This window comes from Octopus sinensis, linkage group LG2 (assembly GCF_006345805.1).
Source record: "Octopus sinensis linkage group LG2, ASM634580v1, whole genome shotgun sequence".
Taxonomy (NCBI): Eukaryota; Metazoa; Mollusca; class Cephalopoda; order Octopoda; family Octopodidae; genus Octopus; species Octopus sinensis.
The window spans coordinates 97653354-97725442 of NC_042998.1; the positions used below are offsets into that span (position 1 = coordinate 97653354).

The following is a 72089-nucleotide window of genomic DNA, read 5'->3' on the forward strand; positions in this document are numbered from 1 at the left end:
GGGCCAAACTTCTTGGATCATATAAACAAATTTAGCCTTTGACAATTCTCCTTTAAACATCAGTTTTCCTGTAGACTTCATAACACCTTTGATCTGATATATATATGACCCCTTTCCAGACATTCAAATGCTAACCATGACATTGCTACCACTGTTTAATTATTGGAGACATGAGATAAGGTGATGAAAAGATGTTACATTTGATGAAGGAGATGACTGAAGGCAATACATGATGCTGCAGAAAACCCAACTTTCGACAAAAGTTTAATGCATGCACTCCTGCCTTGCCTATATTTTATTTAGTTTTTGTATGCATCTCCATCCATCTAAAGCTCCTATACCCTCATAGTTACTCCACCGTCTATTCTAAATGCTGTCCTACTCATGACATACTGAATATCACTTTTCCCCCCACACCTCAACCACCTATATCCTGCCTTCTTCCCCATCATGTTTTTGTTATTGCCTTCTGCACAGTGGCAGCTCGTGCATAGGCACTGCGGAACTGCAGCACCCCCTATTTCCACTTGATATTATCGATATCATTCAATATGAGTCCTTTTTTTTTTCTTTAATTCATTCCTTATACTTGTACATTATATAAAATCTTTAAGCTTAATGTCAGTAGCCATCCTCTAGTTTATGAAAAAAATACAAAAATCCTTGTATAGAACTGTGCGCTTCACAGTTCCAGCAACACAGCATTTGGCTGATGTGCGCATGCCCACATGTCTGAGATAGGAAGCTTCATGCTAGGGAGAGATACTCATAACCATCACATGAAGTAACTGTGAAAGGTAATGTTTCTTTTTGTCTGTGTGTTGTGCTTTAAAAAATATTTATATTTTTGAATGTGATAAACTGTAGAATAAGATTATTATCCTGCTTCCAGCATCAGTGTTCCTGCCAAGATTTGAAAAATAGGGCAGATTTTCCCCATTTATTTTGTGATTTGGGGGGGGGGGGTGAAAAATAAAGGGGAATTCATGGCAGTGAACAAATTAAATACACTACCTGGCAGTGGCTAAAACGTGAACCAATCAAGTTTATGTATAAACATTTTTATGTTTGTTTCCCTTTACACAATATTAAAACGGCTAAAAATTTTCTGAAGCAGCACCCTAACTAATTTTATCTACAAGCTACCACTGCTTCTGCAACCTTTACCTGTTCTCTTCAATTCTCATCACTATGCTCTTTTGGACATGTTACCTTATGATGTCTTTGACCCCTTGTTATCATCTTTCTCTCTCCTCTGCACCACTTCAGACACTCAAGCATAAAATGCAGTAGCACACATCTCTTTCTACTCCCTTCTTACCACCCTTGTAAGAGACTTTCACCAATTTCCTGATATTAAGCTTTCCCTTACCCTTCCATTATCCAGTTCTATATCCTTCCTTTATGTATCATTTAACCCATCCACGTATAATGTAGGGTAGCACTACATCCTATGCTCAACCTTCTGCAATGCCTTATCACACTCACTAGCACTCTAACATTACTTTCCACTTCCCTCTCCCAACAATAAACTTACTGATTTCAAATTTTGGCAAAAAAGCCAGCAATTTTTGGGAAGGGATAAGTTGATTGCATTGGCTCAGCATTCAACTGGTACTTATTTTATTGATCCCAAAGGAATGAAAGCCGAAGTCAACCTCAGCATGATTTGAACTCAGAATGTGAAGACGGACAAAATGCCACTAAGCATTTTGCCTGGCATGCTAACGATTCTTCCTGCTCACCTTAATAAGAAGCTTAGCTTAAGTTGTAGGGATTCAAACCCCAACTGCAAGATATTCAGTCAGAGATCATGAGTAAGCCACCACCATTTCACGTGACTGATCTATATTTGAATTTGAAATTTTGGCGCAAGGCCAGCAATTTCTGAGAAGGAGGTAAGTAAATGACATTGACCTCAGTGCTTAACTGGTATTTATTTTACTGACCCCGAAAGGATGAAAGGCAAAGACAACTTCAGCAGAATTTGAACTTAGAATGTGAAGACAGATGAAATGCCACTAAGCATTTTGCCTGGCATGCTAATGATTCTACCAGCATGCCACTGTAAGAACAATCTTGTGCCGGAACTAACAATCCAACTCATGCTGGAATGTCAGATTGACTCACCCATATACTTAGTCTACCTGCATATCTCCACTCTGGTTTCTCCTCATGCCAAGCAGATAAATCTTTCGCCTTTTACTTCACCCTGCCGTATCAACATTACTTTGTTTCCTTTTCTTTTATCCCAACTATGTTCCTTTTATTATTCTCCACATTACCATCCTTGCACTATAAATCTGTTCCTTACATTATAGGTTACTCTTTCACTTAGCAAGCTGCAAGGCAACTTCTGTAGAACTGGTGCCACAAAAAAATGCACCAAGCACTCTCTATTGTCAAACTGCTAAGTTACAGGGATGTGAACAAACTAACACTAGTTAAGTAGGAGTCAAACATATAAACATGACAAGCTTCCATACAGTTTCAACCCACCAAGTTCACTCACAAGGCATTGGCTGACCCAGGGCTATAACGGAAATATTTGGCAAAGGTTCCACACAATGGGACTAAATCCAAAACATGGTTGCAAAATAAGCATCTTTACCACAATATCTGTCCATAAAAATAACTAGCCTATCTGGTAGGGAATCGAATGCTAATGTCCCATGTGGCAGGTAAAATACTTGCCACTATTCTACTGAGAACTAGCTAATTAAAATTTCCATGTTGAACCTTACATTATTTAAGAGTAAAAAAGAAAAAAGGTGCCAGGCAATGGGACTGAACCCAAAACTGTGTAGTAGCAAGGCAAGCACCTTAACCACACAATCATACCTGCACCCAAAAAAATAATTAGCTTCTCTGGCAGGAAACTTAACCACTATTCTATTGAAGACTAGCTAATTAAATCATGTTGAATCTTACTTTATTGAGTAAAAATCATTTATTCAAGCATAGTTTGAATTGTGATTTAGTATACTCAGTCACAACGCATACATATGTTAGCAGTAGAAACCATGCAAGCTGATGTATATAATGTACTTGGATTTCAGTGTCAGAAGCCTAAGATCATTAGGTGTGAAGAAGCTTTTACTTGAGTCATAGTGTCTCATTAAGTAATACATGTCATTTCACACAGGCAACTCTCATGGTACAAACCTATGATCAAATGCACTAACTATGAATCTATGTTAGGAAACTTATTTACTTCCCTAGCTGCAATTCATAACCAATTATTTTTGCATGCCATGATCAATTATCAGATGTGGAGGTGTGGTTAAGAAGCACAATTCCACACCATGTAGTCTCGGGTTCAGTGCCACTGAGAGACCTGGGTGTCTTCAACTACAGTTTTGGGCTGAATATCTTGTTAGTGGATTTGATAGACAGAAACTGAAAGAAGTCCATTGTGTGCATATGTATGTTCAAACCCTTGTCTTGATCTCATGTGATGGTTATGAGTATCACTGCTATACAATTCCAGTCTTCCACAAAAAACATATCAGGCCATGGGAAATATCCATCATGCTAAAGGGTTGGCAACAGGAAGAGCCTCAGATGTAGAAAATCTGTTACAAAATATTTTGTCTGACCCAATGCAAGCATGGAAAAAGACATTAACTAATGATGAATTCCACAGAGCCATTAAAATGTATTCCAGTGTCAATGTCTGACTTTGCATTAGGGCTCTCAAAGAATTAAAACAAGATTAGCCCTTCTCATAACTTATCAGCAGTCTCAATACAAGGACTATGTTGTTCATTCTAACAATACGCTATATCATCACTTTCTCTACCATGACTTGCGTTTCAACTCCCCCACCATCACACCCTTATATATTTTTCCATTTGTTATTGTAAAAGTTGAGGTTAAGTGATAGGTGTTTACAGTTGAGTGGGAAATATATCAGAATAGTTTGATAGAAACAGTTCTCTCTATATAAACTAATATTACACATCAATCAGTAAAGTCGTCATATCATATTTTCCATGTGCTTGAATGGGTTAAAGGGTTGCATCAAGCTCCAATGCCAGCTTTGACGTGGTTTCTATGACCAGATACCCTTCCTGATGGCAACCACTTTACAGAATGTACTAGGTGCTTTTCTTATACCACTAGCACCAGTGAAGTTGCTCACTCCAAAATGTAATTTTCTTTTGAAATCTTACATTCCTTTACAATTTTGTGTCATATTTTAAAAAGTCTGACAGGAATATGGTCAAACAAATAAGAAAATAAAATCAACAAAACTTCAGGGGAGGGGATATTTTTTATTTATATTTTTGAGATAATGCCAATGTTTTTAAATGAGATAAAAGAAAAACTGTATAAAATATGTTGTAATTTATGTTTTTTATGTTTAAATTTCATCAATATTATGAAATGCAATTTCACATACAAATATTAATTGACTAATGTTTGTTTTGTTGCTTTTTTTTTGGTGTGTTGAAAGTGAGTGTTTTGAAAGTGTGTCTTGAGAACAATTCTAAACAGAAATGTCATAAAATGAAGATGAAGTTATACAATGAAATTATATTTAAAATTATGCTTTCCTTTTTAAAAATACATCTAAATAATTCCATTAGCACAATTATTTAATGGTATATTATTATTTTGTGCTTTTGAATGACTCTTACGAGCTTTTTTACTTAAGTCTGTCACTTCATTATGATCTTTGTTAGATTCTTCAGCATTAGAAGATAGTTGAAAGATATTTTCAACTGGAGAATAACAGCACCATTCTTCTGACAACGGATTAAAATATTCAAGGGAATCTAAAAATTTCTTGCCACTAAAACCACCAACAGCAAAAAGTTTGTTTCCAAGTGTAACTACACTAACATTGGCTCTGTCCATACCAAGTTGAGGGCCAAGACTCCAACTGTCATTTTCTTTGTCATAAACTTCTGTAGAGCGTAGAGAACGTGTACCATCACTGCCTCCAACAACCATGATTTTGCCTACATGAAGAAAATAAAAAATTGAAACACTTGTTTATAAGGACAGGAAAATGATTTTACAAAAACCTTTAGATTATTTTACTTCAATAAAATTGAAGCTGAAAGAGTTGTAAATGTTAATAACCAATCAATCCAATCTAAGATTTTGGCTTTCAAACTCAAATGTATTGATTTTCTTGCAACTTATTTTTAAAGTCAATATGTGTATGAATGCATATTCAGTCCCAAGAGTTCAATGAGATAAGACCTCCCCACTGATAAAAAAAATAGTACTCAGATGATCTGATAACTTATTCTCAACAGTTATAACGGATAAAAAACTTTTTCTTTTTTTTTTTTTACTGACTAAACGATTTCAGTTTGCAACAGATTTAACATTTCCTGCAGCATTTATTTAAAAACTTGATGCATTTTTAAGTAAATATGCCTAGATTTCCAGTCTATTCAGTTTGATTTACAAGGGAAATAACTGTCTTTCTTGAGAAAAAATGAAATTTGTTCAAATACAATCAAGATTGGTAAGTCAATATTTACTTAAAATATTAGATATATTGTGAAATCATTTAGCTCATTAAATGTCTTAATCATGTCCAAGTGAGAAAAGAAAACTAACACAAAACTAAAAAAAAGAACATTAAAGAACACTGAATCAATGAAACTAAAATTTAAATAACTTAAAGAAAGGACTAAACATTACCTTCAATAATGTCTGCACCAGCACCTCGGCGAGGAGTATTTAGACAGCTATATGTTTGCCAAACGTCAGTATTAGGATCATAAACATTGACAGAGTTCAAGCAATTCCAACTGCTGCTACCACCAATAGCAAAGATTTTACCATCATAAGTGCAAAGAGCAGCTTGAAAATGACCTATCAATTAAAAAGCAAAGAAAAATTTTCCTGAACAACATACAGTAATGAAAACAGCAAAAAAGAAAAAAGAATTCCATTGCAAGTCAATAAAAGACAATATTACAATATTTTACCTTAATTTATTTTAAAATACTTTTAATAAAAACTCAAATACAACAGAAACTAAGCGAAATTCACTAACAGACTCTGATGATGACTAAAAGTAGCAAAAACATAGAAAGGTAGATATCTACAAAGAAAACAGTCAATTACAAATTTTTTTAACATGATGACGGAAAGTTTCATAGGACTAGACACTGCAAGTTTAGATATATTTATGATTGAATAATGAGCAATAAATGTTATTGGCACAAATTTGCAGTGGAAAGATATAGTTGATAGAAACTACACTTATACACATTATTTCACCAACCTTGGAGAAGGCCCCCAGCAGATTATGAAGATTGAAACAAAATATAGAATAACAGATATTAGAAGCAAAAACAAGATTACTAATAAATATTACCATCACCCCTGCCAACTACTTCCAAAATTGCACTTAATTTGAGTGTCCTATTCTTATTTGCATGTCTTTATTTAAGTTTTTGTTATTTTATTCTATATTTATTAACAAGTAATTTTCATGATAATTCTTATTAGAACAGTATTAACAGTTACGGTAAACTTTTAACTTCCTGTAGAACACAGTACCCAACATGTCAGCCAGTCCTGAAACACCCAATAATCCCTAAGAGATACTGCTTTCTTTGATTTGAGTTTCCTACAGTCGAATGCCCTTCCTGACACTAACTCTTGCCTGTTTTAAAGCAGGGTACCATTTTCCTCACCCCAACCACCCAAAGCTTACTGCCAGGACGTGTTTTCATGGCTAATTAAATAGATATCATCTATACAATAGTACCACTGTTTAGTGTTAACATTTATGCAGCTATAAGCTTCCTTTCTTTTTGTTTCATCACACAACACTTATTTTTTGACAAGAACAAAATTTTGAACTACTTTACTCTCAATTGGTTTCATTACTTATCAGTTTTAAATTTTATTTGGTGGTATCAGCTAACATCAATAAATGATGGTATTTATTACTTTAATGTGAAGTTTGCTTTTACAAAACAACATTCATCAACATTGAATGTCCGTTTTCTGTACTGGCATGTTTTGAACAATGACAGAAGTTGGCAAGCCTTTCTACAGCTGGATGCCCTTCCTAATGCCAACCACTTTACGGAGTGTACCGGGCACTTTTTATGTGGCACTACAATTGCAAAAAAGGCAGTATGTTGATATTATATTAAAATGAAGTGCTAACCTAATAATGTACATTCCTGAGAGTCAATGCTCACCAATCAAGAGGCCAAAAATAAGATAAATGGAGCATTGCAAGATAATGAATTCTAGATTGACAATCATTATATAGTGAAATCAAGAATTTATTTTACACAATTACAAACCTTCATTCAGTAAAGCAATGCTGTGCCATTTGTTAGTAACTGGATCATAAGCTTCACAATCTGCAATACAGCGTTGACCAGTGCAGCCACCAATGCAATAGATCTTGTTATTTAGTGCAACAACACCTAATAAAATAAAAAAAATATACACTTGGCTTAATGGCAAACTTCAAGTTTAGAAAAATATTCAAGATTTTGTTTATCAAATTCAAGAAAAATTACTTACCAGGACATGAGCGTTCTGTCTGCATATCAGCAACAAAAGACCATTTGTTAGTTTCTGTGTCATAGCATTCTACAGACCGCAGTTCATGGTGACCATCAGAGCCACCACATGCATACAGCTTGTTGTTAAGAACAGCCACAGCAACACGTCCACGTGCAACTTTCATTGGTGGCAAACTTGTCCAAACATTATCCTGAATATTAAACATCTCAGCACTTCTCAAACATTCACCTCTCTCGTAACCACCTAGAAAAATGAAATGAAAACATCTTCATAGAAATGCTTACAATCAAGAATTATTTTAGTTGTTACTATCATTCAGTAAAGCATTTATCAGTAATATAGAATGATAAAACTGGAGTATACTCTTTTTTTTTTTTTTTATACGTGTTTCAGTCATTTGACTGTGGCCATGCTGGAGCACCGCCTTTAGTCAAGCAAATCGACCCCGGCACTTATTCTTTGTAAGCCCAGTACTTATTCTATCGGTCTCTTTTGCTGAACCGCTAAGTGACGGGGACGTAAACACACCAGCATCGCTTGTCAAGCAATGCTAGGCGGACAGACACACAAACACACACACACATATATATATATATATATATATATATATACATACATACATACATATATACGACAGGCTTCTATCAGTTTTCGTCTACCAAATCCACTCACAAGGCATTGGTCGGCCCAGGGCTATAGCAGAAGACACTTGCCCAAGATGCCACGCAGTGGGACTGAACCCAGAAACATGTGGTTGGTTAGCAAGCTACTTACCACACAGCCACTCCTGCGCCTATGTTTTTTTTTTTCAAAACTTGTGTATTTTGTTTGAAGGTGTTTAATCATTAGATCTAGTCCAAAATTTGCTGTTTAAAACATCCAACCGCATGTATCAAATGGATCTCCACATTTATATTCGTAACATATGTTTATCTGAACTGTAATGTTCATATTTTTTAATGTCTTTTCCTTATCTTTCCTTACACTACTAGGATCAGTGTACTAAAATTGCAGCTACTTATCCACTCTTAAACAACATCTCCCCGAGAAATTTTGCTGTAAGATAATCCTGGTACAGCTGCTAGTTTACAGGTATTTCCACTACAGTAGGTAATTTTTTATTTCAGCTTTTTATGTCCTATTAGATATGCCATGGTGTGAAGTCTCTCTACAATCTAAAAGGAGAATCTAGATTGCATATTATAAGTGAGTAATATATTATTTTATGTAAAGAAATAATACCTGCATCAAAAGTAATTTCAGTAGTTTCTGGTAAAAAATAATGTTTATTCATTTGTATGAATGTAACAACTGAACACGTCAATATGGTTGCTAGAATTATCAGCCTAGCACTCTAAAAATCCTCAGGAATTAAGAGACATTAAAACTTTAATGTTTTTTAATAATTTTTTCGCTTTCAAAACCTAATTCCTGTAAATTATAAAGAGCGCGCAATGTTCACTAGTATAAAAGTTACCTCCCCTGATATACCAACAAATCATTTTACAACTATCCATCATTATTATCGTTTAACGTCCGCTTTCCATGCTGAAATGGGTTGGAGGGGGAGCTATCCAGACTTCAATTGTCTGTGGTGGCAAGTTCTATAACACACTTAAAACAGAAAACAATGAAAAACGTGAAAGAATGGTTACTTACCAACAGCAACAAGATTTTTATTGAGTATTGCAAGTCCAAAACTGCATCGTGCTGTACTCATTTGTGCAAGGAGAGTAAGGGAGACGTTTCGTTCAATAGATCCAGGTCTACTAACATCAGTGGAAGGAACATTGGTAGGCGACTCTGGGTCAGATACTGTACTACTTGGACTATGAGGTGGACATGGTCTTAAATGGAGGGTGACAATGGACAAAGAACCATTCATTATAGTTATTCCAACTGAGGTACGCTCTGCAAATAAAAGATAAATGAAAAAAATTAAGCTAAGCAACTTCAAAAATGTAGTGTATGTTGTAGAAAACAATGAAGACTGGATGGATATTATTACACAATGTAACTGCTTTATACAGCATGATGTTATAAACTGTTAGTACATGAAGAAACAATTATATTAAAATGATTGAATAGTACAGTAGTGGCACAGTTTGAAACTACAAGAATTGTCATAGGGCTTCATTTCATGCCAATAAGTTGTAATTACAGCTTTAAAGATATTTAACTCTTGCAAAAGACTGAGTCACAGGAATTTGATGAAAAATGACTATATAATAATTTGCATCATTAATTCATCTAGAAAGTCATGAGCATTACTCATATTGACCAATGAGAAGTTTTACAACTGCTGTTCTAACTCAACTCTGGCTGTCACATCTTTTATTCCAACAGGGTGAGCTACAATACAAAGGTGCCAATAGCTGTAAGAGCACAAGACCTCTTATTACATAAGTGAAATTTGGTGGTTCTCAAAAATTCAAAAGTAATAGGTGAAATTTATTCAAAACAGATTTTTTTAGGGTTTCATTTACCTTGCAAGTAAATTGCCTACTTGAACTTCCTGTCTATCTGTTAGGCATTATTTCAGTATGCAACCATTTCTCCCCTTGCTTTAAAATTAAAGCACTGACTTGATTTTTGTTGTTTCATTAACATATTCCTTGACCCAACATTCCTTATGAATTCCTCTGAAACCAAGTGTCCCAATTGGCAATTCAGCCTTTCTTTAACTACTCACTAACTACTATTCTTCTGCACATTCCAATGATGCACTTGATCTTTTTCTTTTTTTTTTCAATATATTGAACTATTTGTACTTCTTTAAATATTGACTTTCAGACAATAGTAAATCAATTCTTACATTTTTGACCCCTTCATGCAGGACCTTTTTTTCTATCATGATCTACCTGTAAAGATGTTTTGCATCGATTACTATACTATACTACATAGGAAGATCAGCTATCTTTGTTTTTCAGTTTGAAATTATGCAATTAATCATGACATTTCTTCTATGTTCTACAAAGATGTTAGGAAGACAGTTTCAATAAAGAAATGGAATTGGATCACTGCATAATAATCAACCATAAAATGGGGGGGGGGGGTTTTTTTTAAATAACAGCAAACTATATTAATTTCCTTGATTTTGTATTAATGAAATAAAATAGACTTTTGTAACAGATGCACTCCAGCATCTGGCATACAGGCATAGTGTCTCCACAGTGTTTTCTACTGCTACAATAACAGCCTGTTTTGTACAGCTGACTTGTGTTGTACCTTCTCTACTTACCTACTCACCTCTTTACCCACACACCTTATACAACCACTTCCTCCCAGAACATCAGCACTACTACTACTACTACCAAGAAACAGCAATAAAAAAAATACTAACCTGCTGATTGGTATGATGCTAGTAAAGACCATTCATGTTCACTCTGAATCCATTCACAATCACCAGAAGCAAGTTTTCTCAACTGATTTGGAGAAAAATTACTTGCATCCATTTTATTTTTGCAATTAGCTAACTGAAAAAGTACAAACAAAAAGTCACTAATAGAATGAGTGTTGAAAATAAATATTTCTTATCTGTTTAAATAAAAATAAGTTGCTGATAAACAATATGAACAATTACTATACACATCTACAGCAAAATTGTCAATTCTTTTACTGGTGATGGTCTCATTGAATTATAAGCCATGCTTGAAATTAAGAAATTCATCCTCAAATTTTCCACAACAATATAGAATATTAATTTGCATGCATTGACTGTGCTTAAAGATTGAATAATTCTTATAGCATTTTATCAACAGTGAAATAAGAATCTAGAATATAGAAAAAAAAAACTATCATTTCATTGCTGTTAACTGCTACTATCAAAATCATGCCAAGTCCATTAAACACTGTTACCCTGTTCCTTATGACAGCTTTTTATAGCAAAACAGAATATTGGGTGGTTGCTATCCTCATCCTTGAAGACTCCTGTTGGACAAGACACCACTGTCACAAAATTAAATATCAACCTCAAATGTAGACACTGCAATTTTGTAAGCTACCGTACAGTCCTCCTTTATAATTGTTATTTAGTTTCAGGTCAGACTTGACTGAGCAGACATGATCAGCCTGTCTTTTGAATAACAAAGACTTAGTAGCTTTCAAAAAATACCGCAATGTGCCCTTCATTGGTATACCTATTTTACAGTTTTGATATTGGGTGTAACTAATTGCAAATGCACCAAGCAGTAAAACTTTCAATAGATGCAAAGTTTCTGAATTATTTACACCAGGATAAAATTTAAAAAGAAATATATAACTGTTGTGGTTTACCTGCTTCTTCTTCGACAACAGTTTGTAGTCTTTTATCATATCATCTTCCTCTAAACTAGAGTCATCCAAAAATCCACAGTCTTGTAATGTTTGATTGTTGTTTAGATAAAGCATGTGTGTCTAAAGTTAATTAAAAATACAGAGAGAAAAATTCTTGAGAAGAATTTAAATAAAAGAAGTGAACTAAATTAGATTTTAACACCATGTATTACTCAAATCCACCTAATAATGCATATTCCTCCCCATTCTGACACATACAGCCTGAAACCAACCAATTTTGATTATATTTGTTTTCAAACAAGTAATGAACTCTCATCTGAGAAGGAAAAAGAAAAAAAAAAAAAAGATCCCTACCTCTACCATTTATTTACATTCTTTAATGTTTGCTATTAAAATCAACACACATACAGCAGACTTCTTGCAACTGTTTACAGGCAGGGCTTTTTTATTTTATTTTTATTTTGAAACTTTCATGCATACTCTGATATGTTTCTGAAGGTTGTAACTCAACTAGTGTATTTCATAATAAATAAGTTGCAAAAGTCAGGGTGAAAACATTTCTTTTATTGTGATGTTTCTCCTATGTCTATTACAATTATTACTAGCAACTGTCTTTTTTTTTTAGTGTATCTGTCTTTAATTTTTAATCACACATAGACAACATTATTTTTTTAGCACAATGACAATTTACAGAAAAACAGAAAAAAGAGAACTAAGTCTTTTCTACAATAATCTGATCACAATAATTATAAGTATTTGAATAACAATTCCATTTTCAAGTATTTTCTGCATTATCATTACAAAACTGAGGTAAATTTATATAAAGACGCTAAGAGTTAAAATTATTTAAAAAAATTTTAGCTACTAAATGAATGCTACAGAGAAATTAGAAAAAATTAAAAATTTCAACAAACCTGTTCAGTGAGATAATTGAAAGAGCCTCTAGCTTGAGCAAGCATATTTTTAGCCCAATTGAATACCAGATGAAATATATGAGCATCAATTTTGTTACCAAGAATAGTTTCATCAGCACCTAATTGGAAATAAAAAAAATTTTTTAATTAATTAATATATCTAAGTTTTTCTTAAAAGAATTTTTCAAATTAAATTTTAAATATAAATTAATTTCAGTAATATTATCTGTCTTTCTCCTAGTTGGAACAAATTTACAAATTATGAAATATTAATGTCTTTTTAGAACTGAAAACGGATTCAAAATCTCATTAAACTAGAATGACAGATTTTAATTGCTCTTCACTGTCAGGACATTATGTCAGGAATGCCAATATTTTACGAAAAACATTATTTTGATGGGTTAAAAACCTGAGAAAAATAGTTATGATATACTATGCATTAATGTTATCTTCATGTAGAGATATAATGTTGGAGATATTTAGTTTTTCACCCAATTTGGTTTGTTATAGGTTAGTCAAAAAAAAAGTAATTACATAACCTTTCTGCAAGTCTGCAATGATTAATGAAGGAGAGGGAGATAAACAAAGAAACTATAACACTTGGATTACTGCAGTAGGAAGCAGTTGTTTGCAACATGGTGGATTAAAGGCAGCCAAAAGGCCAGCAGGTGCTGTTTGAGTAACAGATACATCTGAAAAGCTTAACCAGAGTCTTTCATAAAAGTCATTTTCTCAAGGTACCAGGTGATTGCCAAGTGAACAATTTAACCAAATATGTGTGTGTATGATGGACTCTCCTATTGTTAGACAACGTAGGAGCGTTTGACAATTTCTTACTGAACAACCACAGGTAATTTGTTTCAGTGATCAAATGTTTGTGTATTTCTATGCCAGAAATAATCCAAATTTCTAATGGCAACACTTTAAGCTAAAGTGAAACACTCAAATCACTAAGAGCTGATATAGAGTATTTAAAAGTACATCAAAAGCCATAAAATTGCACTATGGCAAATCTACCCATCACCTAACATGAAAATACACACGTAAATCACTGGATGATGAAGCATACATTTTTAAATGTAATACTTTTTTTTACTGATTTCAGTTAATGGATTATGGCCATGTTAAGGCACAGCCTTAAAAGTTTTTGTGTTTATAAATATTCTATTTTATCAATCTTGAAAGAAGCCAAAATGACGTAGTCCTGGTGTTAAGGGAAATAACTCAGTCTTTAAACACACTGTCACAAGCACAAAATAAAAATTCTAAAAGTACTATCAAAAGTACTATTTGCATCACCGGTCTGGAACTCCTATCTTGCCCAGGATATCAATCGTCTGGAAGCCATTCAGCGATGTGCAACCAAAAGAATACCTTCCATCAGGCATTTGCAATATTCTGAATGCCTTACTTCACTGTGCATGGACACATTGAAACTCCAACGTCTGGCAGCTGACTTGGCAGACACCAATAAAATTATCAACCATCTTACAAACAATAACTCTGAGCACCTTTTCAAACTACCACCCGTCTAACACCCGTGGACATATTTACAAAGTCAGAAAACAGCACAGCTCCCATGACTTTAGGAAACATTTTTTCACGCTGAGAGTTGCTGAAGCATGGAACAAACTGCCGGCATCGGTTGTTAGTTGTCGGAGCACTGCATCCTTCAAAACTTCCATGCTTTCTGAGATTCGCCAACACGAAACCTGATTTTCTCCCCTCCATACACACACAAACATGTATCTGACTCATACATTGTTCACTTTCCAGACATTTGTACATTATTGCATACACTTTATACGCACTTTCTGACAAGTTGTGGTGCACCTGAGCACTGTATACAATAATTTCATTATTATTATTATAATTATTTTTTCAAGCTCTCTCAGTAAATGGTCCAATAAATATGCTACTTTATTAAAGATTTATATTGTTTTCTTGAAATTTTTAGAAACAGTAATACATTTTATCAGATTGTAAAGAATACAAAATACAGCAGATCTTTACTGCTCATATTGGTCTAATTTTTTTTTTTCTTCTTTTCATCAAAAACTACTTACCCACTATTTCTATGAGGATGCGAGGTAAAACAGACAGCTTATTACTGTTTATTACATCAGCAACATGTTTCTGTATATAAGCATCTATTTGTGTCTTTAACTGATCATTATCACCTGCACACCATCTGATTTCTGCAACAAAAAAACAATAAAAATGTGATACGGAAAAGAGATTTGGCATAAATAACATCTACATCAACCTGTATGTATATATAAATATGCATGTGATCAAGTATATGTACACGTGTATATGAACCATGTACATATAAATTTACACACATGTTTATAAGCACATACACACACACACACATACATACATACATGCTTAACATACACATCTACACTCCCTAACACATGCTCACAAACCAACAACATATGACTGTCTTTTCAGCTTATCTCAGAATAACTACTTTTAATAGAAAGTATTAAATGGGAAGTAGAACTGTTAGTAAGTGATGTGTGTTGTGTACAGAAAAATGACACTACAAAAGGTGCATAAGCTAGATTTATTACAAGAAAGTAAAATTATGGTAATTTTCTCTAGATAGTAATAATTCTAATACTGGAGGAAGCAGTTAAAAACTTAGAAACAAAGTGGACACTAATATAATGAAGTGAACCAAAAATCCTAATATAACACCTAGTGAGAACCAACCATTATCTTAAATTCTGGACAAGAAAAGCAAGGAAGACAAGTCAAAATTTAAATTTATTAAAAATAGAATGCAGTGGGGAATGAGCTTGCCCTTTGGTGGTAAAGTGACAACTTGTGACATAATCCTCCTCACAGTCTAAACAGTAAGGTAAATCTTAAGTATATAGGACTTTTGTGAACACTGAATGACCTAACTTAAAAGAATGAGTGGAAAAAATACCTAGGGGTGTTCACTGTACAATGAAAATGAAATTAGACAAGGCCCTAACTGATAACTAGGCCATTAAACAATCAAATTTATTGGTGTGATCAGACAATATGACTATAAAATGAAGAACAAGGCTCCTGAATTTTTATCAAGCAAATGGATTATCAATAGCTTCAGATTTATTAAACCAGTAAGCCACATCAAAGTGGAATTAAAACTAACTAATCTTAAATCTGTTTTTCAAACTAAGTTTATAACAAAATTTAACCAGCAAGAACATTTTATAAAGATTAATGCTAAGTTTAGACTATCAATCACGAAAACAGCAACAGAAGTTTGGAAGCTAAAAGATGCATCGATTAAGAGTGGGTGACGACAGAAACGTCCACACTAACTGCTACTTAACTATAGTTGAGGGCTGGTCAAATAGTAATATAGTGGAATATAAATGCTAAAAGATAAGCAATAGAGAATGAAAAAGAAAACAAAAAAAAACCAGAAAAACTATACCACCACAAATTGTCACAAGCTTTTTTTTTCTTTTTTCCATGTTCCACAGTGAGAGGATGAGTGGTGGAGTGTTATTTTTTTTTTTATTCTGTGAAATAGTATTATCAACAAAGGGACAGTGAGGAAGCATGTCCAAACTAATTTTAGCACATCTTTCAACGAAAAGAAAGATATGAAAGAGTCAGTCTTAGATTACTGAAAATGTACAAAGGGCTATAATGAAGTTAGTGTAGGAAAAGTTGAATACAAGATAATACAAGTTAAATGTCAGGATGTGGAACCACATGCTATATAGTCCTGGTGAGATAACCGCAAGAAAATTTTTTTTAAATCTTGGCAAAGAACAAACATTTGTATTGAGGCGACAAACATATCTCTGCTTGCCTCAGTTTGTGTGACTGACAATTCTACATCAAGATCATTTAAAAGGAAAGAAAGACATCTAGTTGTAAAAACAATTCCTTCAGCAAGATTAAAAATCTATATATTTGCAGAAAATCCTACTCATGCTAAAGAGACAAATGTAAACAATAATGGAATAGAACAGTATTTGAAATAACTTCCTAATATAATCAATTGCATTTCCATTTTGTGGAAGTTTTTTCCTTTTCTCATTAATCTTTTAGACAATTCTTGATCATAGAACCAGTCACAAATTGTTTCCCAATACAATTTGAAACCTCTTACTTAGAACACCTGTATTTTTAAGGCTACTGATGTAGCTGCACCATCACAACAACAAATACAGAAGACATGGAACTCAAGAGATATCATGCGACAAGTTTCATCAAATCGAGTCAAACCAGTGTTCACATTCATGTTTGATACTCACTTATTCTCATGATAGACTTCACTAAAATGCATTTATGGTGAATATGTGAAGCCAATCAGACAAGCTACTGCAAATCTTTCTGAAAGTGTCCTTCACATCATCTTACAAGTAGTCTCATTTCATGAAACTATCATAATTGGGCATGGTTTCCAGATGTACATAACATCAGATTGTCATCAATTTTTTCACTCACAGTCCTCCCAACTATGAGAATATCCATGCATTTGCCTCAAATGAACCAATTCTATAGAGATACATCTTCATGGTCATAGTTATAAGTCCTAGACTAACTGACTTTATAACTTATATTTATTCAGATATCAATAGTTATGATTAAAGACTCCACACATTTCCATTTAATTTCATTTGACTTTCATTATACTGCTCCAAGAGCTATAAAACTTCTTGACAAGCCTAGCCTTCATACACTCCTAGCATATAATCTCAAGACTGTTTACTTTCATACACTCCTACAACTAAAGGACAATTTTCCTTAAAACTACTTATCTCAATGGAACTGACTAATTGGCAATGCTATTATTAAACTTATGGATGTATCTTATATATTGCTCAGAGAGACAGAGTTAAAACATGATGTTGCAAATGAGCAAAAGAGACACTAAAATTTTCAAGTGTTCACACCTAAAATGCAATTTTGTGTGCATGTATCAGAGAGCAAGAAGGAAGGAGAGAGAGAGAGAGGTTATTAAATAGCAATGTCAGAATATTTTGGATATATATATATAAACCAACCTATGAATGTATGCACCCAACATGTACATCATATATAAGCAGATACAACAAAACTATTACGTACGTACGTACACACACACACATACATATATATATATAAACCTTTAAATATAGACATACAAGCACATAAAATACCTATAACTGATACATACACATGAATGTACTCATACATGCACACATTACATATTCCCACACATACATGCCTACATTTAACACCAACAGATATAAACATGTGCACACACACACACACACACAAATATATAGAAAGTGGGTCATTCAAAAGTAATAATTGTAAAACTAGATAGTAATTGTTACTTGAAATACTATGAAAACAAAAACTGCTAATTATTACATTATTTTTGCTTCCATTGATTTAAAAGAAACTAAAATGAAAGGCCTAGATACATATGATGCACATTCACTATCATAACTAACAATTGATACAGTGATGCCTTAATCTCAGAATAGAAATAAGAAAAAGAACCATCAATGTTGGCAACATAGAAATTGATACTAGCCACAACTACAGTATTGTAGTGAAAGAACTATTTGGTAGGTGTTTGACTAAATAAATGTGATTAAAAAGAAAATAGAAATTTTTAACTTAGCTTAAACAATTCACAGTATGTGATAGATAAGTAAAACTACATTAATGATATACAGATATTTGCCAATTATTAGGTGTGTGTGTGAGTGTGTGTAGATATATAGATGTAGATATTTTTAGCACAGTACTGACTATAAATAAATTCAACAGCAGTAGTTATAAAAATTTGTTTTGGACAAGTATTTTTAACCTTATCCTAAAGTCTTATGATGCAATGAAGGAGTGAAAAAAACAAAGTCTTTTACAGCAATTAATAAATTAAATACTGACAAATACAGAATTAACAGGAATGATATGGAAAATTGTTTCAAAAAGTAATTTAGCAACGAAAAGTAACACAGAATAGTAACAGCAAGAAAGGTATATTAATAATATTATGTATACAAGAATCTTGAATAAAGCGTTAAAAACTTATTCCATAGTGTTGTCACCAAGACAAATATATTTACATATAGTGTGACAGGAATATTATTCTCATGCACTTTTCAATAAGAAATCATTTAAGAAAGTCAAGATACATTTGAAAGAAAACTATTGAATAAATCATTATTTCTAAGCAATAAAATCTAGTGTCTGTCCAAAAGAGGAAATTAGGAAAATTCCAGTCTATTATATATTAAGTACAAGGAATTTTAGAATATTAACATAGCAAATTTGTGAAATAGGTAAGTATTTTTTTCCAGCTATAATATTAAGAATAAGCTATTTTCAAAATAAAAATATAACTTACAAGCTGAATCTATTTAAAAATCAATAATTTATTTCCTTTACAACATAAAGGATCAATTACCAAAGTTATCACTATACATCTAAGTTTCTAGCCTTCCTGAAGACATTTTTAATTGAAGTATTATAAATTATCAGAATTTCACAATACAATTTACTAGCTAATCACACAAACCAATATTTAATCTTAACTTTAATACAAAATAATCAAAACAGTATATTATAAATATATAGATCATATAGATTTCAGAATACTGATCAATTATAGTTAAAAAAAAAATTTACTGAGGGAAAGAAAAAAGTAAATGAGAGGGTGAGAGTGAAAAAGGAAAGTGGATGAGAGAGAGAGGGAAAGAGAAGAGGAAAAGAAAGAGAAAAAGAGAGTGATAGAGAAAGAGGGAGGGAGAAAAGTTCCTCAACTGCAGAGAATGCTGCAGTTAAGACAGTAACTACTGACAAACCAAGAGAATGTGTCCCAAGAATGATAAATACCAAGACAATTTGAAGGGGAGAGGTTAGCCACCAGGAAATCAGAGCAGGCCTTGGCTGCTGAAGCAATCCGGAATTGCATGGCTGCCTTGTACACTGTCTTTACCTCCGCACCTGGAAGCTGCAGTCTGCAGGAGGCATAAAGAGAGGTTGTTACCGTACATTACAGTAGTTAACTTACCTGCCTGTAGTACAGTAAAGACAGAGGAAAACAATTTATATTTACGATAACTGTATTACAGTCTGCAGTGATGGTCATCACTTGAGTTTGAATTGTTAATTTTATTCAACATGTGGAAAGAGAGGAGAAATTTCTAAGGGAAATAGTGGGAACTAAATATTTAACCCTTTAGCATTCAGAATGCACCAAATGTAATGCTTATTTATTTACATTTTTTTGAATTAATCATGCATTATCTTGTAACTTTGTGACTTCCATGATGTATATTTTTAGAATGACACTGTAGGGTAGGCATGAGAGGCCAGATCTGGCTGGTATGAACATATAACAGGTAGAATACTTGGCCAGATATGGCTGGTTTAAGTGCTAAAGGGTTAAAATGCATAAATGTTTATAAATATTTACAATCCACAAGGAATAAATGGTAAAGCTGCATAAACTATTTAGTGGAGTTCCATTATAAGTTTTTATAAATAAATATTTACATTTTAATTAAATTTGTATACAAATTCATGTATTAATAAACATTGGAGCATTATAATATCTGGTTTAGTGAATGACCTTCAGAGCAGACTGTAAAAGCAATTTTAAGGAAAAAAAAAAAAAAATTGACGGTTGGAATATATATTTTCTTTCTTCCTTTCTGATCAATTACCAACCCAATTAAATAAATCACAAACTGATATATATGCATATTCAATATAAATAATTTGTGAAATCAGTTTTTCTTCTTCAAAATATTAAAATTTCTGCTACAGAATAGTGTTTCACATTTACTGCAGCATATGTATAAAAAAAAAATCTTTTTTAGGTCGAATTTTAAATTATTGGTTAAGAATTTAGAAAAATATTAAACAATTCTAAGGGATTTTCTAAATATAAGTCTATCATCTATAACTACTGATTATTAAATCAAATTTCATTCATATATATATTTATATAAAATTAAGAATTGTTTTGTTTTTCTCTCTCCACACAATAATATTTAATGTCATGAAATAGTGATTGGTAATTGCCATATGAAGTAGAAACATTCATAAATGTGACATTTTAGTGCTATAATTAAAATTAAACAAACAAAAAAAGAAGAAAAAAAATCAGTATAGTAGCATGTTCATTCCAATTGAATAAAATCAATTTCAGTGTTTAATACTAGGAAATAGCATGTTCATGTGCCAGCAAAAGAGGTTAATAAAAATAAAAATGCAAATAAAAAAGAGAATGATAAACTAATTCTTTAAAGTTACAGAAATAGTCAGGATTTAGAAAATCAAAGATTTAAGTATAATTACTATATTAAGATAAATGCAAGTTAGTTGTCTTTATCTTTTTTTTTTTTTTTTTTCAGACATAGAACTTAATTGTTTAAACTTATGGCCAACTAAAATGGATATAACTATAGAAAAATAAAATTACATAGGAAAGTGTGAAGATATTTCCTATGTAATTTTTACTTATAAAAAAAAAAGATAAAGACAATGAATTGGGAATATATAATTGTATACTATTTTACATTAAAAATTCAACTTTATTACATAAATAAGCTCGAAAAGTAAGCATTTTCAAGAGCAGGTCCAATCATTATTTGCAACACAGATCTGTCACAAATTACCAAATGACGAACAGTTTAGATTCCTCTCAATTTGTCTGGACAAGTCAAATGAAAATGTAATTGTTTTTCAACAGGATTCAAAACCCAAACCGTAAACCTGTATATTTACTAACAACTTTTTAGGCTCCTGCACTACCATCATACCACTATTCTGTCTAAGCAAATTTGCTTAGCTCGAACCATTTGCTTGTCTTTCTAGCCATGCCTATTTTAGGACAACTCCAAAATTTCACAGCTTATTTGAGAGGTAGCTTGGTAGCTACAGCTTCAGAGACTATGTGACTAGTACAGGAGCACTACTGCTAGTTCAATTTCATTCAAAATTCTTTCAGCTCTAGGTTCATATACAACTTGGTATATCTGAACGCAGGGATAATCACAGAGACAAATATTACCTCTATGCATAAAAGACTGGAGTTTCAGAATAATACAATTTCATAAACTGAAACATTTTAAATAATATTCTTACCACAAAACTTTAAATCTGCTCAATATGGTGAGAAGAAAATGCATGTTTAAAATTACATTATTACTCAAAAAAATAAAGAACTTTATATTAATGAAAATTAAATCATATCTATTTCAATAAAATGAAAATCAAAAATGACTAAGATTAGCAAACAGTTGTAGAAAAAATATTCTTGAACCTGAAAATAAATTTAAAAAAAGGCTTTACAAGAAATGTGTGTACATATTGCAGATATAGTAAAATAGATCAAGTGGACAATCAAAAATGAAAAAATATTCTTAAAAAGTAATAAAGAAATAGACAATTTAAGAAAATGCTCATAAATCTAAATTGTAATACTAAATAAAAACATACTTCAGCATATTGGATTTTTGTTTCACTAGTGAATATATCATAAGTGAAGCTCACCCACTTTTGGAGTTCCACTTTGACATGAGAGTATCTGTTACAGAGCAAATATAAAAATTAACATCTGATAGAGATACATTATTAACATGTTAGTTTAAATTATAAATTGTATAGATATCACAGCAAGTAACAAAAATATGTATTTTTTTAATGTGTAAAATTATGGAAAGAAATATAAGCCTTAAAATATTTTTTTTTTGTTTGAAAACTATCAAATGAATGTTTTCATGTGTATGCTGTAATAATATGCAGATACAAAAATCAAACAATCTAGATATTGTTTTTGTACATTTCTCAAAAACTTAATTCTTTAACTAGTTATTTAGTTAACTGATGATTTAATAATTAATTAACTATCAAATTTTGGAGATATTTAAACGAAGATATCAGCATATCTTTTTTACCTTATTTTCATTCTTCAAGCTTTAAATGAAAGTAAAAAGAATATAAAAACAGTTTCTTGTATAAAAGAAAAAAAAAGAAAGAAAAGAAAATATATGAAATTGTTAACTTACCGTCCAGTGTAGGCATAGTTAAGTAAGTGCTGGAAACTTTCATAATCAACATCAGTTAATTCATACATATTATCTGAATCTTTTGTGGTAAACAGATTGAAAAAATAAGTGCTGACAGCAGCCATAACAGCTTTATGAGCTGAGATTTCATGCTTTCCAACCACCAGCTTTACATCACAGAACTGTCCATTTTTCTGTAACAAATTTAAAGATGACAGCAAATCTTTATGGTGATTGTTATCAACAAAAACCATCTCCTTTTCCATGCCTTCATTATCTACATCCATGATGTCAAGGGAGCCTGAAAAAAAAAATGTAAAAAGATAAAAAAAATGAAATTATACAACACAGAATCAATTCAGATTTTGTGACTAAATTTTTTTTTTTAACAAAAACAGGATTACCTGAAGACTACCTCTCAAGACTAAAGAAACTACTTCACAATAAAAAAAAAATATCGGACTCATGGACATTACGTGTGAGTAAATGAATGTTAGCTTAATATATAAGTTACACAAAGGGGAAAAATACAATATCCTTATGAACATCTGAAAAACTAAAAAGAGAACTTACCATCATAATTATTTTGTGCACCTTCAGAATTACTGGAGTTTAAAAAATCATTCAATACCTTCATTGTAAGGTTTTAGAGACAGTAAAAGCAATGCTAGATTGTAGAAGAAGCGTCTAGACAGAGACCTTTCTAAAGCTCATATACCTCAGCAGCCTGTTAGATACTATTAATATATAAGCAACCAATGCTGGGGAAGATTGGAATGCAGCTGCTGATTCAGCTGCTGAAGGTATGCCTGATAAGCTGACAAGAAACAGGTTATTTTCAAAATCTTTTGCATAATCCTTATTAAGTCTTACTGACGTGTCACAAACTTAGCAGACGATTATTTCTTGAACTTTAATTCTCGAGTACATACTGGAATGTTACTTCTGAATAGTAATATTCCTAGTTGAACATGGTGGCCAACAACAATAATTTGTTGTAAATTTATTATAATGAACAGGGGGAATGTAGTGACTTCAGTGACCTCTGCTTCATCTCATATCACTTCCCCTCAAGCACTCCCAACTTGCTCATTTCTTTTCTGTTTCTGTCACACATCATTCACAATAATCATTACCAAAGTCCTTTTTCAGAATATTTTCCCCTTTAACTGTTGTCTTCCAACATCTGGAGACATGAACTTTCTGCCTAAGAGGGTGAGCAAAGACCATGGGCACAATCCCTTCCTCCTAAACAACACAAGAGTAGACTATATATGTACATATATGCAGTTTCCGTGCCCTGATTATCAATCACCAGCTATGGTACTACTCATCTGTGTGCACATACACATTCAAAACTACCTGTTTTTCCCTATCACTACTCCAAAACCCTTTTTTTTTGCATGCATCTCAACTTCATATTATAAAATTCAGAGATTTTAGCTGGTAATTCCTATGACTATTTATTTTCTGCCAACTACTTACTATAGCAAAAACAAGCTATACTTCATCCCACAATCAGTTCCACTTTATATGATTGAACTCTTCTCACAGAGAAAAGCCTTTATCATAGTTTATTAGGGGAAGTGGGGCATCTAAAACAGATGAAAAGAAAACAAATTCACAGATCTGAATAGAGAAGTACTGTTATGGGGGCTGTTTGTTAAGCATTCTAACATGCTTGCTAATAGCATAGAAAATAGCTCAATTATTGTCAGATTTTTAAATATATTACAATTTGTAATGTATTGTTTGAAGATACCCCCATACTAAATTCATCACTGAAAAAGGTTGCTGACTCATTGTATCTTCGTGCACAGCATGCACAGCCTTCACAAATCTTTATCAACACCTAGCTTCCTTAGTGGCCTTCCAAGTCAATAAATGCTAGGAATAGTGATCTACTCTAAACCATATATTTCTCCTGCAGTTGCCTCACTCAGAAGATAGTATCCAGGCATGAAGCCACCTGTCATGGATCAGTTGTCTCCATAACCTGATCCAGTTGTTTGTTTCTTCTGGAATTTTTTTCTCACATATTGCACAGCACATGCCTTTCTGAAATCTCAACTTAACAGTATTTACTGATTGTATCCAATATGCCTGACCAAACATCCTTTTATTTAACTATTAAATAGGTCAGATTCATACTTCATAGTCACAAAACAAAATTTCTAGCAAAACTTGCCCCAGCTTTCCTGGCATGTGCAGAAAATGTATGAAACCCCAAAATACAAGTGGGATGAAATTGCTGTAAGCCTTCTCAATTTCTGCCAGTTGAGTTGTTCTGTAACAGCATTGAGAAAATGCTCAACCATGATCTCACAAGCACTGCTGTACCAACAGTGAGATACATCTCAGTACCGTGTTCATTCGTCTAACTAAGGGTGAAATTAAGGGAGTGATCTTAACTGTTTGTGATAAAAAAAATTAATTATACAAAGGCTAAATATTTTTGCTGTATTGTTTACTTATAGAGCATATCAAAAAAAGATAGTTACACAAATATTTTTACAATGTAACCTTGTATATGGTTACATGCTACATCAATTTCGACTCATATCTTTTTGTAGGGCCAGAAGTTGCTGTAAGCCTTCTCAATTTCTGCCAGTTGAGTTGTTCTGTAACAGCACTGAGAAAATGCTCAACCATGATCACACAAGCACTGCTGTAACAACAGTGAGATACGTCTCAGTACCGTGTTCATTCGTCTAACTATGGGTGAAATCAAGGGAGTGATCATCAAAACAAGAATCCAAGGTACTTAAAAAGTAACAATGCTGAGATCTTCAAAGCTGATCTTAGTTGCTTCATGTATATTTCAAGCATTCAGAATATTGGATGCTCACCCTAATCTATACAGCACTACAAGTTTTAATTCTGCTATCAAAGGCAAATTGGACTATGTATAACTATATCAGTACTGATCAATAACATTTCAAAGAGTTACATTATTCTCCTGGGCCAATTTCATTATGCTACAAATGCATTTACATATTTAAAACATGATGGTCTCCATGGATCAGTTGATTTTTTTTTCCACCATCAGTGAGTCTTTGAAAACTTAGCAAGCTATTTCTGTGTTGCACAGACTGTCACCTTGAATAACACAGGAACAAATATTCTGCCACCTGATGAAGGTTTACTATTCCAATTAGTCAAAGAGTGATGTATTTTGGATAAAAACAAGGCATCTGACCAGGTTAAATTTTGTTCATCTTTTAGAGTTGAAGTTCTATATCATATTAAAGTATATTACATATTAGATATTGCTCAAACTGACATCACTATGCCTTCACCATGCTGCTATTAATCTGGCCTTATAGTGTTTAACAAAGCTACACATCAAAATAGACACTCACATTAATTACTAGACTGAAAGTCTAGTCTTTGTTGGCATAATGTAGAACATCCTCAGATTATATACAACCTGAACTGTAGCACATAACAGCAGGATCAAAGAGAAGAGCCAATTTGCAGAATGCTTAATATTAAAATTTACTGAAGTAGCTTTTCACCTAATGTTTCTGCTTTAGCTATCAACAAGCTCATCCAAATAAGTTGGAATATAACTGACTGTTGATACATAATCTCCGACCACTTCTAACCTGAAAACTGGGGTACGGCTTAATTCCAGGAAAGTTCAAGCTCTGAACTGGTCAGTCAGTGTATAAACAAACAATTTAGATTTTTTATAACAGGTAAAATAGTATGGTTAACATGACAGGTTAACGAATACCAGAACATACAAATTGTGTATATTCTAATATCCATTAACTTGTCAGGTTTATTATGTTGTCAACATCTGACAACTGACAATGGCTGGGAAACTAAGAGAGAGGATTTCCAAATATTTATTCTATTACCCTCTTGACCCGGCTCTCTTCTCAAACAGCTGTGTGACAAAGAAATAAACAAATGGAGTTAGGGCAAGGAAGAGACTCCTTTCAGAATTGCGAAGAGAAAGAGAGATTTTTTGGTGCTGGTGAACAGAGACATTTCCCATACTGGTGTGATAAGATGCAGCCAACATTTCTGTGAAGTGGCTGGCAGAGACAACCAAAGACTTGTGAGTGGAGAGAGATATGCATCTCACTTTGATAGTCATAAAGCTATTGTTACTGTTAAATAGTGCCAGACAATACCAATTTTGCAAAATGTCTGATCATGGGGAAATATTACCAAACAGATATGGGTTGGCAGTTCACAAAATTTTGATGGGCTATTTTCAAGCAAAACCAACCAATCTATTCATTAAGTTAGTTGGCCATTGTGGAACTACTTTTGTTCTAGCCTTGCTGTTATGAGTGCATCTATCAGAACCATGATATATTAAGTCATGTTGATACTTGTTCATTTGTATTCATTCTTATTTTTCCAAGATATAATGTCACTAAGTTGGAAGTAAAAAAAAATAAAACAAACAGAAAAAGACATTAACTAGGAGGGTTTTTACTGCTTAACAAGATCATAACCTCCATGTCTGTATATCAATGATCTTGCAAATTGAAAAAGAAACACTTAGAAATTTATGGTTACTCTCACTAAAACTGGGCTTGCTGTCAATCACTGGGTATGTGAAGTCAATCCTATAATCTTTTATGTTGATCATCTTGATTGCAAGAGATCTAAACATTGAAAGCTGTAAGCCTCCTCATGGACGAACTGGTTCTATACAAGTTAGTTAACCCATTTGTTACCATATTTCTGTTGGCATACACTTTTACTTCAGTTAATTTTGGAAATAACTAAGAGTTTAGTATAACGTCATTAAGCTAAACTTCGGAATATTAACATTAAATTTCAATGGAAGGTTTTAATTTAAAATAGGAAGTTCGTATCCTGGAACATTCTCAATGACTGGCATGACAGCAACACCACTGTCAACTGCAACCAAAACAAAATGCACCAAGAGAAATTACAGACCTTAACCCTTTGAACCCTAGATACCAATTGTCCTGAGCACCCTCACCCCAGCAGTTACTTACTGTCTGGTTTTCCAATGCAGAAAATACTGGCTGGTAAAGCAGCTGCCGGGGTATCTATCTGCAGCTGACAGCTGGAATAGTGGCCACTGGGGTTCTGAGGGTTAAGCTGATGAATTAATTTTGAAAATGGTAAAAAGTATCATTGTATTGGAAAACATGGTTTCTGTCAGGACATTAAACTACAGTTGCTACTTATAGTGAGATTACGGAGTTCTTAATTGAGAACAATAACATATTCATTGACCTAGAAAAGGACTACTTTTGACTATTGTCCCATGCTATAGTCTACTGTTTTAAGAGAAAGTTGAGTATACGTAAACAACTTATGATGATAGTGAACATGAAGTGTATATGAGATTATATATATATACATATATATATATATATATATATATATATATATATACACACACACACACACCACAAAAGAGTTGTATGTTGACTAATGTTGGAATAGACCAAAAACTAAGACAAGTACTGAGGAGAAATCTGACTAAAGCGGTATAGCAGGGTCGTGATGATTGGAAATTTATTATATTGCAAATCCAATCACTATAGAATGTACATGTCAAGTTCGCAACAGACTTGGGAGCTTAAAACTCAACAGACAAGAGGGTGCATCATTAACAAACTCTAGATGATGAATTGTTGAACCAAATGCCTTGTGCTTGCTATTTGCTTGAACTGTTAGTGTTCTAAATTTAAATATCACCCTTTTAGTTGTCGACTTAATCCATGGATCAGTTTCACACTATTGCCTGGCAACTTGAATGCCCTTAGTGGAAGTCCCATCTATTGCAAGCATTCAAGGTAGGTTTCCGGTTTAAGGATAGTCCTCCTTCCCACCTGTTGAGAGGGTTATAGGCATTGCCTTCTCCCCCTGAAAAAAGTACAAATAAAACTAGAAACCCTTCTTAATTTAAAGTAACAAGCAAAGCAGACCTACAGCCTTTTAAAATAACAGTCGCCTAACATAACATGAAATAAAGAAATGGAACACTAGAAGCATCTTTAATAAAGGAAAGTTTTAGTACCTCAAAATCCAGTAAAACTATACCGTCACAATAGTAGCCCAATCAAAATTTTTTAACTCAATCTTTCAGAGACATCAGTAATTCAAACCGATTAAATTGGTTAAGTCACAGAGAAAGTACTCAATAAGTGCAGCAAAACACTGCTATATCAAGTGTTACAAAAATAATTTAGACGTAAGATGGATTACGAGAATGGTGAAGAGTGATGGAAGAGGGAATCTAATAAAATAGTTTCAGTGCTTTGATAAGTTGTCTTAAGGTAAGACTTCCGCCCTCCCGTCCCCACCCCCAAACCACCCTTAAATTTTTTTTTTTTACACAAACCCCGCTTTTCTGCTACGAGGAATACGAATCTGCAAAAAAAATTGGCAAAAATCGACATTTCTAAATTAACACCCACCCAACCATTTCATTTTTCACTTTTTTCAGAAATTTTTTTTCAAAATGTGCAGAAACATACGGAGATTATGATTCTGAAAAAACATTTTCCAAAATTTTTTTTAAGAATTTTTTTTCCCTAAATATGCGGGAAAGTACGGACATTATGATTCGGACCATTTCAAAACATTTCTGTACTTACGGTTTGGGTTTTAGGGTTTAGGGTGTTAGGGTTAATGTTGGGTAATTTTCCGGAACCTCCGTATCCGAAAACGGGGATTTTTGGCAAAAAAAAATGATATAATGAAATTATTGCATACAGTGCTCAGGTGCACCACAATTTTGGGAGAAAATGGGGGAGGACGGGCGGAAAGTTATTTACATAACCTTACAAAACCAATTAAATCAGCCCTTCTTTTTCGTAAGAGTACTTCTATTATTATACCAAGCGTGGGTAAGGCTGTACTTTGACAGGCATATGCTATGAAGGGAGCTGAGGAACAGCCCTTGCATGGATGCGTAACGTACTGGAAAATGATTAAACATTATCCTAGCTGAAAACCTATCATTTAAGCCTCATCGAGCAGGCTTATAATCAAAGATTATTCCAACCGAGACCATCCTATCTGTTCGCATTGCGAAGTCTGCATTGTCCAATCTATTCTTTCACCGTAAAGGTAGATACAACTAATTTTACTGTTATATCGAGCTGGTTAAGCGACCGCATAGATTCTCCGTTGGCTCGTTGCCATCTCTTCCTCGTGAGCATGCTGTCTAGATTTATAACTTGAAACCACGTGGTAATCCATTTTAAAGACGACTGATCATTGAAAATTTGAACACTAGATCGAACGAACTGAAGCGTCGATAATATTATTATTATTATTATTATGGTACTAATAAAAATTCAAGTTCCCATATCACCCAACTTTCTAGCATATTTAGGCGATATGAAAGTTATTTTTCTGTTGTTCAAAATGCATACAAAACTAGAATATGACGGCAATACTTTCTGCATAAAATATGCATTCATTATAAAAAAAAAAATCCCCACTACCACGAAGCAACTGTCACGTCTGTTTTCAATGAATAGAAAAAAAAATCCATTTTGTGACGAAAACAATTAACATTGGGTTTTCGTTAACAGATTTTTTTCAACTTGAAATGTATACTACTATATAGGATAGCGAGATAAAAATCTGAACATAGCTAGCTACTCGCTGGATTACTGTGCCTTTCTGTAAGCACACAAAAGAGAATATTCACAGAAGTATTCTTCTTAAATGAAGAGTTGCGGTTACAGACTGGTTGCCATGGCTTATAAAATATAAACATTTAATGCTAATCCTAATAGCAATGCAATGTTGGTCTGCAACACAAATTAGAAATTAAAGCAATAGATTTTACAAAGTTTACATTATTCTATATTTTCACAAGTAATTGTTGCTGTCAAGTTGATTGGCAGTTTTTTGTTTTGCTTTTATCAACACGTGGTTAATGGCCGTCTGATATTCTTACAAGGACGGATTTATTTTTAAACACCCAACGCCATTACCAAAATTTAGCCAAATGATGACCAGCAAAACGTCAACATAATTAGATTTTTTTTGTCTTTTCAAAATTAAATTTTTTCAAATAATCATTAAGTTTAGTCGCGGAGGATTTTTTTTTTAATTAGTGTAACATAAGGGACATACTGAACTTAAAACATTACAATCTTCAGTATTACTTTATTCTTTTTTTTTCGTGTAGATAGATTTTATGTAACAGAAAATGTAGGTGTTTTTAGCACAATTTTGGAATAGCTGCCTCTCAAAATGACGTAACTAACTCATGAGACGGATCTTTTTTCATTTTCATTTTTTTTTTCAAGTATTCCTCTTAATCATAATTCTTTAAATTTTTTTTACTCTTTCTTCCACTTCCTAAGAACAGCTTCGATGATTTAAATTTTTCTTTCACATTTTTTATTACGTAAGGAATAGAAATCTTAATTAAAAAATACATTAAGTTTCGCTCTGAAGGACAACAGTAAATGAACAACAATTCAAAAGAAAAAAATCCTCGATTACATATACTTTTCAAGGAATACCGCTATATCCCTATAAAAATATGGCAACCCAAAATACAGGCGGCATTACATGATGCACTCTCGCGAGTATCGTCATCACCTGATATGTCGTCTGTAAGGCGAGACGCTAACGATGACATAAACTTCGTTGTCAGCAGCCCAGCTCCAACATAACATATCAAATTGCCATAGGTTGAAAAATATTAGTTACCACCAAATTACATGTCAGAATCTTAATATCATTCGGCAACAGTCTATCTCTAACGCAGTATTTTAGATGGGCTTATGGCGCGAAAAAAATCTATCAGCGACATCCCATGAGATAGAATTTAAACCAAGGACAGATGGCAAGTCGCTCAGGCCTAGACAATCCCACTGGCTCCATGATGTCAAAAATTAAATTTATATAAATTATTACAAGAATGTTAGTTAATAAATAGGTTTCGTTCTTTTCCGTGACGAAAGCATTTATTCAACATGCGACTTTCTTTATCAGTAAAACCTGTTGATTTATATCCTCATTTACCTCAGGTCAAACTCTACTAAAAAAAAATCACTAAATGTAGTTCTAGATTATTTTTCATTCAAGAGATCACAGCTGGAATACTGGGACAAAAAAATATAGTTTTTGATTCTTAGATCACAAGAAAGCAATTTTATGCAATATATTTTTAAAAAAAGGATAACTTTTATCAAATGTTATTAACAATAAAGAGTAAGGCCACGTAGGGGTTCCGTTATTGGCTCGTGACATAACCGTAACACATAAGACTAAAATTTATTTTTCATATTTTACCTAAAAAAAAATTATGAAAACAATTTCAAACATTGCCCTTTTTTAACCAATTAAATTGAAAAAAAAAATTTCTTGACCAGACAAAAAAAATAATAAAACAGCTTTTGATATTCGGTCGATCAAACTTTTGGCAGAGATAGCTCATAATTTCACTTCTATTCCACAGACAAATTTATTTTAAAAGCATAAATGGCAGGATTCTATTTAACTTTCAATCACCCATAATATGAACGTTTGGCATTAGACAAAATTATGTAATTACTACACCTGGAACTCCGTTCAAATAAAGATTCAAAATTAGAAATATAACATTCCAAATTGCAACCAAGCTGAGAGCTCAATACAACTTATAGTTGCTAGATAAAGTTCTCTCATCTAACTAAACCAAGTTTGCTTTGCTTTTATTTTTATCAGCAAGCAACGGGGCAATCTAAGCACTCTCTAGTGGAAGCGCAGCACATGTGGTGCTGGATCAACAAACGCGATCCAATAACACAATAGTGGCGAACACTGGCATCGAGAGCGAGATAGGTTCAAACTTATGAGAGAAACTATGATGATCAATATGATTGGACCAATGAATCCATCTCGAGATGTATAGTTGTTTGTGTTCATTTCAGATTGATGAATCACTGTTGCTTGGAAAGAAGAAATACAATCATGGATTCTTAGAAATCAAAGACCCACAGCCAAATTAGCGAGTGTAATGTCGTTGTTGGCCAAACATATTTAGTATTGCAATGTCCAATTCCAAGAAAAATGGTAGCGACAGAAATGTAAGGACTCGCTTACTGATTACGTTAGCACATTGCAAATATATTGTTACTAACAAATAATTCGCCAAATTATATGGTTTGGTCGCTTTGAGATTATGCTGTTAATGTTTACTCGATTCTGACATTGGGCCTATAGCGCGGATGGGCGCATCGGGTCCACTCTTCTTAAGTAGTACCAAAAAGTCCCCGTGAAGGAAAGCTTTGAGTATTACAGTGAACTCGCTTTTAAAATTTACTCAGCGAAATCATTGTTAAACCTTAGGAAATGTAATATTTTCTTATTTATTACATTACAGAACTGGATATTATGTGTCTTCTACCTAAAATTTAGAACTATTCACCGATTCACAATTTTAACCGTAAATTAAAAAAAAAAGCTTATTTTGTTTTATTTTAAAAAAGATTAAATATTCTGGAAGATGCGATTTACTTTCACTAAAAGAATTTAATTTTTTTTAAATGAGGGAGACTAACTTCCTGACTGCCGCGTTAATAAAAAGCACTCTTGACTAAAACGAAAATAAACACGCCTGATAAATAGCTGTCCACTTGTTTACTCAAGTTTTTGATAAAATTAGCAGTTTCATTATTAACCTATATTTCAAAATAAAATAAAATAAACAAATTCGTATGTCTACATGTGCAGTATTTCAAATATTCTAAGTTCAATTTAGTGTTGTCAATCGTCTCCCAAGTTGACCATCTCCAAGATTTTTACTCTGATTCACTTACTTCATTGGGAACATGTGTAATATAATTTGATAGAAAAAAAAACAGTACGATTTTCTCCAAAATTTCAGTGGTCAAGGTTCGTAATTACCAAATTAAATTCTCAAAATTTAGAGGACTGGAAATAATTTTAAATGATATTCTATATTTAGTTTTGTCAAGAAAAAAAAATGCAATACAAGTATTTACGATAAAGCGTCGAGAATCCAACACGACGGTCCGATACAAGAAGACCCATGAAGAATGAAAAATACCCATCTCGTTAAAAGATCTTACCATTTTTTTTAATGGCGTTAAGATTAGTGAAGGGAGATTTGCCCGCTATTTCTAGCAAGTCGATTGATCAAGTTGAGATTCTCTCATCTCGTGTTGGGTCTTATTCTTTGATTTTCTTTTTAATCAAGCGTGCTTGTCTAACGGTATTTCAAGGTAAGTATGGAGTGTATTCGATAATGAACATTCTCGAGCAGACTATTGAAATAACTTGTTTTATATTACCAACAGAGATAAAGCACACAAAACAAATCTACATATTTCTCCCTTACGCCTTTATATAAACTTTTGAACGAACACGAAATGATGCTTTTTTCGGAATAGATCTCGAAACACATCATATACAACTGTAAATATTGGGTTGAAAAGCCCTTTAAAAAAAGAAGTCTAAGTACCCTGTTATGTCAACAGGAATCGTGGGTTCGTGTCTCACGGACAGCCTTCGACTTATTCAAAAAGGATTTTCATCTCGATGTTTACATGCTATAATTTATAGCTTTATATGATGTGCTTCGAGATGCATATGTTTATATATAGATAGATAACACAGACGTGTATTTAGCTGGGTGCGTTCAATTACGTCCCTTCATGCAAAATAAAAAGAAAAAGGGGAGGCTTCCATACAATAGACTGATATCGTAACTCAGTCGCACCCCCACCCCCAAAAGTCCCTTAAAAAATAAGACAGTAGCAGAACATCGAAAAAAATCTTTTTCTTCCACGGCTACCAAACTAAAAAGCCATTTAATTGTCTTTTTCTTTTTAACACGTGTTACTGGCCGATTAAATTTTACAATGATGGAATTATTTTTAATCACGTTCGTCGAAATTTTTTTTTTAAATATGCAATGAAATGTTACTATACATTTAGATATTTCCTTTTTCTTTCCAAAATTCTTTTGTTTATTTTTATGCATTATCAATCATTACAACTCATCCACATTGGATTTTACATATTAAATGGAACGTAGCAGATGAACGACAAATGCTTCAAAAATTAAATTTCACCTTATTATTTAATAACCAACCTGGAGATATTGGATCATCCGATGGAATCTCGAAAGATTGTCATTCATACTTTTAATAAACATAAAACGACAGATACTAAAAATAACTACTCATTTTTCTTTTATTTACTGATTCCAAGTGATGGATTACATTAAAGGGCCTATTTTTGTAGAGATATAGGAAATTTTTCACGCCATGCTGCTTTGTCTTTGAATCGTACGGATGTCGAAATAACAGTTTCTAGAAAAAAATGAATATCCATGTTATGCCAGAAAAAAGTTGGCCTAAGTAAAATAATACCACGATTCAGTGCACGCTTTGCGTAGGACAAAAGATGAATGGTATGTAACTTACATAAGGTACAGTGCTTGCTTACTGTTTTGTGTCATGGTAATTAACTGTTGAAGTCATCAAGCGCAACATACTGATAATATTAACGCAAAAAAAAATGTAATTAAAATGAATAAAAGGTTTGGACGAGTACGAGTAACTATTTGGTAATTAATGAAATTAGCGTGTAGTAAAATAAAGCAAAATAGCTGAAGATAAAGAATCAATGAAAAATACACAATGCAAAGAAAGAAAACAAATTAATATTGGACACACCTGTGCGAGAGGTCGACGAAGTTTGGTCCATTGCAAATACAACACTGCGCCAAAAATAACTTCAAATTAGAGGCCTGATAGCTCAGAAGTGAGAAGTAGTGACCATAAATGAATTAGAATAACAGAATTTGTTGTATCTGGCGTTCACTATGGTAGTCAGCTATATATATATACACATACACACATATATGTGTGTGTGTATATATATGTATGTATGCGCAGAGGAGAGGAAGAAACCTCAGCAACTAACATATGAACGTATATACGCTGGCTGCTAACCCGCGATATTGTCCGACTGACGTCACCAGCTCATTATCATATCATGCCTTCTCCCCCTACTATCTCCTTAGTTTATTAATCGATTCATTTATGTCATGTATTTGGCTTTCGCTACTACATTCGCTGGCAATAATTACTATTTAACTATCTTTCCATCTTTATTATTGTTATCTAACATTTAATGTAAATAAATAATCGAAATATCGTTTTTTTTTTCTTGTTCTGTTTTTATATTATCGAGTTTTGAGGGTTTTTTTTTCTTTAACTGGGCATCCTTAGTATGTTTTCGCGCTTACACATGGCTAGAAAACTTGAGTGTTGTCGAACCAACGAGAAAGAGCCAACATGTGACCGTTCATAGTGCTAGTAATAGTAGCAAAATATACCTCGAATAGAATAAAAGGAAAAGGTAATTTATTATTTGGGTAATGTAATGCTAGCCACACTATGCATGGAATCAAGGCGAGTTGGTCATTGCTAGAATACCTTTAGTCATATGGGTTACTTAATATAGACTGACCTAGGGCTTTATAACTTAAGCGATGTCCATTGTCTTCAGAATATTTGTTAAATGCTTACTGAATTAATAGGCGTTATTTCACTAAACAACGAACTTTGAAATTTTCAAATAAATTTTTTTTTTAATGTGAATAAATTAATTTTAAAACAAACAAAATAACAGTAGAACAAATATATGGCCCCATTTTCAAGTGCCTCCGAGACCGGCAGGAGAATTGAAGGGGTTATTTCCAGGCCAAACATCTGGTTTAAATGCTGATAACTGATTTTACTCTGTCAAAAACATCCCATGATCAGACTGGTGTTAAACTGGGCGGCAGCTTAGGACTACTGCCCAAGAATAGTTACAGTCCATCCGAAGGGCTTCTGCACAGATTCCGTCAACCGAATTTCATTCACAATAGAAGCTATAGCTGATTTGCGCGCAGTGAGATCGAACCAGGAACCACGTGATTGTAAAGTAAACTTATTAAATATCTTACCAACTGCATGAACTCGATTTATGCAATCTTCACGAATGTTACAAGTGCAAAAACGAAAGCAATGTAACAAAAGTTTACTACTGTTTTTACATGACTCCACACATATTACTACTATATGTAACATTTTATTTTATTAGTACCTTGTCGGAATTTTCCACGTGTACTATTTTATTCTGCGTGTTTACAGCATTTTAATGTTTTCTATATTTTCCATATGTGTACCATACATACATATTTTTTACAGGTCTATAAATATCTTGTTATTGCTAGGGTATTACTCATTAACTAGGGAAAAAGGAAAGACACAGGGAATTACACCAGCTGTTAGGGCACCTCTCCCGCCACTATTATTTTAGAAATAATTGCCTTGCTAAACCCATTTTCACTATGATCACAAAGGCATGGCTGTGTGGTTAGAAAGTTGCTTCCCAGCCACATGGTTGCGAGTTCAGTCCTACTGCGTTGTTCTCGATCAAAGCCCTGCGAGTAGGTTTTGTAGACAGAAACTGAAACGTTATGTGGATGGGGAGGGAGTCCTACCACCGCTTGACAACCAGTGTTGTTTTGTTTACGTTCCCATAACTAACGGTTCAGCAAAAAAAAAAACTAAAATGAATAGTAGGCTTTGTAAAAAACAAAGTACTGGATTTAATTTGTTCGACTAAACCCATCAAGGAGGTGCCCCAGCAAGGCCACAATCTGATGACTGAAACAAGTAAAAAATAAAAGAATAAATAAACCCTCTGAATAGGACTATGCACGGCTGTTTGTGGTTAAAAAACTTGCTTTACAGCCATGTGGTTCAGGGTACACAACCAAGCGTGGCAACGCTGGTAAGTCTTTAGCTTCAAGTTTAAGGATACAATGTCAGTGAAATTTATAGGATATTTTATAGGAATCTGTCATACTTGATTTCTTTATTAGGCAGAAAAGCCCAAACACAGAGGGGAAGACAGACAGCGACAACACAACATGGGGACATAAATTACAAAGTGATGAATAAAATGAAAAAAATAATAGAATCTGTCATAGTTAAAAGTGCAGATGTGGCTGTGAGGTTAAGAAGGTTGTTTTGTAACCACGTGGTTTCAGGTTCAATTTCACTGCACAACATCTTGGATATGTTGTCTACTATAATCCCAGGCTGGGCAATGCCTTGAGAGAAACTGTTATGTGTGTGTGTGTGTTTCTATTTGTCACACCACCGTTGCTTGACAACCAGTATTGATTGGGCTATGCTCCTGTAACTAAGAGGTTCAGCAAAAGAGACAACAGACTAAGTACAAGACTTTAAAAAACATAAGTACTGAGACAATTTGTTTGACTAAGCCACCCAAAGCAGTGTCCCAGCATGGCCACACTTCAATAACTGAAACAAATAACAGATAAAAGCTCATGCACAAATGTGCATCGATGGTTAGATGTTCTACCACAGTAATATTATCTACTCCTCAGAGTTGGCTGGGCTCATCCCACCTTTGCTTAGGAATTCCCAAACCACTTGTGTCTCTTCCTCTTATTTCCATTGTCTAATTGCTATGTTTTGTCCTTCCTTTCCAGAACATCAGCCTTCTGGAATTCCCTCCTTGCTTGTATCTTTCTTGTAGGTCTTGATTTATAATACTTTTAAGAGAAATATTGCCAGCATTACTCTCACCAATCTAGGAAGTGCATACAAAGGCTATGGGTGTTGCCACTTTCTCCAGACCCTAACAAGTGAAAGAAAAAAGACTACATTATTCAATATATTATCCTATTCTCTCTCTCTCTTTCTCTCTCTCTCTCTTTCTCTCTCTCTTCTTTCTCTCTCTCTCTCTCTTCTCTCTCTCTCTCTCTCTCTCTCTTTTATTAAGACTTAGTTGCTATTTCTAGTTGGTCAAACAACCACAAAACACCTCCTTTGTTGAACAGTGATCCTAAAGTAGAATTCATAGATGCACAAAAATATTCATTTCCACATAGTTTTTAAGCAGACTACATTGGAAAGGGAACAGTGGTATCATTTTAGAAAGAGGCGTTAATGTTAGCATTGAATATTAAAATGAAATTAATATGGCGCATAGAAGCTATAACTATCACACAAAAACATGAACAGGAAATAAATGTTTTGTAATGCAAATTATCATGATATGTTTATTATTTATTTTAGAATACCAGGCAGCAAGCTGGTAACCAACCACTCAACAGAGATAAGACAAATTAATTGTAAACAGATATTTGAATAGAGAGAAATGTTCCCCTGATACAGACACATACATACATCCTACACACATGCATGCAAGCATAGATTAGCAGTCAGTGAAATTAGGCTGAAGAATAGGGATCAAATTTAAGAGTTGCCTCTGCTCAGTGGTCAAAGGAAAAGGTTACCTATCAGGTCACCAATACAGTCGTAGCCAAAAGTTTGGAACATAGGCCTGAAAATTGAAATTTTTATATTAAATAGCCAAAGTTATATTTAATTTGCAATATATTACTTGGTCAGAAGTTTGGAATATAGGTCTGAAGATTAGAATTTTTATATTAAATGCCCAAAGTTATATTTGAATCAAATTGTACTTGGTCATAACAATTATGATTTTTTTTTTAATGTTCCAAACTTGTGGCTACAACTGTACATTGGGCACTCTGTCCATCAAGAATGCTCTCTCTTCTGTATGAGAAAAGTTTGGATGGACTGTCAGATACTATAGAGGATGTCACCATGATAGTCTCAGAAAGCAAGTTAAATTTGCTTTTTGCCCTGAAGTTAAAAAAATAAGTACCAGTCTAATTCTGGAGTTTGTAGGATCACTTGTACTCTCTTTCCCAATGTATTACATCTATTTTGGAAATCAAAAAATCAAATGGAAATTGTAGTTGTGATACCTGTGCCAGTGACACATAAAAAGCACCATCCGTACATGGCTGATGCCAGCGCCACCTTGACTGGCTTCCGTGCTGGTGGCACATAAAAAGCACCAACTGATCGTGGCTATTGCCAGCCTCCCCTGGCACATAAAAAGCACTATCCGTACATGGTCAATGCCAGCGCCACCTTGACTGGCTTCCATGCCAGTGGCACATAAAAAGCACCCACCGATTGTGGCCATTGGCAGCCTCCCCTGGCACGTAAAAAGCACGCACTACACTCACGGAGTGGTTGGCGTTAGGAAGGGCATCCAGCTGTAGAAACACTGCCAGATCAGACTGGAGCCTGGTGCAGCCTCCTGGCTTCCAAGATCCCAGTCGAACCGTCCAACCCATGCTAGCATGGAAAACGGACGTTAGTTAGTTAGTTAGTTAATTTGGCTCAAAAGCAAATAGCAAGGCCATGTAGGGGGACATGGAGTTAAGTACAGGGTGGTGTTCATGTAAAGAGTTCAGGTCACTTGAGGTCAAGGGAGGCTTTGAACAAAGCGGTCGTCGGCATCTTCACCATCTCGTCTGGCAGCTTGTTCCACGGATCCGCAACCCAGACGGAGAAAGCTCCTCTCCTTCGATTGAGATGAAATCGTCGCAGGTAGAGCTTTTCGGAATGACCCCGCAGCCGATGCTCTGGAGCAGGAGTGAAGAACAGCTCTTTCAAGAAGTTACACTTTCCGCTTATGATGTTGTGAGCGAGAATGAGATCACCAAGGCGGCGGCGTTTTTCAAGAGAATAAAGGTCGAGCGTCCTCAGCCTTTCTTCGTAGGACAAATTTTTGAGACCATGAACCATGCGGGTAGCCAGCTTCTGGACTCTTTCGAGATGCTGTATGTCTTTGAGGAGATAAGGAGAAGAGGCTTGAATCCCATACTCCAATATGGGTCTCACCAGCGTTAGACGATGATGATGATGATGAATGAATGTATATTTTATATAATAGTGCTGTTTCTGGTAAGTCAATCATATTGTTTCAATCCTTTCATTATTATGTTGAAATTCACCAGCTTTGCTTCAATCAGTTTGGAAAATAATGATGAATTTAGTGAAATAAATTTGTCCTTATTAAAGCTAGTATTTAGAATATAATTTAACATAAAATCTTGATGGTTACCAACCATTCAAGCAGAGATTAAAAGACAAATCAATTGTGGACATACATTTGCCAAGACAGGAATGGTCTTTTGACACACCCACATACACAGGTATAGATTAGTGGTCAGTAAGTTATGGGTAAAAATTAGGGATTAAATTTTAAAATAGAGTTCAGAAAGTAACTGGAATAAAAGAAATAAAATAGAATATCAGCCAGAAAATAAGATATTAAGTTTGAAGTATAAATTGGCCATTGAACATCATGACTGAGACTTAAGGCACTTCTCTTTACCATTGCCTTTGAGGTAATATTTCAGAAGTTGAGAAATGAATATGTTTGGAAACCCTTAATAATCTATTTTTTATTGAAGAATAAGACTAAGAGTGGCTGAAACAACACTCAAAACTGGTAGAATAGCCTTAACTCAAAATGCCTAAAGACAAAGACCCAAGTATTAGTTAATTGTCAAGTTTTTCAGCTCTCAACACCTGAAGGAGTTGTTGGGGTACTTTGTGACATATGGCATGTCTACAGCATTTTAAGCTTGATGGAGTCAATCCCCTTCCAGATTTGTCTGTAAGCAATTTCTTCCAGAGAGAAAGAGAAAGAAAGTGAGAAAGAGAGAGAGAAAAACAATCTATCTCATTACTGTTGCTCAAAGAATTTCTTATGAGAAAAGAAGATCATTAATTTTAATGAGTTGTTTGTTGAGAGCGGGAAAGGTAAATTTAACAAGAGTAGTAAAATATTTCAGTGATATAAGCAGTGATAAATGAAATTGCAATGTTATTATCACTCCAAATATGTTTGATGCACATCCAAACTGGGGAACAAGCTATTCACTGTGTGGGAAATATATCTCACTTGTTGACAAATGGTGTGTATATACCTAGATCAGCTTGCAGTGCTATCTACCTAGACTGTGAGATGTTAACATTTCTGAGTAGTTGTCTCTTCATTGGTCACAGACACTAAGCAGGGCACTACGAGCTGAATTAAGAGATTACCTCTCTTATGATTTTCCAGTCATTGTACAATGACTGGCAATGCTATATGGTGGCTCACCATAAGTAAATTATGGAGGGGTAGCGCTAAGCAATAATACCTGAAATTGCGATGTTATAATCAGTCCAAATATGTTTGATGCATGTTCGAACTGGGGAACAAGCTACTCACTGTGTTTTGTATGTATATGTATACATACAAAACACCAAAAGGCTTCAAAACGGTGCATCCTAGAGAAGGGTTTTATGAGTTTGTAATCACAAAGTATAATTTAGCTATCTGTTTATCTGTCCTTTTATATTTTCCCCCTCTCTATGCATATTCACCACACTCTCTCACTCTCACTGTTTATGTATATTTCTCATACATGCTGCTTCCCACTTTCTCTCTCTCTCTCTCTCTCTCAATATAACATGGTAATGCAAGTCAGTCATGCAACTGTCTATCTATCTCTTTCTGTCTTTTATGCTATTCTCATTGTAAACTTTACTCCTCTCTCTGTATATTTACCACACTCTTTCTCACTCTTCCTCTGCATATGTATATCTCTTACACTGAATGTGTATGTTTGTGTGTGTGTGTGTGTGCGCGTGAGTAAAGAATTTCATTAGAGTGATAGTGTCTAAAGACCCTCACACAGTGTCAGCAGCAAGCTCAGGAGACACTCAAACAGAGAAGGAATAGACTTGATATGTGAACATGAGCCTTTAATACACAGTTCCAGGAGACAACCAATCATAGGATGTATTGATTAAGAGACTCCATCACACAGACTCAGGAGATGGTGTCCCATTTCAATTTAAACAACTTTAATTTCTAGTGAGTCTTAGTTTTACCATGACCATCAACAAATCACACAAGCACATTTTCAGTTGACAGTTTACACCGTGAAGAGCCCTGCTTCACCTATGGTTAGCTTTACACTGAATGTTCAAGAGTAAGCAGTATGAAAAATCTTTTCCAGCTAAATGGGAGTAGTTAGTAGTAAAGAAACCAGTTAAGTAGATATAGTTAGCAGTGAGAGTGCCAGCTGCATGGGAGTATTTAGCAGTAAAGTACCAACTTTATTGAAGTAGTTAACAGTAAGAGTACCAGTAGTACTAGAGGAGTTAGCAATAAAAATATCAAAAAAGAAATCAACCAACTCATATGCACATTATAAATATACTCTGTAAGCAGAACAGAAAAAACATGCAACACTCTTCTTAAGTTCAACATGTCACATTGTTTTGTTATCAATATTCTAATCATGGAGTTTTGTATCTTTGTCAGAAGCTAGTTCCTGCCTTGCAGGTAGAAGTCAATTGATTAAACATTAGCAAGCTTGCTTGCTATACTATAATGGGAAAACATTTGTAGAAATGATTTTCTTTCTTGCTGATTTGAAAATGGCAAATGAAGGGACATCCAGAAAAACACATCAGAGTGAAATGTCTCCTTCCAGTAAGTAAATAATATCCCAGTGCTATGGTATGTATTGAGTAGTTACTTTATTTCATACATTTGAAACAATCCAATCCATAAAAATAAATAATAAATAAATATGATGGATGATGTAATAGAAGCAATATAAACCAGATCAGCCAATAAAATAAATAATGCATCATCATCATCGTTGAATGTCTGCTTTCCATGTTAGCATGGGTGAACGGTTTCACAAGAGCTGGCCAGGCAGAAGCTTCAACAGACTTCTGTGACTTTTAGCAGGATTTTTACCGCCGGATGGCCTTCCTAACACCAACCATTCAGCAGAGAGGACTTACTGCTTTTTACATGGCACAAGCACAAGCAAGGTCAGTTTTGGCAAGGTTTTTTCACAGCTGAATGCCCTTCCAAAGACCAACCACTTTACAGTGTGGACTGTGTGCTTTTAAGTAGCGCCTGCACTGACAGAGTCACCAAGCACTTGCAAAACAAAAATAAAAAAAATTTTAGTGGGGGAGGAGGTGATCTTGTGTTGGATAATGAAAGGTAATAGTGAGACAGATACAGGTGTCTTGAGGTGAGCTGGCAGAAACGTTAGCATGCCAGGCAAAATGCTTAGAAGTATTTCGTCTGCCATTACGCTCTTAGTTCAAATTCCGCCTTTCAACTTTGCCTTTCATCCTTTCGGGGTTGATAAATTAAGTACCAGTTACGCACTGGGGTCGATCTAATCAGCTTAACCCCTTTGTTTGTCCTCTCTATGTTTAGCCCCTTGTGGGCAGTAAAGAAATAAGATACAAGTGTCTTGTAGAGGAAATACAAGGTTACCCAGCCAAAGAGAGAGAGACCAGGAATGAAGACAGAAACAAGTGCTCTACCACAAAGGAAATATACGGTTACTCAACCTAAGAGAAGTGCAGGAGAAGGAGAGAGAGATTGGGAGACAGCAGGATAGAGATGGTGGAAAAATGCCGGGTATACAAGGAACGGAGATCAGAATATAAATGGGATGGTTGAATAAAGGAAAAGAGAGATATAGATGGTGGCAAGTGCCTTGAGGGTATAAGTGGCAAGATATTGTGAAGGAAATGCGATTAAAGAGAGTAAGTGGTGAAAAACCTGGGTATATATAGAGTTGGTGGGCTACCGGATAGCAATGGTACAGAAGAACAGGGCCATGAGGACAGGATTGCGGAGTGAGAGCTAGGCATAGTGTATGAAGGAGGAAATGTGAGAAAGAGAAGAGATATGGAAATGTAGATTGGTTTGTTGGGGTATGATGAGGGGAAAAGTTTTCTTGTTACATGCGGGTGGAACACATAGGTCAAGGGCAAACAGAGAGTAATGATACAGTGGCATAGGGCCAAGTGGACAGGATTGAGGAGTGGAAGGTAAGCATAGTGCATGAAGCAGAAATGTGAGGAAGAGAAGAGATGTAGAGACATATTTTGGTTTGTTGTGGTAGGGTGTGTGAGTGAGTGGGACACACAGCACTTCTAGGGCTCAGTTTCGCTGACATGGGCAGATCTTCTCAAGAATTTCATATTGCCAGACATCTTGGTCCATTGTCACTTCCTCTGTGCGGCTCAACTTCCTGAGATCAGTCCTTACCACTTCATCTCACATCTTCTTAGGTCTCCCTCTTTTGCAGGTACCATCCACTTTCAGTGACAGGCACCTCTTTATGCAGCTGTCCTCATTCATATGCATCACATGTCCAAACCAATGTAGTCTTCTCTCTTACATGCTGCATTTGATTCCTCTTATGTCCAACTTTTCTCTCAATACATTTGAAATTTGCCATGCATGTGCACTGATGTTGCACATCCACTGGAGCATACTACCTTCATTTCTGCAGAGTGGCACAATTGAAGTGTAGGGGCCTATAACCTAGCAATCCATAGATTAAAACTACACTCTGTGAAGAAATGGATATTATTTTTGATACTCTTTTACTTGTTTCAGTCATTTGACTGCGGCCATGCTGGAGCACCGCCTTTTAGTCGAGCAAATCGACCCCGGGACTTATTCTTTGTAAGCCCAGTACTTATTCTATCGGTATCTTTTGCCGAACCGCTTGATATTTATACATCACACCTGAGTTGTTTACAAATATACAAACCAGGTTCATGTATATATAACTACAAGGGTAGGTACAATTTGTATTGTGCAGCAAAAATTTATACGGGGTCAAGGGATCACCAACTGACTGAGGTACACCAAATCCCAAGTAGCATAATGGGCAGAGATGAAAGCAACCACAAGAATTTATGCTTGGCACATAGGAGAGAAAAGAACATACATACATAATTACATATTAATAAAAGGTTGCTGTGCAGTTTTTTTATTATAATATTCCACAAGTAAGGTACTGGTCAACCTAAGTTTATAGTCGAAGATACTCTCTCAAGATATTATGTAGTGAAATCAGACTTGATACCTCTTCACCATATCTACACTTACCTGTATTTCTCCATGTTATGATATTTTGCCTTTGTTAAAGCATAAATAGTTTTTTTCATATTTCTTTTATTGCTTATTCCCACAAATGAGCTCCAAAAATGAAGTGAGAAGAAAATAGCAATTGCTAAACTGACCGTATTCCCATGGGAAGGACTGCTATTTTTAGTATCCTATTTTCACTATTTGTATTATTTTTATAGTTGTTAACAATGATGGTTTGTTATATTATCTATTTATTATGGTTGTTAGAAGTTTGTGAACACTCGTTTTAACTTCTAAAATTTAGTTTTGTACAATGACCAGGATGCCTATATTTTTTTAAAATATACAACTGGTATATATATATATATAGCTTACTTTCAGTTCAGGTCTCACTACACACCATCTTGGGCTAATGTCTTCTACTACTGTGGGTTTAGTAGGTGGAAACTGAAAGAAGCTTGCCATGAATATATGTATGTATGTATGTGATGGTTATAAATGACCATCACTGTCATATAAACGATACAGATTGTTTCTAGTCTTCCCTGAAAATTATCCAGCCATAAAGGAATAGTAGCTTGCTTGGAAACAGGCAAGGGTTGATGACAGGGAGGGCATCCAACCATAGAAAATCTACTTCAACAAATTGTTTGACCCATACAAACATGGAAAAGTGAACATTAAATGATGATGACATATTGTATGAGAATAAGAGTTATTAACAATGTACTTTGTTAAATTAAATCATTTGTATAATGTCTTCCTACACTAAATCATTTGTTGAAAAAAAATCTGAACAAAAATTAAAATGGTTTTAAACTCACAATGTAATAAAACATTAACAAAACACATAATTAATCACTGGTATTGTACATTTGTTGTAGGTTCATACTTTAAAACAAAAAAGGCGACTTTGGTAACGATCACGCTCGAATGGTGCCCTTTTACGTGCCACTGGCATGGAAGCCAGTTGGCTGCTCTAGCAATGATCACACATGGATGGTGCTCTTGGCACCCTACTGGCACGTGCATAAGTGCCAGTAAGGCGACGCTGGTAACGATCACACTCGAATGGTGCCCTTTAAATGCCACTGGCATGGAAGCCGGTTAGCTGCTCTGTCAATGATTATGCTCGTATGGTGCTCTTTGCACCCTGCCAGCACGGACGCCAGTCATCGAATTTGATTTTGATTTTGCTTTTGATTGATTTGATTTAATTTCACTTGCCTCAACAGGTCTTTGCAAGCAGAGTTTTAGTGACCAAAGAAGGAGAAGGTTACGTACAAGTGGGCTGGTTATGTCCCTGGCATAGGCCATGAGATTATGGTTTCATTTGGCTTGCCGGGTCTTCTCATGCACGGCATATTTCCAAGCACAGAAATGTACACACACAGATAGAGAGTAAGAGAGAGGGAGAGAGAGAGACATTACAATTTGTTAAATACTTTTCCTCTTCTCATACACATAAAGAGAAAATTCTCACACACATAAGTATATAGAGAGGTGGGAGAGGAAAGAACAAGAGAAACATTAAAACAACTGATGTCAAACAAGTCAGCATTGAAGCAGCAATACCAAATAAGTGGGCCAAAACAGTTATGCCAAAACATCTCTTCTCCTATATTTTCATGTCACAAACCACTTTTGTTACTTTCAAGACAATTTCTTGCATTTTCCTCCTTCATATTGATTGGAGAAGAGCTGGCTAGCTTTTGTGTTCAGAATTCAAACTGTAAGACTGTAAAAATAAAGTCTTTAAGGATCTTAAATTTGTTAAGATTGATCACTTTTTGTTTTGTAATATAATACTTGTTTTTGATATTTAAAAACAGGTCAGAGCTAATACCTGTTAAAAAAGAAAGTTGAAGATTGTAAATGACAATCAAAAGGTTGTCTGGAACATAAAGACTGTAAATATGATTGATGCATAACATAAAGGCACATTCAATATGTCAGTAATGCTGTCAAAATATGCAAAATTTTCCTCTTCTCCCCCCTCTCTCTCTCTTTCTCTCTCCTCCTCTCCACACACACATATATATCCCACAAACTTTGCTACCTGCACCAGGATATATATTGCTTGGGCAGTACAATAGTGCAATTGTCATTAATCTTCAAGTAAGATTAATGACAGGGAGGGCATCCAGCCATAGAAAATCTACCTCAACAAAATTGTTTGACCCAGACAAACGTGAAAAGGTGAACATTAAATTGATGATGACATATTGTATGAGAATAAGAGTTATTAACAATGTACTTTGTTAAATTAAATCATTTGCATAATGTCTTCTGATTGGCTCTCGTATTTCATTTCATTACATAAAAAAAAAAGCAACATTTTTTGTTCATTTGTTAAATTACATTCCTTGTACAGCTTAGTCACCCATGTTGTAAACATTATGAACCAAAATTCTACTTTTAATGATATTACAAAATGTGTTGGTTTATTCATTCATTTGTTTATTAATTTCTTAGTTTGCATTACCATTTCCATGCTTACAAGGATTAAACAAATGAATTTTTAAGCCTTTGATAACCCTTATCTGTTTTTCTAATAAAGACTTCCCTGTTCAATACAACTTTTAAAGCACAGAACTTAGTGAATGGTTTGTTCATAGGAGAAATGACAAAGTCATTGCTTGTAACTTGTGATTTTCAGAGAAGTACCAATGAAAACAAACATAGACTCACATGCACTGCACAGCACCTTGGGCAAGTGTCTCCTACTATAGTACCAGGTCAACCAAAGCTGTGTGAGTGGGTTTGGTTGATGGAAACTGAAAGAAGCTTATTGCATAATGTTAGTTTTATCCTGTTTTTGTATAACATATATGTAGCACCCCGAATTGTCAGGAAATTAGTGTATGGCAGTGACATGCTTACACATTGTACATCTCTCCTGATGCTTCCACCAACCTAAGGTGGGCACCAGAAACATCATCATCATCGTCATCGTTTAATGTCCGCTTTCCATGCTAGCATGGGTTGGATGATTTGACTAAGGACTAGTGAACCAGATGGCTGCACCACGGCCACTGCTGATGCCACCACCTGATGTCATCATAGGCATTGTTATTCCAATGTTCATTCTTCCAAGCTTGCATGGGTCAGACAGAATCTCTTATGGTAGATTTTATTTTCTATAGCCGAATATCCTTCCTGTTGCCACCTTCTTCTCTTTCTAAGGAAGGTAATATTTTTTCATGGCCAGACATAGGAAACTGGAATTAAACAACTTCACTTGTATGACAGTGGAAGCAGTGGCAGAGACAACAGCAACCGCAACAATGACAATAGAAGAAAAACCAGCCCAAGCCTCAAGAAATTTGCTGGATCAGGAAATGTAAAAATTAATGAAAAACAGAGAAGGCATCTTTTGTAGCACTGATCTCACCAACAGTATTAATTGTAATAAACAGTCACTAACCTACTCCACAGCAACAGCTGATGATATAAAAACACAATCTATTTTTTTTTTAATTACTCAATTCTAAAAGGTCTGCTTTATATTTTTATTCATTTACTTTTTGCCATTTGTTTGTAACTGATTTCTTTTTGTGCAGATTTAACAATGCAAAAACAGCAAGTGACATTCTTTTTAGACCTTATTGTTCTTTAATGTTTCTTTCTATGTTATCTGTTAATTGTTATGATGGCTATTTTGGGCTTAGTAGAGTAGTAATCGGAGTTGTTTTATGATAACAGATATTCAAGTAACAAAAGAAAGATGGCAAACAAATATTTTATTATTAGCAATTTTACAGGTAATTATTTTAGACAAGTCAAGACTTGCAATTTGAATCTGTCCTTATATTCACACTGTGCTTTGTAAGAAGTAAACAGAATTGTTGTTATGAAAAATAAAGTCCCTTTCCACACCACCAAGCTCACCACCACAGATACAAACACACATCATGTGAAAGTAAACCGCCAGCAAGGCCACCATCTCTGATAATGTTTCATCTATTATACTCAAACAATGTACACCAAAGTGAACCTCAAGCCTCTCTAAACATTCCAATCTCTCTCTCTCTCTCTCTCTCTCTCTCTCCCTCTCTCTCTCTCTCTCTCTCTCTCTCTCTTTCTCTCTCTCTCTTTCTCATTCTCAAGGCAGTCAGACTTTCTCACTCATTTCCAAATAGCTCATAAGTGACAATGACCATTGTTATTGTTTAACTACCAAGGCAGTGAGCTGGCAGAATCATTAGCACACCAAGCAAAATGCTTTGTGGCACTTCATCCGTCTTTGCATTCTGAGTTCAAATACTGCTGAAGTTGACTTTGCCTTTCATCCTTTCAGAGTCAATAAAATAAACTGAATATGAGGGTCGATGTAATCGACTTATCCCCTCTCTTGGCCTTGTGCCAAAATTTGAAATCATTAATGTTTTTCCATGCTAACAAGGTTGACAGCAGCTGACAATCCAAAGGGCTGTACCAAGATCCAAATGCTTTTCCTAATGTCAACCAAGTACCCTCAATTGAAAGACAAGTACCCTCAATTGGGTGGGACTGTAGTATTTAAGAAGGCGGTTTTATGCCATATGAAGAGAATGAAAGTATGATAGAGGGACAGAAACAGGTGTCTTGCAGTAGAGGAGATACATGGTTATTCCAATTGGAAAGAGAGAGAAAGAAAGAAGATGGTGATGAAGAGGTATCATAGCATACCTTCAAGTCACAGGTGTAGTCAGATATTAACATCAACCTTCTATAACCCATTTTCTCCCATCTTAATGACTAACAGTACAGCTTTAGTTAAGCTAGATCTATAGATCTTCTCTGCTATTTCACTTGTTAATGGATCATCATCCTTGATAAAATTGGTGAAAACAGTGTCATTGTACTTAATTGAAATGCAAATCTAACAAAATTGTCCATATATGGACTCCACTCTATGCATCTTGCATTGATGGCTTCCTATCAGGTTGTATCAACACAATATGTTCTGATGGAGCTCTTTCTGATTCACATTCTATGGAGTCTGGCATGCCATATGATTCAGTTTGTTGTCTACACTCTTCCTCTTATATCTCAACGATCCACTCATCAGATTTTATATAGAGATTTTTGTACTGCATAAGTGTGTTGTGTCCTTAAGCAAAGCACTTTATTTTATTTTCCTCTAATCTATTCAGCTACCTGAAAATGAGAACCAGTTGAGTTGAGGTGTGGCCTTCTCCTCTCTCTCTCTCTCTCTCTCTCTCTCTCTCTCTCTCTAGCTATCACAGCCTTGTTGTTTCATAAGGTCAAAGGTGGAAAGAGTGTCTATGTCTGCTTGCACCTGCAAAAACATTTAAAACAGTTAACAAAAGCATGGTATATGCTACCAGATCATTTACACCTGCAAGTGACAGTTATGGGATTTTTGTTTTGGTATTTTTATCATAGTAAATTAAATAAATAAATTTTGCCTTGACAAGAAACCTTTCTACACTTATATAAAAACATGATCTTTCTTCTGTGTAGTAAACTATGCAATGCATTATAAAATATCTTTTATCTTTTATTAGTTTCACCCATTGGACTGCAGCAATGCTGGGATACCCAGCATGGCTGCAGCATTTTAGTCTAATTAATCTGCCCCAGTACCTATTTTGATAAGTCTGGTACTTATTTGATTAGAATCTTTTGCTGAACTGCTAAGTTACTGGGATATAAACACTGCAACACTAATTGTCAAGCAGTGGCGATAGGGCAAACACAGGCACACAGACACCCCTACACACACACACACACACACACACACACAATAAGCTTCCACAGTTTCCATCTACTAAATTAACTTACAAAGCATTAGTTGGTTTGGGTGTATGATAAAAAAAAAAACACTTGCCCAAGGTACCAGACAGTGGGACTGAACCTGAAACCACATGGTTGTAAAGCAAGCTTCTTAACCACTGAGCCATGCAGGAATAAAAGCAGAAAACTAGGTAAGCTATATTATGTGCTAAAAGTAAAAAATTTCAAAAATACTTTTGAAAACATATCTGCATATTAAATATTTCAGCTATTTTTTAAAATACAGTTCCACTTGTATATCTGTACTGAAGGCCTCCACCATTGATATAGACAACCACCTCCTGCCCTGCCACAGTATTAGGTTCTCTCTTTCATAAAATCTATTATGATCTGCCAAGTTGTCAAACTTGCACACACACACACACACGCTCTCCCACATACACATTACAAGAGGTAAATACTTGAATATATATATCCACATCCCAACATTTTATTTGTCAACATAGTATTCTATCAACACAGTTTTCTCTCTTGCTTTATGGGTAATGTGTGTGTGTGTGTGTGTGAGAGTGAGATCATCATTATCATCATCGTTTAATGTCCATTTTCCATGCTAGTGTTAGATGGACTGTTTCACAGGATCTGGTGAGCCACGGTGCTTAATCATATTCAGTGTCTGCTTTGGCATGGTTTCTGCAGCTGGATGCCCTTCCTAATGCCAATATATATACATAATGCAAGTTCCACCTGACTAGCTCCCTGTGCCAGTGGCATGTAAAAAGCACCATGCAAATGTAGTTGATGTCAGTGCCTCCTGACTGGCTCCTGTGCCAGTGGCACACAAAAGGCAACATCCGAACATGGTCAATATCAGTGCTCCCTGAATGACTCCCATGCCAGTGACACATAAAAAGCACCCACTACACTCTCAGAGTGATTGGCGTTAGGAAGGGCATCCAGCTGTAGAAACCATGCCAGATCAGATTGGAGCCTGGTGCAGCCTACTGGCTTGCCAGTCCTCAGTCAAACCATCCAGCCCATGCTAACATGGAAAGCAGACATTAAATGATGATGATATATATATATATATATATATATATATATAGAATAAATAGCAAGGGATTATCTGGGCAAAATACTTCATAAGCCCTTTGTTGGCACACCAGGCTGACAATATTACTTAGATTAATGAAGAACTCCAAGTAATCTTTTGATAGGGTCCAAAGCTATGGTTTATCACAATACTATATTGTAAATCTGTGGACAAACTTCAGATAAACTGATTTTTACAGTGATATATAACAGACAAGTCAAAAATAATGGTCATTACATAAAATAAAGGAATTATATATAATGAACATTATTTTAACTTGTTTATTATGTGTGTGTGTGTGTGTGAATATATATATATAGGGAGAGTTTACGAAAAAACAAAAGACGAAGACAGGTGGTGTACAAAACAAACAGATGTATTAGTATAACACTCAGGAATAGAAAAAGTCTTTTATGTTTCGAGCCTACACTCTTCTACAGAAAGGTACACAGAAAAAACAATATATATATATATATATATATATATAATAACAATTTAATAAATAAAGCATATGCATGCATACATATATGTACATACCTACATCTATATGTATATATACTTGCATATATGAGTACAGGACGCCTCAAATAAACATAGAACACAACGAGAAACGAAAACATAACATCAAACAAGGAAACAGACTTTTTTTTTAACAACGTAAAAACAGTCTACAAGACAAACAATACAAGGAATATTCCCCTTCTTCAGCTGCCCCTGTTTTGACTCAATGCGTGTTTCGAAGGTAAGGGCAGAACACGATCTATATCTAGCATGTTGACCGTCCACTTTTAGTGGTCAGCCCTTAAATTTTGTATATATATATATATAAAACTCAAAATGTGTGTGTGTGCTTTTTATGCGTTTTCACATTTTCATCCAATTTTGATGAAATTTTTTTTTATTAAATGGCTAATTTACCCAGGCAACTCACTGCCACGTTATCAATACCTAGAGATATCCCTTCTAGGAGAAAAATTGATAGAACTGAAGAGACTACACACACACACTTTTTACAAAAAAAGTTGCCCACGAGAAAATTTTTTACAGGAACACCTGATTTTTGTAATTTTGGTGTCAAAAGGACTGTCATGTTGCAACATTTCACACAAATATTTTGGCATTGTCTTGAGGCCTCTGATTCTCAAGAAAATTGCACAAAACTTTGAAAAAAATTGATTGTTCACATTTTTGCAAAGTTACACATTAGAAAGCTTTTAACTGGAAAGTCCGATTTCCTTGGTTTTTATGGCTAAAAGGATGCGGTTAGTGGTAAAAAAGGTGGTGCTTCATGTTATTAAGGCAACAATTCTTATGGGTTGCTGCATCAGAGATGTCTTTATACCCAGGATACCTCTTACTCCATCAGATAAGCAATGATCCTGTCCCTTGTGTGGACTTCAGTTCTCCTCTTCAACTTTGCTTTGCCATGTCCATCAACAAGTCCCAAGGCCAAACACTAACAATGACAGGCCTCCATTTAGGCCAACCATGCTTCTCACATGGCCAGTTATACGTCAGATACAAAAAAATCCTTTTTGTGTTCGCCCTGAAAGTCAAAACGAAAAATATTGTCTACTGTGAGGTGCTGTAGGCCATCCAACATGCTGCAGCTTCCCTGCTGAACTAGTTTATGGTGAGTGAGTATTATTGTTGCTATTCTTTAAAAATTACCATTTTTTTTTATTTTGTCCACTACAGCTTCTCAATCTCCTTACAGATGGCTTGAGTTTTGGCATCACTGCACTCACTGCTTTTCATGTTAATGGAAAAGGACGTTTATACCTGTGAATGGTTAACTATCCTTTTCAAGGCTATTGTGAGAATGATAACATGGCACTTTACATTCATTTGTTGCAAACCCTGCAATGCTCTTGTGGCTTCTCCAAGGCTTTTCAACCTTTATTTATGGTCTATGGGAAAAATCACTTCCTCAATGTCAGTGTTTGCAAGTGAACACAAAAAATATTCAAAGAGATGTACAATGAAAAAAATGGTAGAGCCTGTTAAGACCATTGCCAAGTATTTAATACCCAAGCAACACTGGGTACTCCTGCTAGTGTATATATACACACACACACACACATATATATATATATATATATATATATATATATATATGGATATGTGTGTGTATATATATATATTTTAATATATTTATTTATTTATAGATTCTTTTTAAATGTCTATGTAGTTATTATTTTCTTTTTTTTTTTGTAGTTTCAGCTCATAGCTGTGGCCATGCTGGAGCACCGCCATTTTGCTACACTTTATTTACTGAGATCTTCCTTTAATATATGGCACTTGGTGTAGAATGGAGTTTGATGTAGCTACCTTCATTTACACCTCTTGCCATGAGGTACGTTCATCTGGGACTCAACAGGAAGAGGTCCAGTCTTGATTTATAAACGCTGACATCTACTTTGTGGAGATTCTTCAGCTTCTTTGGGAGAATATTAAAAAGCTGTGGGCCCCTGAAACCCAGGCTGTTGCAGTAACTGGTCCTGAAGTGCGATAGCATTGCTGGGATCTTTGGCACTATGCAGTGTCGACCCATTCTGGCATTGGTGTAGTTTACAATGCCAAAATTTGGCACAATTCCTTCAAGGATCTTCCAGATGTATATTACTGCATACCTGTCCTGCCTTCACTCCAGGGAATAGAGTCTTAGCTGTTTCAGCCTTTCCCAGTAGCTGAGCTGTTGCAAAGAGATGATATATATTTTAATGTATATATTTATTCTTTAAATTCATCTGAAATCGGAGTCATGTTTATGAATTAAATTACCTGGTCTTATGTTTCTTCATATTATATATTTATATCTTTTGTCTCAAGTTCCTCTTGAGCACTTCTAGGTGCAAGACTTAACTCTGTGAGAGAATTTCTGATTAATCATATTCTTTCTCAATGCAATTATATGTATATGTATGTATGTATGTATGTATGTATGTATGTATGTATGTATGTATGTATGTATGTATGTACGTACGTATGTAGGTATGTATGTATGCATGTATGTATATGCATATGTATATGCATGTATATATATATATATATATATATGTATGTATGTATGTGAAGGCACATGGCTTGGTGGTTAGAGTATTCAGCTCACAATCATAAGGTCATGAGTTCAATTCCAAGCAATGCGTTGTGTCCTGTATTTCACATTGCTCCAATCCACTCAGCTGGCAAAAATATGTTATACCTGTATTTCAAAGGACCAGCCTTGTCACATTGTGCCATGCTGAGTCTCCCTGAGAACTACATTAAATGTATGTGTGACTGTGGAGTACTCAGCCACTTACATGTTAATTTCATAAGCAGGCTGTTCCATTGAACCTTTGTCGTTGTAACCAACTGAGTGCTGGATATGTATGTATATGTATAAAGGTTTATGTATATATAGACTGAGACCTTTGGTATTATATCATGCTTGAGAAGAAGACCCATCAAGCCAAGTAAAATCACAGTTGTGGTAGATACTGGTGTCACACAAATAGCACCTGTGCTGGTGGCATGTAAGGGCATTCTTTACATTCTCAGGGTGGTTGGCATTAGGAAGGGCATCCAGCTATAGAAACCATGCCAAATCAGACTGAAGTTTAGTGCAGCCTTCCAGATTGCCAGCCCTGGTCAAACCGTCCAACTCATGCCAGCATGGACAACGGATATTGAATGATGATGATGATGATGTTATACATACACACACACACACACACACACACACATACATATATATATATATATATATATATATATATATATACATGTATATATATATATGTGTGTGTGTGTGTGTATATATATATTAAGAAAAAGGAGGTAATTAGAATTTTGGATAATGATTTATTTAGCACTTTCATTTCATTTTTGAGAATCATCAGACATGATATCTTTGCAGAAATTTCATGTGTTTTGTATCTATACTAGACTTACTACCCAGCCTTGCCCAGTAAAGTATTCATAGAACTGTTTGCCAGTTTGTAGAATGGGAATTCACAGTACTTATGCATTTCTATATATTTAACCTAACTTCAGGCCTTATTTAATTGGAACAATCCAAACAATATTAATCAATTTACATGAGTAGAAGCTTTTTTTAAACAATTTTTATTCTGAAAAATCACCTGTTACTTTTGTTTTAAGGTGAAAGTGAGGGGAGAGTGAAAGATGTATAAATATGTATATGAAATGGACATGACAACACACCCCATCACTCACTCTGTCTCTCTTTTTCTCTCCCTCTTCCTTTCTCTCTTTCTTTCTCTCTCTCTCTCTGTCTTTCACACACTCACATCCATTACATATACACATACATACATCTTTCACTTTCTCCTCTCTTTCACTTTAAAACACAAATAAATAAATAAATAAATTTTACAGAAATTAATGAACTCCAGATGGTGAAGTCACATTCAGTTAAAAATATTTCTAAATGATTAAAATATTGTGTATGTCAAAAAAACAACAGTTTTTTTTTTTTTCTTAGAGAGCTCAAAGACAATGTGTGTGTATGTGTCACAGATAGTGAACATGTATTTGTGTTGATTGACATGCCAGGGCATTCATTATATGTGTGTGTATTCTGTATGTGTGTTGAAATCATGGAAGTCATGTATTTTTTTCATCAAGAAATAACAAAAAATTGTATTTAATCATTTAAATAGAGGTTCAAATGTCACAAAAAATTGCACTGCACTGCCAACAATAAGTATAAAAATAAATATGTAAAAAAATTAAGATAAAATATACTATTTCTGAGATATTTCAGTTACACACAAACATCCCTAAAGTTTTAGTATTATCAAGATGTGAGGTAGCTGAAACAAATCTGGGGTTGTGGCAGAAAATGTTTTCTGTTCTTTTGGATTTTTCTTACTTTCCTTTTTTTTCACCCTCTAACCAAACCTCCAAAATTTCACCACACACATACTTACACACACACACACACACACACACACCACACACACCACACACACACACACACACACACACACACACACACACACCACACAAACAAACACACACTCATACACACATAATATACACATCATATATATATACACACACATATAGATCCCATATTCAACCTCTGATTTTTTCAACTACCTTGCATATTTATAAAAGGTATAAAATTTCTGTAAAGATACCATTTCTGATGATTCTCCAAAATGAGATGGAAGCATTAAATAAATAATTATCCAAAATTCTGACTACCTCCTTTTTCTTAATATATAAAATCTGTACACTACTTTAAACAATTTATACATGCATGCATACATACAATACATACAATACATACATGCATGCATACATACATACATACATACATACATACATACATGCATACATACATACATACATACATACATACATACATACATACATGATGATGATGTGTGTGTGTGTGTGAACTAGAAGTGTAATTAGAGTGTCAGGTAAAATGCTTTTGTCTTACAGTATTCATTTTGACTCTTTGTGTTCTTAGCACTCAAATTTGCTTTTCAGCCCTTGGGATCAATAAAGTACCTGTGAACAATTTGTTTTTTCTCCTCTCCCCCAATCTTTGTTTCTTTCTTTTGCACCCCCACCTCTCTCTCTCTCTCTCTCTCTCTCTCTCTCTCTGAAATTGGCTTTAGATAGACTTAGCAGCTCTGCCTCGTTAAAATGCTCATCATACTGAATATTATAAACAGTGCTATCTTAAAACATGTTATGATTGCTACAACACCAAGACCCAGGAAGCCCATAGGGCCACAAATATTACTTAATGATATATCAATAAATAGGTGTTAGTATCCACTTCTTCAGCACAGCTTTCAAACTCAGGGATATTACAGGTTATAAAGTATTGTATTTGATGGCATACAGCATGTACCTTTTTTTTGAAAGATTAGTCTTAAAAATCATCCCAGGTCCAATATGCAAAATTGGGGCCATATAACATGCTTTAATGCAGCAAAACTTTTTTCTCCTTGAAAATGCACAGCTGAAATTGAGGCTTGTCAAATATGCTTGTTTGTATGTTATGCTATCAAATACAGTAATAAGTATTTCATTTCCCAACCCGTGCTAGCACAGAAAACAGATGTTAAACGATGATGATGATGATGATGTAACCTTGCTTTCATTTCTTTTTCTTTTAAGTATTATGATTCAATTTCAATGAAACAGAATACTATACACTCTGTTTGTGAAACAATGTGTCATGTGCAAGTTTCAAATAATACATGTGCAGGCTACAGGCACAGGTATGGCTGCGTGTTAAGAAGTTGGCTTCTCAACCACATGATCCTGGGGTCAGTCCTATTGCCTGGCAATGGCTTGTGTGTGGATTTGGTAGAGGGAAACTGAAAATCACAATGTATGTATGTACACACAGATATATGAATGAATGCATGCATCTATAAGTGTCTATATGTTTGTGTGCATGTGTGATTTTATTGTCTTGTCTTGACATCACATAAAAGTTGTAAATGATTATTACTGTCATAAAGTATTGTTTCTAGAATAAGAATTGGGTGGAGGAAGTTCAGAGAGCTATTACCTCTGTTGGCAACAAAAGGACTCTCTCTCAGAGAGAAAGGTAAACTGTATGATGCTTGCATGTGAATGGCTGTACTCCATGGTAGTGAGACATGGGCTCAGAATGCAGAAGACATGAGTAGACTGGAGAGAAATGGAGGCAGTATGCTCCATTGTATGCACAAAAGCAGCACACACGTATGACAAAGTGCAAATGTATTGAGAGAAAAGTTGGACATAAGAGGAATTAAATGCAGCATGAAAGAGAGAAGACTACATTGGTTTGGCCATGTGATGCATATGTATGAGGACAGTTGCATAAAGAAGTGCCTGTCACTGAAAGTGGATGGTACCTGCAAAAGAGGGAAACCTAGGAAGATGTGAGATGAAATGGTAAGGTTGATCTCATGAAGTTGGGCCTCACAGAGGAAGTGACAATGGACCAAGATGTCAGGTTATATGAGGCTCTTGAGAAAACCTGCCCATGTCAGCAAAACTGAGTTCTAGAAATGCTGTGTGTCCCACCCACACTTAACAAGAAAACTTCTCACACACCCTATCACAACAAACCAAACTATATCTCTACATCTCTTCTCTTCCTCACATTTCCACTTCATGCACTAGGCTCACCTCCCATTTCCCAATCCTGTCCTCTTGGCTCTGTCTCACTATATCATATCATTGCTATCTGCTAGCCCCTGACCTGTGTGTTCCACCCACATGTAACAAGAAATCTGTTCACACACCCTACCCCAACAAACCAATCTACATCTTTACATCTCTTCTCTTCCTCACATTTCCCCCTTCATACACTATGCCTACCTCTCACTGCCCAATCCTGTCCTCACAGCCTTGTTTCTCTGTATCATTGCTCTCCAGCAGCCCCCACTCCTGCCACTCTATATATACCCAGGTTTTCACCACTCACTTTTCCACTCTTCTGCACTCTCTAATTCCACTCCTTTCACAATATCCTGCCACTTATGTTTTGACCTTCAAACCACAAGGGCATGCTCTGGCACTTGCCACCATCTATATCTCTTTCTTGCTTTACTCAATCATCCCATTTATACTCTGATCCCCATCCATTGTATGTCCGGCACTTTGCCACTATCTCTATCCTGCTGTCTCCTACTCTCTCTCTCCTTCTTCTGCACTTCCCTCAGGTTAGGTAACCATGTACCTCCTTGCAGCAGCACCCCTCTTTCTGTCTTCATTCCTGATCTTTTTCTCTCTCTCTCTGGCTGGCTAACTTTGTACCTCTTCTATGCCTGTTTCTGTCTCTCTGTCTTACTATAACCTTTCATCATCTGACACAAGATCACCTCCTCCAATGCTCCATCTCCTCACAAATGATTTTTGCTTTGCAAGTTACTTGGTGACCCTATCAGTTCAAGTGCCACTTAAAAAGCATCCAGTTCACACTGTAAAGTAGTTGGTGTTAGGAAGGGCATCCTGCTGTAAAAATCCTGCTAAAACAGTTACAGAAGTCTGTTGCAGGCATCTGCCTGGACAGCTCCTGGCAAACTGTCCCACCTATGCCAGTATGGAAGGCAGACGTTAAACGATGATGATGATGATGATGATGATGATACAAGCAGTATCATTCATTTCCAATATACTGCAAGAACTTGCCTGGCTGCAAGGAAATACTACATCGCTTGGAACTAGGTGAGGGTTTGTGACAGGAAGAGCATCCAGCCATTGAAAAATCTGCCTCAATAAATTCTATACAACCTGTGCAAGCATGAAAAAGCAAACTTTAAAATGATGACAATGTTGTTACTGTTGTTGTTGTGGTCAATGATCATCATTATCATAATTGTGGTGGTGGTGGTGGTGGCGGCGGCGGCGGTGGTGGCGGCAGTGATGGCGGCAGTGGTGGTGATGGTGATGGTGATGATGACTTCCTTCAGCAAATGATTAACATTTAAACTAAGCGTAAAATCTGATGGAAGATAGACTGTTTCTTTCACAATCTCTATTAAAAGTACTGGATATATCTTTTTTTCTAATTTTACTCTTTTTATCCACAAAGGAGTGACTTCCAATCTTGAATTTGCTATAATTCTCAACATTGTCTACAGTCTTTTGATAGGTAATCCGTAATTGGATCTTCCATTTATCATTCGGTGCTCTTTATAATAAACGCATTATGTACTTACCTTTCCTGTCTACTTTCTCTATTGCTTTGATAGAATGTTTTTGTTTCATAGTTGTTCTTGACAACCTGTCTTCCTTTTCCATATCTACATTCAATCTTTTATCCTATCCCTTGTCAACCAAAGACACTGGGTACTTCCTTATTAATAATCTAATGCAGCTTTTATTGATCGTCTTTGTTTAATGATACTATATTATTGCATCAGCAATACTACTTGATGTTAAATCTGCTGCTGCCAGAACTACTCAACCACCTGAGTTAGATTTTATTATAATTTGGATATTTATTTCACTACAGACAATGAAGATAATGTTGTTCTCACCATCATCATTGTCATGACTGCCATTATCCTTATCATCATCACCATCAGTCATTGTCACCACTTTCATCATCATTATTATCATTACCATTGGCAGCATTGACTGTGGCTCATTGTCATCATTATCATTGTCATTGCTATCATCATCATCATCGTCATCATCGTCTTCATCATCATCACTATAATGATGCTGCTGCCATTATTGTCATTGTTATCATTATCATCACTACCAACACCACCATCATCATCATCATCAATTCAATATTCAATTTCCAATGCTGGCATGCATTGAACAGCCTTTCAGTGCAGCAGATTACAAGTCCTCTTAATCTTACATCATAAAGATACAAAAGACAGAGAAAATCAAGCTATAAACAACCTTCTAGGCTGACTAAATAAACTATAGCCCTTATATAAAATGTATTTTGTGTCTAGTGAAAAGAAGTAATTTGTTTTAGTAAGGGTTTATGTAATTCTATGTTGCTTTTGTTGTTTTATTTTTTTATCTTTAACCAGAGATGGAAGGACAGTGCCTATGACCCTCTCAGAGTCTATGGGACTGGTAGTGAAAAGGGAGGAAGATGCCCTCAGATGAGAAATATGTCTCAAATGCTTTCAAATTAGTGAATTCCATTAAAGGCACTCCAAGACCAAGGATATCTGACCCAAATGTTTTCAAAAAAGCAGATTCTATCAAAGACACAAGTATTTGTTTTAAACCAGGAGATGAATCAAGTCAAACACTTAAGGAGTGGAATGATCCCTTAGATTATTGGACAAAGAGTTTCTGTCTGTGAAATTTCATTCACAAGGTTTTGGCAATCTGAAGCTGTGATAGATGAGAATTGCCCAAGGTGTCACTCTGTGGGATTAAAACCCTAGCCATGTAGTTGCATAACCCCAAACCATATAGTTGCACTGAGAACTTCTCCATACAGCCATACCCACAAATCATCATCATCTAATGTTCAATTTTCCATGCTTGCATGGATCAGATGAAATTTGTTGAAGCAGATTTTCTATAGCTGGAAGCCCTTCTTGTTATCAATGCTTACTTGTTTCCAGATAAGGTAAAATTTTCCCATGGTGAGACATGTCTTTCACACAAAATTAGAAACTTGTATGATGCTTGTATGATGGTGATGCTCGTTTACAACCATCACATGATTTTAAGACAGGTACACACACACACACGTAGACATACATATAAATATACTATAGACTTTATCTGGTTTCTATCTACCAAATCCGGTCACAAGGCTTTAATTGACCCAAGGCTAATAGAAGATACTTGGTCAAAGTGACAAGCAATAAGACTGAACTGAACCCAAGACCTCATGTTCAGGGAACAAGTTTCTTCACCACACAGCCATAACAGTGCAGTTGATTAAATTTCTATGATTAAATGTCAATTTCCTGCTTGTGACTATTTTAAGGTGGCAAACTAACCGAATCATTAGACTGTTAGTAAAATGCTTCTATCTTTTTCTTTTCTTTTACTTTGTTTGATCCATTGGACCTTGGCCATGCTGGGGTACAGTTTTGATGGGTTTAGCTGAACACATCAACCCAAGACTTATGATTTTTTAAGCCTACTACTTACTCTGTTGATCTGTTTTTGCTGAACCATTAACTTTCAAGGACAAAAACAATCCAATACTGGTTGTCAAGCAGTAGCAAGGTGCAAACACAAGCACACACACATATATATACAACAGGCTTCTTTCAGTTTCCATCTACCAAATCCACTCACAAGTTTTAGCCAACCTGAAGCTATAGTAGAAAACACCTAAGGTGCTACACAGTGGGACTGAACCAAGAACTATGTGGTTGGCAACCAAACATCTTACCACACAGCCATGTCTGTGCCTACTTCAAAACATTTGTCCTAACTTTCTGCACTCAAAGTTCAAATCCTGCCAAGGCCAACTTTGCCTCAGCTCTCTTTATGGAGTTAATAAAGATGTTCCAATCAGAATAGTAGATTGGTAGAGCTATCAGAGGGTTGGGTAAGATGGTTTGTGATATCCATTCTGGTTTTTTGCATTCTGAGTGAAATACCTGTGAATGACACTGGTGTCAAATTGTCTTGGTCCAAGCTGGTAGCTTCTTCCTTGCATAATGTTCAGTGACATAGGAGAGGGGATATTTATCTACATAGGAAACTACCAGTCCCTCTGAAATAAAAACCTTGCATAGGCCCGCATGTACATATGAAACTTTCAATATTAGTTACAGTTAGACTAGTTAATAGGGTTTTGATTAACTGACTGGACAAAGAGAACATTGTGCAAATAAAAATTGTTTCATTCCCTTTAGTACAACAGGTGCAGCTGGTTTTCTTAGTAGGTGTTGACCAGTTGGCTAAATAATATAAGCATTATACAGTTAACAACAATATCACATTTGCATTCAGAATGTTCACAGGCTTCAATCAATAAGCTTTAGAATAATCTTCACAAACAGGAAAATGTGTGTGTGTGTAAAGCCAGAAAGGAACATGGACATTAAATGATGATGATATATGTATGTATCATCATCATTTTCATCCAGCGTAGGTATAAACATTTACAAAAAGAGTAGAACACATTTAAAAATGTTAAATAAATATTTCTTTTTCAAGCCATGCCAGGCTCATGAGGGCCAGTTTCCCAATTTCAATGGCGTATATATTCCCCACCTGGACTGGATGCTAGTCTGTCACAGATTACTCCTTTTTGCCAGCTGAGTGGACTGGAGCAATGTGAAATGAAGTGTCTTGCTCAAGAACACAACATGTCACCTGGTCCAAGAATTGAAATCGCAATCTTACGATCATGAGTCCAACACCCTAACCACTAAGCCATATGCCTCCAGAACACATTTACGACCTAGGTAATTTGCATAAATTAAACAAGTTGGAGGGGTTAGTACAGTTATTGAGGCAGAAACACATATCCACAACTGTCTTCTTATGTCCAAGCAATAAGCTTGTCCTTTTTCTTCAATGGCATGTCAACTTTGGAGAAATCTTTATTCTAGAGATTATCTCCCTTTCTCATGTCAAGCTGTTCTCATTTGCCCTAATTGAGAACAGAGGCAAATACATCCCATAGAGGCAGAGAGGATTTTAATAAATCAAGTATTTATTTTTGTATGGCATTTAATATAGCTGTATTTGTCTATGTTACTTATATACATACCACTGGCTACTCAAAGTTTCTTCTTCTAACTTATTTTTGTTTAATATATATGATGAGTACTACCTTTTTTACAAAAGGTAAAATAAATGCACGCACACACACACACACCTAGCCTCTTTCAGTTGACATTGACCAAATTCACTCACAGGGCTTTGGTTGGCCTGGGGTTATAGTACAAGACAATACCCAAGATGCTGCACAGTGGGACTGAACCTGAGAACATGTAGTTGGGAAGCAAACTTCTTACCCCACAGCCACACCTGCCCCTATCATTCCATACTTGCACCTGTACCTCTAAGTCATTATAAAAGAGAAAAAAAATGCAAGAGCTTCAATGGTGAAATAACATTTTTTTTGTTTAGCCCTAGTTCAGTCCTGGTTCAAAAGAACTATGATCAAAGTCATTCCTTTTCTACATCATCATCATAATCATCATCATCATCATTGTTAAACATCTGTTTTCCATGCTGGCATGGGTTTGACTGTTTGACTGAGGTCTGAAGAGACAGTGACAGCACCAGGCTCCAATTTGATCTGGCAATGTTTCTACAGCTGAACACCCTTCCTAACGCCAACCACTCCAAGGGTATAGTGGGTGCTTTTTACTTGCCACCAGCACAAGAGCCAGTCAGGAAGGCATAGCATTGATCACATTCAGATAGTGCTTTTTATGTGCCACCAGCACAGAAGCCAGTGAGTACTGGCATCAGCCACGTTCAGATGGTGCTTTTTACATGCCACTGGCACGGGAGCCAGTCAGGGGGTACTGGCATCGGCCACATTCAGATGGTGCTTTTTATGTGCTACCAGCATGGGAGCCAGTCAGACAGACCTGGCATCAACCATATTTGGATGGTGCTTTTTACATGCCACCAGCATGGGAACCAATCAGGGGGCACAGGCCACAGCTATGATATTGGTTTTACTTGACTCAACTGGTCTTCTTAAGCATATCATATCATCTGATGCATCAGGGGTACACTTAACTGGGCCAGACATGTATGGCTGCAATCTCATTTTAGTTGCCAGGTCTTCTCAGTCACAGCATATCTCTAAAGGTCTCGGTCTCCTGTCATTGCCTCTGTGGGGCCCAATGTTCAAAGGTCATGCTTCACCACCTCATTCCATGTCTTTCTGGGTCTATCGATTCCACAGTTTCCTTCCACAATTAAGGAGTGGCACTTCCTCACACAGCTGTCCCCATCCATACATAACAAATGATCATACCAGCGCAGTCATTTCTCTTGCACACCACATCTGATGCTTCTTATGCCTAACTTTTCACTCAGGGTGCTTACATTCTGTCATGTATGCACACTGACATTACACATCCAGCGGATCATACTAGCTTCATTACTTTCAAACCTATGCATGTCCTCAGCAGTCATAGCCCATGTTTCACTGCCGTGTAGCACACCTGCATCATACAGTCTACTTTTCATCTTGGCTCTTAGTTGCCAGCAGAGGTAGGAACTCCCTTAACTTTGCCCAGGCTATTCTTATTCTAGCCGCTACACTCTCAGAGCAACCACCCTCACTACAGGCATGGCCGCCTAGGTAGCAGAAGCTAATAACTACTTTTAGTTTCTCCCACTGGCATGTGCTCATCAACTTTTAAAGATATATAGGACAATGTTATCCAGTGTGTCAGTTCATTCCCCAAGAAAGGATACAATTTGAAGGGTGTTTATCTATTTTCTTTTGGCTTTTTTTCAGATCATTGATTCAGCTGTGACACAGAGACTCAGCTGTGACATTGAGAAAGCTTTATTTTAACTTTAAAATTCCACGCTATAATGTAATAATTAATTGTTGCATAGAGATATAAATATGATAGTGAAACTCATCCTTTACTATGGAGTAGCTTTGATAAATAGACTGTGAAAACAAATAACAAAGGAAAGTATGCTATATATTCTAAAATAATAATCTATGTCAATTCTTTCATCTATCATATACCAATATATCTATCAATATATGTGTGTGTATTTAACACACACGCACACACACATATATATGTATATGATGTGAGTGTGTGTGTAATATATGCATATATATATATATATATACATATACATAAAAATACACATACACACAATAGATGGATGGATGGATGGATAGATGAATAGATGGACAGACAGACAGACAGACAGACAAACAGACAGACAGACAAACAGACAGACAGACAGACAGACAGACAGACAGACAGACAGACAGACAGACAGACAGACAGATAGATAGATAGATAGATAGATAGATAGATAGATAGATAGATAGATAGATAGATAGATAGATAGATAGATAGGCAGGCAGATATGAATGTGGTATAACTTCCATATGTTATAAAAATTGAAGTCATAACCACTCAAAACATTTCTAGGTATGATAAAACAAACTGTGAAAAATATTTGTTAAAACATCATATTTTTAAAGATATCTCAAAGCTGTGAAACATGAAGTAAAGTAGATATTTCTTTCTTTTTTTTCTTTTTACTTGTTTCGGTCATTTTGACTGCAGCCATGCTGGAGCACCGCCTTTAATCAAGGCTTATTCTTTGTAAGCCCAGTACTTATTCTATCGGTCTCTTTTGCCAAACCGCTAAGTGACGGGGACATAAACACACCGGCATCAGTTGTCAAGCAATGCTAGGGGGACAAACACAGACACACAAACACAAACGCACATACATATATATACATATATACGATGGGCTTCTTTCAGTTTCCATCTACCAAATCCACTCACAAGGCTTTGGTCGGCCCGAGGCTATAGTAGAAGACACTTGCCCAAGGTGCCATGCAGTGGGACTGAACCCGGAACCATGTGGTTGGTAAACAAGCTACTTACCACACAGCCACTCCTGTGCCTATCTTTGAAGATGATGAAACTCAAGATGAAAATTGCAATATCGTTTACTAAAATTATTATACTGATAATACACTGCTTTCCATTGTTGCATCATCATTTTTTAGAGATGTTTATTGCATTATGTATGACACCACAATCTGTAATCAAGCAACATTTTTTATTTTATTTTCATCATCATCATTATCATTTAATGTCCGTTTTCCATGCTGGCATGATTAGACAATTTGACTGAAAATGGTAAGTCAGAGCGCTATTCCAGGCTCCAGTGTGTTTTAACTTGGTTTCTATAGCCTAACACCAACCATATGGTGGCATATTACAAAAATGTGCAAGAAATTTCACTGCCTTCAATATTTTCTCATGGTGCTACTAAATAATCATGAGATTGAGTTAAAGCCACTGGCATTGCAGTTAACTGTTGAATAACAACTAATTAGATAGCTGAATTTTGTGAATGAAAAGCAATTACAAGTAGAAGTTTACATAATTATTCTTTAAGTAGTGGCAGTTAAAATGTGTTTCATTATGTCAAGCCAAAGAGCCATGGCTATTCTCTTTCTATAAGCCCTTCTGATAACAATAAAAATAAATGTAAAAATATGTTACAGTTGCAGTTCTATTATCCAAGGAAGGTATTGTGTAGAATGGGTAAAAATGATTCTTGTCCATGGTATGTAGAGTCCGATAAGCGTATATGTACATAAATATGTATATATCTACACACAGGCATATATATGATTGTATACATGTATGTATACCTGTTGCATGGTCGGGTCGTTGGCGACTAAATCGGCAACCCCACCAAGCTTGCTTGATGAGGAGGGTGTTTATTGGACACCCTGCGGGATGAAAAACAAAACCTGTCAACGGGCAGAGGAACTCTTGAGAGTCAACGGCCATCCAATAAATGCCTTAAGGCTGTATCATGCGCGGGGACATAAAAATAATCGGACTGAATACCCGATCACGCGGTTAAACCATTGGGAGTGAAGGACTCCTAGCCTTTGTTAGGGCATCCTTCTAGGAGAAGGTAACTCAAGAAACTGGGATAACTCCGACATAAAACCTGCGGCTCAGTGGTTACCGATGATGTTGACTTGTTCTTCTTTTCGGATTATGGCTGCTGTTGCTTAGTGAGTGGGATTGACTCAGTGCACAGCCTTTCCTCACTTTAAAACAAATCTTCTTGCACAGGCATTGCACGATAACAACATTAATTAAGCTTCGTGCAATGGCCATACTCGATAACGAGGGGGCAGCCACCATGTCTACATTAATATATCCATTTTATGGGCATGTATACAAGTGCCTTTTCTGACTCGTAGATTCTTAAACAAACCATATACATACTCATACACACAGACAATGCACACTAACAATTTACTCATGTCACCATCACTAAACTAAGTATATACACAGGTAAACCTTTCTTTACATATCTATATCTAATTTCACATATCAGCATATAGACACAATACTTTCAAAGCACTTGGATTATTTAAACCAATATTTTTGCCCGTGGGGAATCCTTTGACAGTTCTCTTGATAGGAAGGGTTGTAACTGACTATTTTTCAGATGACTTGAAAAGACATTAAGGTTACACTTATACAAACTCGGCCTAATTTTCATTCAATTTAGATTATGCAAAGAGAAGCCTTTAACACCCTAACATAATAATATAAAATAAGACGGTAATAATATAATATAGTATCTATCTTCCCATTCTTTACATCAGCCTACATTAATGTAACTCTTATCCAATAAACTACTCTCTGCCCGATCTGAGGTAAGTTTACTACTTAATTTTCACCCAATGAAACTAGACTACAAGATATGACCCAAATACACATTCTAAACACTAGCCCCTATCCTACTCTCACAGTGATTTACCAAGTATCTCACAAACCTTAACACCCCCATCAAAGACTACTGCTAAAATTAACAATAAGCATTGCACCAATTAACAGTTTATACAACGCTCGAGCTATGTCAGTACCTTTAAAGGTAACTTCACCTATCGCTAGAGCGAATCCTTTTTCTTCTTTTATCTCTCCATTTCCTGTTAGGTCAACATAATATCAACATTCTAATAGTGGTAACTAGATACTCAAACTGCTGCCTACTGTTATGCACACACACACACACACACACACACACACACACACACACACACACACACACAAACACACACATCCACCTTAGTACATCTGACTGTAACGTGTGTCTTGTGTATATATTCATACACACGTGTATATCTTTGTGTGCATGTATGTGAATATATTTATATCTATGAATATGTGTGTATGTAAATATGTATGTGTGTGCTAGTGTGTATGCATACACACACACACACACACATATACATATATATATATATATATAATGTACTCCCCAACATAGATTAGTAGTTAGCGACTTCAGGATCAGAGCTAAATGGTCGCCCAGAAGAAGACCAGCTTGGAGGAGAAGGGTCTGGAAGCTTAAAGATCCTGCAAATGCACAGAGATTTAGAGACATACTACTCGAAGCCTCTGACGAAATAGAAGGGGATATAGCTTCACTTAATGTGGAAGACAACTGGAGATTCCTACGGGACAATCTGCTGACAGCCACTGACCAGATATGTGGATGGAGCAAAGTACCATCTCGACCCAGAGTAACATGGTGGTGGAACACGGTGGTTGACGGGGCTATTAGACAAAAGAGACAGGCTTGGAAGGACTGGAAGAACGGAGGTAGCAGGGAATTGTATCAGACAGCCAAAAGGGAAGCTAGGAGACAGGTTTATATAGCCAGAGGGGAAGCGGATAAGAAAAATTTGCCATGTTCTGAGCCGTGAGGATGAAAGACTTGAGGTATTTCGTGTTGCAAGACAGTGTGGAGAGAGAATCGTGATGTGGTAGGAGAGAAGTGTGTTCGCATGGATGATGGTTCACTTGCGCTAAATGAGGATGCAAAGAGAGAGGTTTGGAGATGCCACTATGAAAGTTTGCTGAATAAAGAAAATGAATGGGATAAAGAGAGTCTGCCAAATGTTGACCCAACAGAGGGACCAGCTATCCGAGTTGATAGTTCCGTAGTAGCTAAGGCAGTTAGGAGCATGAAGACAGGGAAAGCCCCAGGCCCATCAGGAATTACTGCAGAGATGCTCAAAATATCTGGCAGTGTCGGCTATAACCTAGTCGCCCGTATAGTCAACCAGGTGATACACGAAGGAGCCATACCCAATGACTGGTGTAGCAGCATACTAGTCAACTGCTACAAAGGTAAAGGTGATGCCCTGGATACAAATAATTACAGAGGTATCAAGCTGTTGGATCAGGTAATGAAGGTTACGGAGAGGGTCTTAGCCCAACTAATTAGAGAGAGAGTTAGTTTAGATGAGATGCAGTTGGGTTTGTCCAGGGAAAAGCACCACTGATGCTATATTCCTGGTAAGGCAGCTGCAGGAGAAATACCTAGCCAAGGATAAGCCCCTGTACCTGGCTTTTGTTGACATGGAGAAAGCCTTTGATAGGGTCCCCCGATCCCTCATCTGGTGGTCAATGAGGAAACTAGGGATAGATGAATGGCTGGTGAGGGCTGTGCAAGCCATGTACAGAGATGCCGTAAGTAAGGTTAGAGTTGGCAACATGTACACAGAAGAATTCAAAGTAGAGGTTGGGGTCCACCAGGGTTCAGTACTCTCAGCCCCCCCTATTTATCATAGTCCTCCAGGCAATAACGGAGGAATTCAAGACCGGTTGCCCCTGGGAGCTCCTCTATTCTGACGACCTCGCTCTAATCGCTGAGTCACTATCAGAACTGGAGGAGAAGTTCCAGGTGGAAGGAGGTTTAGAATCGAGGGGCCTTAGAGTCAACCTAGCTAAAACCAAAGTACTAATAAGTGAAAGGTAGAAAACCCACAAATTCATCAGGAAGATGCCCTGTTCGATCTGTAGAAAAGGTGTAGGTAGAAACTCTATAAAAGTACCCAGTGTAAGCTATGGACACATAAGAGTGCAGCAATGTCAAAGGTAGGCTAACTGGGAAGATAGTTTTTGTATGTGGCAGGTGCTCTGGAGCACTGACCTCCGAAAATCTGCAGAAAACAACTTCTGTCACTTTCCTGGGGGAAAAACTAGAAGTAGTTGATAGTTTCCGCTATCTAGGTGACCAAGTCAGTAGTGGGGGTGGGTGCGCTGAAAGTGTAACTGCTAGAATAAGAATAGCCTGGGCAAAGTTTAGGGAGCTCTTACCTCTGCTGGTGACTAAAGGCCTCTCGCTCAGAGTAAAAGGCAGACTGTATGATGCATGTGTACGAACAGCTATGCTACATGGCAGTGAAACATGGGCCGTGACTGCTGAGGACATGCGTAAGCTCATGAGGAACGAAGCCAGTATGCTCCGATGGATGTGTAATGTCAGTGTACTTACTCGACAGAGCGTTAGTACCTTGAGAGAATGTTGTACCTAAGAAGCATCAGTTGTTGTGTGCAAGAGAGACGATTGCGCTGGTATGGTCATGTGGCGAGAATGGATGAAGAGAGGTGTGTGAGAAAGTGCCAATCCCTAGCAGTTGAGGGAACCCGTGGAAGAGGTAGACCCAGGAAAACCTGGGACGAGGTGGTGAAGCACGACCTTCGGACGTTAGGTCTC

At 35.5% G+C, this 72089-nt stretch overlaps 1 protein-coding gene across 5 annotated transcripts; it reads right to left on the minus strand.

Annotated features, from left to right (window-relative positions):
* Nucleotides 1-4437: 4437 nt before the first annotated feature.
* On the minus strand, nt 4438-35672 carry LOC115232512 (influenza virus NS1A-binding protein homolog A). 5 transcript variants are annotated; one of them, XM_036498560.1, is made up of 13 exons: nt 23315-23469; nt 22742-23042; nt 22631-22649; nt 22227-22260; nt 14777-14908; nt 12711-12829; nt 11797-11916; nt 10865-10997; nt 9181-9432; nt 7519-7764; nt 7293-7418; nt 5665-5838; nt 4438-4967 (listed from the first exon to the last, which is right to left on the minus strand). In XM_036498560.1, the coding sequence occupies exons 1-13, from the start codon at nt 23376-23378 to the stop codon at nt 4576-4578; spliced, it is 2112 nt and encodes a 703-aa protein (XP_036354453.1). In that variant the 5' UTR covers nt 23379-23469; the 3' UTR covers nt 4438-4575. The 5 variants fall into 5 exon arrangements, with proteins under 5 accessions (XP_036354453.1, XP_029658280.1, XP_029658278.1 ...); XM_029802420.2 differs by lacking the exons at nt 22227-22260; nt 22631-22649; nt 23315-23469 and adding exons at nt 19560-19684; nt 35401-35672; XM_029802418.2 differs by lacking the exons at nt 22227-22260; nt 22631-22649 and adding an exon at nt 19560-19684.
* Nucleotides 35673-72089: the final 36417 nt, after the last annotated feature.

Bases quoted from the DNA above. Each gene is read 5' to 3' on its own strand.
- LOC115232512 (XM_029802418.2), bottom strand. From the start codon at position 23,378: ATGAAGGTATTGAATGATTTTTTAAACTCCAGTAATTCTGAAGGTGCA. The intron at 5,839-7,292 runs GTTTGTAATTGT...TTTAATTGATAG, and splicing joins CATTGCTTTACTGAATGAAG to GTCATTTTCAAGCTGCTCTT. The intron at 4,968-5,664 runs GTAATGTTTAGT...TTCTTCATGTAG, and splicing joins TGGTGCAGACATTATTGAAG to GCAAAATCATGGTTGTTGGA.